The following is a 60,948-nucleotide window of genomic DNA, read 5'->3' on the forward strand; positions in this document are numbered from 1 at the left end:
CAGGGGTAGCGGTATCAGCACGGACAGAGGCAGAGTTGGCTCAAAAAGAAGACTTGGTCGGCCAGAGCCTGGCCGGGTCGTCCACTGGCGGGACCGACGCCGGAATTGAGTTGCCGAGGCCTCGGGCCGGGCTGATGTCTTCGGGGGACAGCTGGCCGAGGCCTCAGGGTGACCGGCCGAGCCGTCTGCTCGAGCCGGGTTCCTGGAGAAGACCCTGGCGGCGATGGCCTGGGCGTGGTGATGATGGTGTCCTTCAGAGTGGAGATCCTCAGACCGCGTCGCCGTCCGAGGCTAGGTCGGACCTCGCCGAAGGCGTAGTTGACGCCGAGGGTGCTGCTGCTCCCTTCGATTGTCAAGATCCGAGCCTGCAGGATCGGATTATCTTGTAGCGTGTGTTTTCTATGGCCGCCGAGGCCCAAACACACCATCGTCGTGTTGTAAAGCTGCGCTTCTTTTCCTCTTGTTTCGAGTATCTGGACTTCTTCGTCGGTAACAGAATTGTCTGTGCGAGCGAGAGTTGCTTTTCACGGAAGGTGATGAGTGAGGTATCCGTATCCCGGAGGCGTAGGAATCCCTCGGCTCGGTCGGCCTTGCCGCTTACGCGCACTCTTGCCCGTCCATAGGGTTCTGTCACCGACGCAGTCGAGAAGGCCCAAAGAATCGCTTCGGCAGAGGAGCTTTCGAGTGTGAAGACTTGTTCGGTCCGCGGAATCACTTATCCGCACGCGAGTTACTTATCGCAGAAGGTGATGAGTGAGGTATCCGTATCCCGGAGGCGTAGGAGTTCCTCGGCTCGGTCAGCCTTGGCTGCTTACGTGTACTCCGTCGTTTTCAGGATCCACTTTCGAAGTAGTCGAAAAGCACGAAAGACATTCTGGCAGAAAGGATCTTTTTTCGAGGAAAATTTCGACGCAGAGGGGGTTCCCCCCTTTTAGCCCCCGAGGGAGGGTCGGGCTTTGCCGAGGCAAGGCTGACCCTTCCTTGATGACTAAACTTTGCGTGGGAATGAGGTATACGAACAACTTGAAAGCATCTTAATGGTAGAAGCGACGTAGCTGTTGGATGTTCCAAGCGTTGTTGTAGACCTCGCCTTGGCTGTTGGCTAGCTTGTACGTTCCGGGATTCAGAACTTTGGCGATGACGAACGGCCCTTCCCAGGGAGGCGTGAGCTTGTGCCGCCCTCGGGCGTCTTGTCGCAGCCGAAGCATCAGGTCGCCCACCTGGAGGTCTCGGGACCGAACCCCTCGGGCGTGGTAGCGTCGCAGGGACTGCTGGTACCGCGCCGAGTGTAGTAGGGCCATGTCCCGAGCCTCTTCCAGCTGGTCCAATGAGTCTTCTCGACTAGCTTGATTGCTTTGGTCGGCGTAGGCCCTCGTCCTCGGGGAACCGTATTCTAAGTCTGTGAGCAAGATGGCCTCGGCCCCATAGACTAGAAAGAACGGCGTGAAGCCCGTGGCTCGGCTCAGCGTTGTCCTCAGACTCCAGACCACCGAGGGGAGTTCCTTCATCCATCGCTTGCCGAACTTGTTGAGGTCGTTGTAGATCCGAGGCTTGAGTCCTTGTAGAATCATGCCGCTGGCGCGCTCTACTTGCCCATTCGTCATGGGGTGAGCCACGGCGGCCCAGTCCACCCGGATGTGGTGATCCTCGCAGAAGTCCAGGAACTTTCTGCTGGTGAACTGGGTGCCGTTATCGGTGATGATGGAGTTTGGGACCCCAAAGCGATGGATGATGTTGGTGAAGAACGCCATCGCCTGTTCGGACCTGATGCTGTTTAGGGGTCGGACCTCGATCCACTTGGAGAATTTGTCGATGGCGACCAACAGGTGCGTGTAGGGTGCCTTCTGCAAGGGGCCGACGAGGTCCAGACCCCACACAGCAAAAGTCCAGGTGATGGGTATCGTCTGCAGGGCCTGAGCGGGCAGGTGGGTCTGCCTTGCGTAGAACTGACACCCTTCGCAGGTGCGGACAATTCTAGTGGCGTCGGCCACCGCCGTCGGCCAGTAGAAACCTTGTCGGAAGGCGTTTTCAACAAGGGCTCGAGGTGCTGCGTTATGGCCGCAAGCCCCCGAGTGTATCTCTTGTAGGAGCTCCTGGCCTTCGGCGATGGAAATGCATCGCTGGAGGATGCCTGAGGGGCTGCGGTGGTAGAGTTCCTTCCCGTCCCCCAGTAAGACAAACGACTTGGCGCGCCGCGCCAACCGCCGAGCTTCAGCTCGGTCGAGGGGTAGCTCTCCTCGGTGGAGATATTGCAGGTACGGGGTCTGCCAGTTTCGATTAGGCGTGACCCCGCTTCGCTCCTCCTCGATGCGTAGCGCCTCACCCTCGGGGGCCGAGGGTACCTCGGGCCGAACCGAGGGTGCCTCGGGCTGGGCCGAGGGTGCCTCGGACCGAGCCGAGGGTGCCTCAGGTTGGGCCGAGGGTGCCTCGGGCCAAGCCAAGGGTACCTCGGACTGAGCCGAGGGTGCCTCAGGCTCGGCCGAGGCCTTCTCGGGCTCGGGCGTGTCGTCGGTCTTGACGGAGGGTTGATGCAAGTCTCGGGAGAAGACGTCCGGGGGAACCGTTGTTCGACCCGAGGCTATTTTAGCCAGCTCGTCCACAGTCTCGTTGTAGCGTCAGGCGATGTGGTTGAGCTCGAGCCCGTAGAACTTGTCTTCCAGGCGCCGAACCTCATCGCAGTAGGCTTCCATCTTCGGGTCGCGGCAGTGGGAGTTCTTCATGACTTGGTCGATGACGAGTTGCGAGTCACCGCGAGCGTCGAGGCGTCGGATCCCTAGCTCGATGGCGATGCGCAACCCGTTGACCAGAGCCTCGTACTCAGCCACATTGTTGGACGCCGGGAAGTGGAGGCGTAGCACGTAGCGTAGGTGCTTCCCGAGGGGCTAGATGAAGAGCAGGCCTGCGCCTGCTCCTGTCTTCATCAGCGACCCGTCGAAGAACATGGTCCAGAGTTCCGGTTGGATCGGAACTGTTGGGAGCTGGGTGTCGAACCATTCAGCCACGAAGTCCGCCAAGACCTGGGACTTGATGGCCTTCCGAGAGGCGAACGAGATCGTTTCGCCCATGATTTCCACCGCCCACTTTGCAATTCTACCCGAGGCCTCTCGGCACTGGATGATCTCTCCCAGGGGGAAGGATGACACCACAGTTACCGGATGAGACTCGAAGTAGTGTCGCAACTTCCGCCGCGTCAGGATCACCGCGTATAGCAGCTTCTGAATTTGTGGGTAGCGGATCTTGGTCTCGTACAGTACCTCGCTGATGAAGTAGACTGGCCTCTGGACGGGCAATGCATGCCCCTCTTCACGTCTCTCAACCACAATCGCGGCGCTAACCACCTGAGTGGTCGCGGCGACGTAGATCAAGAGGGCTTCTCCGGCAGCGGGGGGCACCAAGATGGGCGCGTTCGTGAGGAGCGCCTTCAGGTTCCCGAGGGCTTCCTCGGCCTCAGGGGTCCAAGTGAAGCACTCAACCTTCCTTAAGAGGCGGTACAGAGGCAGGCCTCTTTCGCCGAGGCGCGAGATGGAGCGGCTCAGAGCCGCAAGGCATCCCATGACCCTCTGTACGCCTTTCAAGTCCTTGATGGGCCCCATGCTGGTGATGGCCGCGATCTTCTCTGGGTTGGCTTCGATGCCCCGCTCGGAGATGATGAACCCCAAGAGCATGCCTCGGGGAACCTCGAAGACACACTTTTCGGGATTGAGCTTCACGCCTTTCGCCTTGAGACATCGGAATGTCACTTCAAGGTCGGAAAGGAGGTCGGAGGCTTTCCTCGTCTTGACTACGATGTCATCGACGTAGGCCTCGACCGTCCGGCCAATGTGTTCGCCGAACACATGGTTCATGCACCGTTGGTACGTCGCACCCGCATTCCTCAAGCCGAACGACATGGTGACATAGCAGTACATGCCGAAGGGTGTGATGAAAGAAGTCGCGAGCTGGCCGGACTCTTTCATCCTGATTTGGTGATACCCTGAGTAGGCATCGAGGAAAGACAGGGTTTCGCACCCAGCAGTGGAATACACGATTTGGTCGATGCGAGGCAGAGGGTAGGGAACCTTCGGACATGCTTTGTTTAGACCAGTGTAGTCTACACACATCCGCCATTTCCCTCCTTTCTTTCTCACAAGCACAGGGTTGGCAAGCCATTCGGGATGGAATACTTCTTTGATGAACCCTGCCGCCATTAGCTTGTGGATCTCCTCGCCTATGGCTCTGCGCTTTTCTTCGTCGAATCGGCGCAGAGGCTGCTTCACGAGTCGGGCTCCAGCTCGGATATCCAACGAGTGCTCGGCGACATCCCTCGGTATGCCGGGCATGTCCGAGGGACTCCACGCGAAAACGTCGGCGTTCGCGCGGAGAAAGTCGACGAGCACTGCTTCCTATTTGGGATCAAGCTCAGAGCCGATCCAGATCTGCTTGGAGGCGTCGCCGCTGGGGTCGAGGGGGACGGACTTAACCGTCTCCGCTGGCTCGAAGTTGCCGGCGTGGCGCTTCACGTCTGGCACCTCCTTAGAGAGGCTCTCTAGGTCGGCGATGAGGGCCTCAGATTCGGCGAGGGCCTCGGCGTACTCCACGCACTCCACGTCGCATTCGAACACGTGTCGGTACGTAGGGCCGACGGTGATGACCCCGTTGGGGCCCGGCATCTTGAGCTTGAGGTACGTGTAGTTGGGGACGACCATGAACTTCGCGTAGCATGGCCTCCCCAGTACTGCGTGGTAGGTTCCTTGGAACCCGACCACCTCGAACGTGAGGGTCTCCCTTCGGAAGTTGGAGGGCGTCCCAAAGCAGACGGGAAGATCGAGTTGTCCGAGGGGCTAGACGCGCTTCCCGGGGATGATCCCATGGAAAGGCGCAGCGCCTGCCCGGACCGAGGACAAATCAACACGCAGGAGCCCGAGGGTCTCGGCGTAGATGATGTTGAGGCTGCTGCCTCCGTCCATGAGGACCTTGGTGAGCCTGATGTCGCCGATGACGGGGTCGACAACGAGCGGGTATTTCCTCGGGCTCGGCACGCGGTCGGGGTGGTCGGCTTGGTCGAAGGTGATGGGCTTGTCGGACCAGTCTAGGTAGACTGGCGCCGCCACCTTTACCGAACAGACCTCCCGACGCTCTTGCTTGTGGTGCCGAGCCGAGGCGTTCGCCGCTTGCCCACCATAGATCATGAAGCAGTCGCGGACCTCGGGGAACTCTCCTGTCTGGTGATCTTCCTTCTTATCGTCGTCGCGAGCCCTGCCACCCTCCGCGGGTGGCCCGGCCCTGTGAAAGTGGCGCCGAAGCATAGCGCACTCCTCAAGGGTGTGCTTGACGGGCCCCTGATGATAGGGGCACAGCTCCTTGAGCATCTTGTCGAAGAGGTTGGCACCTCCGGGGGGTTTCCGAGGGTTCTTGTACTCGGCGGCGGTGACAAGGTCCGCGTCGGCGGCGTCGCGTTTCGCTTGCGACTTCTTCTTGCCTTTCTTCTTGGCGCCGCGCTGAGTTGACGCCTCGAGGGCATCTTCTGGTGGGCGGCCCTGGGGCTGCTTGTCCTTCCGGAAGAGGGCCTCAACCGCCTCCTGGCCAGAGGCGAATTTGGTGGCGATGTCCATCAGCTCGCTCGCCCTAGTGGGGGTCTTGCGACCCAGCTTGCTCACCAGGTCGCGGCAGGTGGTGTCGGCGAGGAACGCGCCGATGACATCTGAATCAGTGATGTTGGGCAGCTCGGTGCGCTGCTTCGAGAATCGCCGGATGTAGTCCCGGAGAGACTCTCCCGGCTGCTGTCGGCAGCTTCGGAGGTCCCAGGAGTTTCCACGGCGCACGTACGTGCCCTGGAAATTGCCGGCGAAGGCTTGGACTAGGTCGTCCCAGTTGGAGATCTGCCCCGGAGGCAGGTGCTCCAACCAGGCGCGAGCGGTGTCGGAGAGGAACTGAGGGAGGTTGCGGATGATGAGGTTGTCATCGTCCGTTCCACCCAGTTGGCAGGCCAGCTGGTAGTACGCGAGCCACAATTCCGGTCTCGTCTCCCCCGAGTACTTTGTGATAGTAGTCGGGGTTCGGAACCGGGCCGGGAACGGCGCCCGTCGTATGGTGCGGCTGAAAGCCTGCGGACCGGGTGGTTCGGGCGAGGGACTCCGATCCTCCCCGCTGTCGTAGTGTCCCCCACGCCTGGGGTGGTAGCCTCGGCGCACCCTCTCGTCGAGGTGGGCCCGACGGTTGCGGTGATGGTGCTCGTTGCCGAGGCAACCCGGGGCCGTAGGCGCTGTGTTGCGCGTGCGCCCGGTGTGGACCGAGGCTTCCCGCATGAATCGGGAAGTCGCGGCACGATGTTCCGAGGGGTACCCCTGCCTTCGGGAGGCGGAGCTTTCGGCCCGTCGGACCGCGACGTCCTCCAGGAGATTCTTGAGCTCTCCCTGGATTTGCCGCCCCTCTGTGGTTGATGGCTCCAGCATCACGCGGAGGAGCATTGCCGCTGCAGCCAGGTTCTGGCCGACTCCACTGGAAGTGGGTGGCGGCCTTACCCTGACATCGTCGGCGATGCGGTGCTGGATACCCTGGGGTAGATGACGCACTTCTCCGGCCGGAGGTTGGCCCGCCCATTCCTGCCCGATGTCCCGACGGATCGGCTCAAGTGTTCCTGCTCCCTCGTCGAGCCTGGCCTACACCCCGTGGATTTGCTCGAGCTGTGGGTCATGACCCCCCGCCGGAACGGGGACCACAGCTAGCTCCCGTAGGATGTCAACGCGAGGCACAGGCCTAGGGAGATCACCATTTTCCGGCATACCGAAATGGTTGCCTTCGGAGGGACCCCCTAGATCGACGTGGAAACATTCACGACTTGGGCCGCAGTCCTCGTCGCCGAGGCTGCGGCTATCGTCGGAACAGTCGGAAAGGCAGTAGTCACACGCGGTCATAAAGTCCCGCATGGCACTGGGGTTACCAAGTCCGGAGAAATCCCAACAGAAGTCGGGCTCGTCATCTTCCTCGGACCCCGAGGGCCCGTAGGTCGAGACGTCCGTCAACCGGTCCCAGGGTGACCGCATACGATACCCCATAGGGTTTGGACTCGCCTCTACGAGAGCGTCCACCAAAGCAAAGTCGCTTGGCGGGTCGAGGCTGAATCCAAAAGGCGTGAGATGGGAATCGGTTGGTACCTCTTGGTCGACGGGCGGTGATGAAGTCACGTCAGGGACTGACTGCACCGTCGTCTCAGGTACAAGGGTGACGCCCAGCAAGTCCTTCGCGAGCGTGCTGGCGTCGTCCGTTTGCTTGGGATTGGCGCGTTGCGGGGAGACGGCGCTCGTCTTCGTCTCAGACGCGAGGTCGATGTTCGACGTGCCCCCCATTGGGGCGCCGGCGCCGTCGACTCGCTCGACAGCCGACGAGGTGCCGCCTCTTGCTTGGCCTTGGTTGCCCCGCCTCCTCCTCCGTCGGCGGGGGAGGGGACGGGGTGAGCTTGAATGTTGTTCTTCCACCACGCGGGGAAGACGTCGTCGATTCCACCGCCGGCGGGCAGGCTGTCGGCCGCCATTGTCGCTGTCGCACGGCGGGGGAAGGAGTATCATGTCGTAGCTGCCGTCGAGGGACATGAACTCAAGACTCCCGAAACGGAGCACCGTCCCAGGCTAGAAAGGTTGCTGGAGACTGCCCATCTGGAGCTTGACGGGAAGCTGTTCGTCAACACGCAGCAGGCCCCTACCTGGCGCGCCAACTGTCGGTGTTTCGAGACCGGGGGGTCCCTGGACCGACGAGTGAATTGTCGCCGCGTGCCCCAGCCCAGATGGGTCGGCGCGAGATGGAGCGCGAAGGGGGGAGGCAGCCGGAGGGAGACGGGCGTGAGAGGTGGAAATCCTGCGGCCTTCGTGTTTGTCCCGCGCCCAGGTCGGGTGTGCTTGCAGTAGGGGGTTACAAGCGTCCACGCGGGAGGGAGCGAGCGGCCTCACGCGAGCTCCTGTCCCATCCTTCCCCGCGCGGCCAACCCTCTGTAAGAGGGCCCTGGTCCTTCCTTTTATAGGCGCAAGGAGTGGATCCAGGTGTACAGTGGGGGGTGTAGCAGTGTGCTAATGTGTCTAGCGAAGGAGAGCTAGCGCCCTAAGTACATGCCATCATGGCAGCCGGAGAGGTTTGGGCACCCAGTTCGTGTGGTGTCGTGGCCGCCGGAGGAGCGCTGGAGCCGGGCGGAAGGACAACTGTCGGGGCTGTCGAGTCCTTGCTGACGTCCTCTTGCTTCCGTAAGGGGACTGAGAGCCGCCGTCGTCATAGAGCGTGCGGGGCGCCATCATTACTTGTCTGGCGGAGCGAGCCAGATGGGACGCCGGTCTTGTTCCCCGTAGTCTGAGTCAGCTTGGGGTAGGGTAATGATGGCGCCTCCTGTTGACGTGGTCGGTCCGTGCCCTAGGTTGGGCGATGTGGAGGCTCCTCCGAGGTCGAGGTCAAGTCTGTCTTCCGAGGTCGAGGTCGAGTCCGAGCCCCTGGGTCGGGCGAGGTGGAGACCGTCGGCTAAGGCCAGGGCTGAGTCCGAGCCCTGGGGTCGGGCAGAGTGGAGTTCGTCGTCTTCCGGGGCTGAGCCCGAGTCCGAGCCCTGGGGTCGGGCGGAGCGGAGTTCGTCGTCTTTCGGGGCTGAGCCCGAGTCCGAACCTTGGGGTCGGGCGAAGCGGAGTTCGTCGTCTTCCGGGGCTGAGCCCGAGTCCGAGCCCTGGGTCGGGCGGGGCGGAGTTCGTCGTCTTCCGGGGCTGAGCCCGAGTCCGAGCCCTGGGTCGGGCAGAGCGGAGTTCGTCATCTTCCGGGGCTGAGCCCGAGTCCGAGCCCTGGGGTTGGGCGAAGAGGAGTTTCCTATGGCGCCTGAGGCCGGGCCTGGCTGCTTGTCAGCCTCACTCTGTCGAGCGGCACAGCAGTCGGAGCGGCGCAGGCGGCGCTGTCCTCTTGTCAGACCGATCAGTGGAGCGGCGAAGTGACTACGGTCACTTCGGCTTTGTCGACTGGAGGACGCGCGTCAGGATAAAGGTGTCAGGCCACCTTTGCATTAAATGCCCCTGCGATTTGGTCGGTTGGCGTGACGATTTGGCCAAGGTTGCTTCTTGGTGAAGACTGGGCCTTGGGCGAGCCGAAGGTGTGTCCGCTGCTGGAGGGGGGCCTCGGGCGAGACGTAGATCCTCTGGGGTCGGTTGCCCTTGTCCGAGGCTGGGCTCGGGCGAGGCGTGATCGCGTCCTTCGAATGGACCGATCCTTGACTTAGTTGCACCCATCAGGCCTTTGCAGCTTTGTGCTGATGGGGGTTTCCAGCTGAGATTTAGGAGCCTTGAGGGTACCCCTAATTATGGTCCCCGACAATAATAAATGTGTGTCATTATAAGGGCCGATCAAGTTAAGTAAGTACATGTCAAAATGAAAGTGCGCATGAAATATATGAAATACCTCCTACGGAATTGAGCATCCGTGTACACGGGTTGCGCTCTAAAGTAGTCCGCTCGGATTCTTGCATCGCCGCTCATATGATCACGATGAATCCGAACACACGCCCAGGAATGGAACCACCGTGACGACGCTCGTTGCGTGCACGACGCCTCCTAATATGCATGTACGTGGCCATCTGCAACTCTTCTTCTTCCTCTTCCATCATCCTAACAAGAAAATTCGATTCTAAGTACGGGTTCATTGTTGTGGAGATTTGAAAGCCAAGTGTGAGTGAAGTATGGAAGCATCACTCGCTATTTATAAAATGAGTAGGCTTCGGAGACAAGCATCCTCTTGTCGTGCGGACGAAGCTAGTCGATGGCTTGTTGAAGAAGTGTCGTGGCTTACGGTGGAAGCATGTCAATTTCGAAACATATTTTGATACCGATAAAATACTAAGCGACGTTTTATCGACAACAATTACACACATAATAACATCCAATGTTAAATATTTTTGACAATTCGAAATTATTAATCAAGCATTGTTTTGCAGATTATTAATTTGAAATTTATTAAATACACTATTTTGCGCATCATTTGTATAGCGTGAAATGGGAAGAAAACAAAGAAAACAGAAAAAGAAAAGGAAAAAGGAAATATGTTAACACTGTAGCTTTAGGGGACTGAATTTAGGGGACGGTGCTAGAGACTAAGAAGATATAGAGGACAAAATCTTTTATAGTGTGGTGTAAAGGATAGAGAATATTCTTTTAGGGGATGGAATTTAGAGGACGCTGCTGGAGACAGCGTTATGTTAGAAAAATATGTTAAGAATTGTTATCATTATTTCACTTTTATTTTAGTACCATTCAAGCTATTATATTATCTGTTCATTAACCTATTAAAATAGTTATAAAACCCATAATATATTTTTCTAGGCTAAATTATGTTATTAGCTACTAACCAACAAAATTTGAATTGAAAACTCAATTTGTATATAAAGAAATGAAAAAAGACAAATTATGTTAAGGGGTAAATTAAACCAACTCAAAGTAGTGGAGCGGTAAAATAAACTAAAAATTACTATAGATGGTTATGTGAACATTGTCATTAGGTGAGGAGTGTAATTTAGAATTTTTCTAAAATAAATAACAACCTTCAAATTTGTACTTATCTAAGAGTCTCTTTTAGGGTATGTTTGGTTCAGCTGTAGATTTTTAAAAATCTGATTATAGCTATAAGCTGTGAGAAAGTTGTTGTAAGCTGATAATTGTGAAAAAACTAAAATTTGTTTGGTTGAACCAACTGTTAACTATAGATTCTATAAAAGCATGACAACTTATAACATGGATGATAGAAACCTGAAAAATCTAGGGTTTGTGTTATTCTGAATTGAACTAGATAAATCTATTCTTATTGTTGTGTCTGTTTGGTTGATATTCCAGATTTTTGGCAGTGAATCTGATTCAACAAGCCGAACCAAACACACCCTTAATAACTTTTAAAATATTTTTGCATTGAAATTTTGAACTATTTCTAACTAACCAAACATCTTATAGCATTTTTTGTCTCTTGTTGCTTTCTCATCTGAAATTTGTAACTTTTTTGCTTTACTCGTGTGTTTGATTTAATCTGATCTCTTAAGGTAGTGTTTGGTTCCAGATCTTAGTTGGACGAAGCGGCTCTGTTCTAGAGTCTGAGGATAGAACAACTCCGTTCTATGGTTTGTAGTCAGAATGAAGACACTTTGTTTTTTTGTTCCAAAGTGAAGCAGAACATAACATCTCCATTTCGTGTTTGGTTCTAGAGTGAAGTGGAACAGAAGAGCAGGCTACGAGGAGAGGAGCATTGAACTCGCGAGGGCACATATTCAGTCGTTTTTAGGGAGCTTAGAGATGTAGAATATTGGAGGAATATTCCACTTTTAGAGTGGTTCAGTTCAAATCAAACCAAACATGTTATATACTGGAACGAAGCGGCTCGGTTCTATCTAACTTCGCAACCAAACACTACCTAAGAAAAACACCCCATGAAAAGGGGATAAGAAGTTTATGTTAACAGTTGAAACATCCAAATTGAAAAAGACATTTAGCAATTTTTTATTTTTATTAAGGAGCTTTTTTACCAAACTGTTGAAGGTATTTTTTTCTTTGCACTAAAATACAAAAATAGAGGGTTGTTTCATAGAACTCCTTGAGATGCTTTGATGCACGCATTCAAAACGTAAGAATGAGAAATAGAATAAAGTCATAAGGGCACGCTCAATAGCATGAGCTAGTTACTAGCTCTAAAATAACTTGTTCAATGGTGTTAACTTTTAGCATCTAGTTTATAACATGGATATAAAAAGAAGGAAACACTCGTGGGAGGACCAAAAGAAAAAAAATTGAATCGGTAGGTGGGATGGGTATGTAACTAGTGGTAGGGTGTTTCTTTTCAACTCCACTAAAACTTGAGTTGGTGAAACATCTCTTGAGGAACTCCACCAAAATAGAATTCTAGATCTACTATTTGATGAGTTTAGATTTGACGAATCTAGATCATTTAGCTACTTTTCATAGAGTAAAACTATTTTTGATAGATTTAGAGTTACTCGTGCTATCCCAAACCCATAGTCTGCCTTTAATGCTCCCGAGCCGGTGCAAGGGCGGTTTCACGGCTTCGCCTGCCAAATAGGGTATGGGGCATCCACTCCGGACTCCGCTCTCCTCCGCGAATCGTGCTCTCTAGAGTCGAATGTCAGAAGGGGCCAAAAAATGTGGCTTCATCCTGCTTCTCTATCTGTGTGCATGAGAGAGGCATAGTCATGCGCGAGGATGAGGAAGTCGGTGCGGGGAGACACTGAGGTGCCAAAATAAGGATACTATGGACATTTCACTCTTTTTTGGACTAAGGTTATCTCCAACTGTATTCTCTATATTCCTCTTCTCTATTTGTTCTTTACATATTCATCTAAAAAAAGTCACCTCATCTATATCTGGTTCTCTATATATCAAAGATCCATATTAGGGATGTGTTTTGTTCTAGATATTATATATATGCATATTTATTATAGCCTCAAATATCTTATATATTTTAGTTTTGCTTAATCAGTTGTCTAAATTAAAAAAATGATAGAGCAGGGGATCGATAGTCTCTCTATATATAGACGATAAAAGATCGTCATCTATATTTAGAGATGGCTTTAAAGAACATCATTGGAGAGCATAAAAGATAGAGCATATCGTCTATATTTAGAGTAGAATATAGTCTCTCATTAAAAATAGGCTAACACACCAGACAAAAAACCAAAAAAAATATTCCACCACTAAAGCATGGGCCGCCGGCTGCACACGCAGCGCAGCAACCAACGTGGAGTAATCAACAAACGAAGCAAAAGGCACCAACGAGTAGCCGGCGGGCGTCAGTACTTACGTAAGCAGAAATTAGTATTTTTTTTCTTTTCTGTGCGAACACTTCACCACATGTTGTACTCTGCTTGTCACGTAATACAGTCAAGGATTCATAACGCCGCGATTGTTGTTGGGATACACCATCGGGAAACCAACGATTCGATATCCGTGCATGCAGGCTAAAGAGATATTTTTAGGCAACGTGAGATCTGTGGGTGTAGTTTGGTCTAGTTTTATGCAGTTAACCAAACAAAGACGGTTATTTGGTCAACGCATGCGTTGAGACTAGATAGATGTGCGCAGGATACCAATCAGAAGACATGTGCAGTTACGCAGAGACGACATATATATATATAGTATTTAGAGCCCTGGGCTCTCTCTAACTAATGGAAGCCCCGACCAGAAACCGACCAGGTGCGCTGACCGGCGCGCACGCTTTTTTGGCTGACTGTAATACCTAGTTACGTCAATTATAACTACGCGTTATGCTCAATCTTGTTACGATTTACACTCTTTTGGTGTGCGCACATCTCGCGGCATCCGGGCCCACGAAAAGATCGTGTCCCCGCAATCTGGGCAGCTTACGTCTATCGGGCCCACGAATCAAGGAACCGATCTCTCATTTTTTCAGCTCATCTCTCCCGTAACTCTCGCGGCGGCCGAACCCTAGCCAAATCCGCCCCCGTATGCTGCTTCTCCTCCGCGCCCGTCGAACCCTAGACTAATCGCCGCCGTGAGCTTCTTGTCCACCGCGCCCGCCGTGAGCATTAAGATTCTCCCCCCGTCGTTCCACCGCCGTCGCATTCTCCTTCACCACCGTAGAGACCCGGACTCGCCTTCTCCGCCGCATACACGTCGTGGCCTTGTTCTTCGTCTCCGGGAAGGGACCCGGAATCGCAGAGGCGGTTGTGCCGCCCCTTCGTTCTTCTACTCGGCAGAGACCGAGACCTCGATCTTCTCCACCGCGGCGGCCGAACGCCGAGTCCCCTACGCCGTCGCGAGCTCCGTCCCCAACGTCGAGTCCCCTACGCATTTGACACAGCCGCGCGTCGCCTTGGGTTGTCCCCTGCAGAGGTGTCTCGAATTCAGCCGCCCTCCAGGCCCATCCACACTCCGGTAAGTCATCAACCTTTAACTCTTACAATCTGAATCATAAATAGTTTTCACCTTATTATTTTGCCAATTGCTTGATTTATCAAAAACCAATTCATTATAAATTTATAGTTAAACAAAGACACAAATGTATACTATGCAATCTCTCACACGTTTATGCAGTTTACAATACTCTGTTTATGCTGCTTTGTTGACAGAAGTATGATACATACATCAATATATTATGCCATAAACATCTTGCTGTTCAATTTGGGTCAGCTCACATGAAATAACCAGGTTATACATTAATTGGATGTCTCATATGAGCAGATTTTTTTTGATCCATTTAGTCTCACACGTTTATGCAATTTACAATATTGTGTTATGCTGCTTTGTTGATAGAATTATGCAATTTACAATTTAGTAGTGATGCTGCATGATATGTTGGGATCTAATGGAATGCATGGTCATGAACTGAACTGAATTGACTTGCGCTTATCTTTTTTTTGATCCTTTACGTATTTTATGTATATGTGTTGTTTCATTTGGCAGGAACATCAGACATGAAGAACGTAGACCGACCTCCTTCTAATCCAAAACGGATTATAATCCAGTCTACTCAAGAGTGCTTCAGCGTTGACATACCCCGTGTTCCGGCGGAGACTGTTAGACCCGAAACAAGGCAGGCTGCTGATGAGGATGATGACTTTATGCCATTATCCAAGAAGCGTAACTTGGACGACAGTCCTGGGAAAGTTTTGAAGAAGGTAGTCACAAAGCGGAGGAAAGTAGTGCCCCCCGACAGGTTAGAGATTTATGGTCTATGGCAATATATCATTTTATGCGTGAAATCATGTTGTGTTGATGTTTGAGTTAAACAATGAGTTGCGATTATGCAGATGTAAATGTTTACGATATTCATTGTATACTTTTTTTCAGCAGAGGCTTAACGTCAGATGCAACCCCCAAGATGTATTAGTAAGCATCCAGATATTAAATGACAGACAGCGCCAAGCAATTGCACGGAGGGGATTTTCCAGTATTCTTGATATGAGACTGGACGCACTCGGTAGCAGATCACATTTAGCTTGGCTGATGGAAAAGCTCAACCACAATGACATGATAATTCGAGCCGGCCCAGGGAAGGAGCTGAAAATTACAAAGGTTACGGTGCACCTAATTTTGGGGTTACTGAATGCTGGTGGAGGAACTGCATTGGGCATCGATGAAGCTGTTGCTGCCAACAATTTAAGAGCTGAACTTGGTCTATCGAAAGAAGATTTTGGGGTTACAGCTCTTCAAGATCGTTTGAGGAAAGGGTCTGACGATGATTTAAGCATCAGATGCTTTTTCTTGATATTGTTCAATAGGTTGTTGTTCCCTACTGCCAGCTGGGGAATAACCAACCATGAGGTTCTTTTAACCGAGGAGATGGATCGTTTCCACCAGATGGACTGGTGCCAGCTTATTTTCAATGATTTATGCCAAGCTGCCAAGAAGTGGCATACTAGGAGCGTTACAAACGTTTCTACAACCATCTATGGATGTTCCATCGTTATTCTTGTAAGCATATCCTTTTTTTGTCTGTTATATGTACCCATAATCTTGTATGCAAAATCCATATACACGTAGATTATGCTTTTGTTATGTCTCATAATGACTCATGTTATGATTTTTGCAGCTGTATTATTTGGATCATCTTCATGACTCAGCGGCACCCCAGAACAAACGTGGAACACCACGAATCAAATACTTTGATAGGAATATTATTCAAGCCCTGACAAGAGCTGACAAGGGCAAGATACGCAAAGGAGAAGAAGCATTTGGACATTGTTCGGTATTTTTTTATGTGTCAATCATTTTTTTACATGCATATGATAACGTTCACATGCCTTTATGCCTGTTTGTAAGCATATTTGTGATGCTTTTTTGCATTTTCCATTAAACATATGAATCTCATTTATCAATTTAATATGTTTGTATAAGTTTTACTCCATCTTTCACGCCTTTTTTTTAGTTCCGAAGCTCCACAGAGACCTGCTACACAGCTGTACCACCCGTTGAAGCACAATTCAAGGCATGATTCTATTTATATATTTTTTTGTCATAGAATTTCAACATAATATTCAGTGATATGCTATATATTTACTTAATAATTTTCAATTTACAATAGCATAAGACCAGGACCAACACTTTTGATGTACCTCGTCCTAACCCATCTGGACAGCACTCAATTCACATCGAACTCCCGCTCATCAGGGATTTGATATCAAGCAAGCTGAATCAGCTTCCATCCCGCCACCGCCTGGGTTTCATAGAGAAGCTGTCACATTTTGATACGGAGGTTGGTAAGGCATGTTTAGTTATTAAACAGACTCTTCAGCAGATTGTTGAGAAACAATACAATCTATCTGATGTTTTTGGCGAGTTAATTGATGAGGTCCTCCGTGCTGAGTTAGGGGACAATGAAGATGGTTATGATGTGCAGAAAACAACTTCAAAATCAGATGATATTCTTCCCCAGACAGCTGGTTAGTCAGTTTAATGTCTTTACGTCAATATAAAAAAGTTATGCAATCATTTGTCGATATCGTTTTGATGCCATTATTTTAAACAATGTTTTTTTTGTTTACATGACACGTACAGAAGGATGTACGTGTCCAGCCCCCCAACTGTACCCGATATGTCTACTCCAGTTTCTTAGCAGAATACATAGTTTACAGACACACAGGTACATGAATTACTGTTAAGGCAACAACATATTCGTGTACTATTAGAAAGTTGCCCCGATGAAGCTGATATTGATCCACTGGTTTATACAAATATAACGAAACAGAACAAAACACCTACAACCACAGTGGTAATGTTTTTCTTATTAATTGTATTTTTCATTTTAGGGTTGTATTCATCGTTTTCTTTAAATAGCATATAACCATTACAATTTTTTCAGGGTAAACATGGTGACGGTGGCAAGGACATGCTGACCAATACAAACGTCACTGCTAAAGCAACACCACATATGGATCCTGACGCGCCGATATTTGATGTGACTCCGCAAATCAAGGTATGAATAAACCCCCTCGTGGTTTTTCTATATTATTATTAGCAGTTTACTAAATTTGTAATCCATTTATACCATGATTGTTAGTCTACTGGCGGCGTACAACAAGCGGCAGAAACAGACTTGCCCGACAGTGGTCCATGCTTTGATCAGACTCCATCTGAACATGTCAGCTCAGTAATTTACATTTTCTTTGTAGTTGTCAAAACTGTTCACAGATTTTGTACAGTCATGCTTCACAGTCTAAATAGGTTATGCATCATACAAATTAGTGTTATGCATAGTTGCACATACATGTATGCTAAGTAGATGTGCATTCAGATATTACATAACTGTTAGCTGCCTATGATAAATTACACATACATTTATGCAGTTTGCAAGAATATTTGTGTCTCTTGATTTGTATCAGTAATGTCAGCTCATTAATTTTATGCCAGTTTATGACACTTGATTCCACATACGTTTATTCCACTTTATGTCATCTCAGTAATTTTCATTTTCTTTATAGTTGTCAAAATTGTTCACAGATTTTTATGTATATTTTCATATATATTTTTAGGTTTCTGTTGAAACCGATCCAGATACAAACACTCCATAGGTTGGCCAGGCTTCTCTTGATTCGGAGATGCAAACTGTGTTAGCTCTACGCGAATATTTGTGTGGTCTGCAATCTGACACCGGCAGGTATGAAGTACATACTAAATCAAAATCTGTTTATATGCTGGTAGTTTTACGTGACCTCTCTAATAGATATAAAAAATTCCCCAGGACCATAATAGATTATGGTGAATATTCGGCGACATGTTCTGATATATATGAATCTTTTGCCGATGGGAAGTGTCTCGACAATGTATTCATGCAGTGTTTCATCCAATGTGTTATTGATGATGCAAAAAATCAGCAGACTTCCATGAGTTCGAACAGTTTGATTCTTGATGTTAATGTTGGGGTAAATTATCGTAACTTACATACACCATATTCATATACAAATTAGATGAACCCAAGTACACTCACTCCATTTATATCGTTTATTGTAGTCACTACTCAACTTTGAGGAACAGGAACGACACAGTCGCAACCCTCAACCTTTTGATGAATCTGTACTCCACACACTTCTAGACAATTCATTGCCTGAGACAGATGAATTGGACCAATGCAAAGCGGTAACAATCGTATTTCATAATCCAAACATAATTTCTTTTAAATGGAACATATCACATTGTTATGCTTTTGTAATTTACAGTGTTCATTTTATGCTTTTTTTACACGGTCAGATCATGGTCCCCATGGTAAGCAGGGGGCATTGGACATTGTATGTTGTCAACAAGGTCAAGAAGTGCATTCATATTTTAGATTCCAACCCATATGGGCCAACACTTGGTGGAACTACATGGAAGGACTATCATTTTGCACATTTGGGCTCAGGTGGCAGAAAGTTACCATGGGCTAAGGTTATTATGAGTAGATTAAACAAAGCAATACAACATGTACGGCCTAGGACATGCTTTCCCAAGTTTGGTAACTTCACAATTGACTTGTGCCCAAATTGTCCTAACATGGCAGCAGGATCCAATGACTATGGTTTTTATGTTATGGGTTACATTCTATTTTATCAATGCGACGAAGGATCTTTGCGGTCAGACATAGAAGCAGTACGTACAAATTTACCAGTTAACTCTATAGTTGGCACAAGGCAACATATGGAACAGAGGTATAACTAACTCAATGTTTTTGTATTTCAGGGCAACACTAGTGAGATACGGTCTCTTGCGCTGCATTATATCACATTCCACCCGAAGAACAAAGCATTATCGCTGCTCGAAGACATCCAAAGATTCAAGGTCTAAAGGATGTAGTTTAGTTTGGACATGTAATAAATTTTGTATACAATGGTTCCCTAAACTTCAGATCAGTCATGTGTGTATAATATGGGCAAAGACCGTAGACGTTTCTTAGTTTATGTCAATGACAACTTTGGGGATCAGCTAACCTCTAAACTGGAAATATTGTACCAAATGTGTTTGATAGTAATGTGTGTTTCTTGCATTTGATTCTGCCAGATTCCTGTACAATATTGTTCTGTCAATAACCTCGAAGTATGCCTGTTTTGTCCGAAGTTTACGATATAATTATTGCGGGTCTTATGCATGTTTGCCCATACACTTATGATACAATAGTCATCATTCTATGCCCATACATTATTCTAGTTTTGTCTCAAGTGTATGATACAATTATCAGCGTTATATACTGGAAACAGGCTCATTTTTTGTACAGTCATGGTTCATAGGCTAACCATCTTATGCATTACACAACGCAGTGTTATGCATTTTTTCACATACATTTATGCTAAGTCTATGTACACTCAGTTTGCTGCATACCTGTTAATAGCTTATGACAAATTACACATACGTTTATGCCAGTTTGCAAGTATATTTATGATACTTTCTGGAATTTGTCAAATAAACACAGGAATCACATTTACATAAGGAAATATTTGTATCTTATGGTCTTCTACTCTCTACCAGATGAATCATCATCTCCGACATCCACCGTTCGTTTTTTCGACGTTGATGTCTCATTCCAATGTGGGGCTGCAGCTATGATTTTGTTCCTTGAACCAGGAGGCCGTCCTCGCTTACGTCCAGATAGGTTAGCCAATCGAACCCTATTATCCTCGACAGTTAAACACGTACGGCTGTTGTGACCATCGGCTATGCCACATTTCTGGCATTTCCTGCTCATCTTCTTAGCTCCTTTCGCACCCAATTTTAAAACTTGTTGCTCACTACTTTTGATTGTTCTTCCCTTAGGCTTGGCCTTATCTGGTCTTGCTAAGTTTACACCTTCCATATGAAATTCCAGTTTCTACAAAACAAAGATATTAAGTCAGTTTTTATATTCACGTATGTCATCATATATTGTAGCAATGTTATTACCTTTCTAGCTTCCACATCCGTAGAACTACTATCAACCAGCCGAATGTCAGTGTTATGTTCCAATGTTAATATCGGCATATTACATTGATCATCCTTAGTATTGCATTCATTTGTATTAGACCCCATTAAAATTTCCTGTGAAATAAAGCAAAGTCCAGTGAAGACACAAATGTTATAGAGCAGCATATGTAATACATTATAAAGATTTGTTCCATACCTCGTTCCCATCATCTAATTTGCGTAAGTTGTCTATAGCCATTTCGTCTATTTCATACGCTTCGACCTATATCATCATTACAAACATGGATCATTATCGACAAGTAATTATGCAAAATTCATAACATCACGAGGTGCGTACCTGGATGTCATCGCAAACACTTGTGCCACAACTCTCACCAGTACCTATATCAGGCTCCACAGGCATCAATAACCCTAATAATTCTTCCATCATCTCTAGTGCTTTATCATTCCCAGCTTTAGATAGACTCGCATGGTGTACTACTTTCATTGCTTTTTTAAGCAACATCTTCTGTCTATATGATCTAGTTTCTCCATCTTTTTCTTTCAAATTCCTATCGTCTCTTGAAAAAGCCACATCTTGATGCGCGGAGTATGTGTATCGTTACAAAATATACTCACTCGGGATCCTTTCAATTTGTAGATGCATGAAAGCGCGTTTTGTTTTTAATAGCATAAACATATGTTTATTATTATTTTTCACTTACCATGCATCCTAGTGCCTCTTTGGCCTCTTTCATCTTCCTACTATGCAGGAGCTTCATCATTTGCTTTGCAAATTGATGAAGCGGTGTGTTTGCATCCACGTGGGCACTCTTCACCAACTTGTTCATGCTCTCGCTTCGTTGTGTAGAGACCATAAGACCACAATAGTCTCCTTTGAAAAATGCAGGTACCCAATCTTTGCGTATTTCATATAATCTGGCAAGGGTGTTGTTCTCGTGTAGCTGGAAATCATCTAGCATCATTTGCCAGGCAGCCTTGAACTCCATTTCATTCAATGGATGATGTATTATAGATTGGAACCTTGTTTTGAAATCCATCTCCTCAAATCTTGCATATAATTCATTCAAGTGGGGCATATACCTGTTTTGCACATGCCACAAACACAATCGATGTATTGTGTTTGGGAATACTCTGCCTAGTGCGATTGGCATAGCAGGGTCTTGATCTGAAATAGATAAATTTACATAACGTCATGCAAGCCAATATGATATCATATAGTACGTGCCATAATAATTACGAGCCATTTATTACAACATACCTGTCAACATCACTCGTGGTCCGTCACATCCCATGCATGTTTTGAACGTATTGAAGACCCACTCGAATGTATCAACTGTCTCGTCTCCTAGTAAAGCAAACCCAAATATTGTGCATTGTAGGTGGTGGTTCGAGCCAACAAACATGCCTAATGGCTTATCGTACATATTAGTCTTATGTGTAGTATCAAATGTAACTGCATCACCAAAATCAATGTACTCGGCTTGCTGGCTAGCATGGGACCAAAATATGCTTAAAATTTTCCCTTCTTTGTCAAGTTGAAAGTCTGAAAAAAATGTGGATTATCTTTCTTGCATAATGAAAAAAAGATAACAGCTTTGACACATCATTTGCATTTCTTTCCCTTTGCCATGCTTTTTTCCTGTCAAAAAATGTAATGATTATGCACTATATCTAACTCAACACATTATGATTGTTTCTGTAATATAAAATACAATTATTGTCAATGCATAATACACTTACAGGTTACTCATGTCCTGCACGGTTATTGGAACGTTTTCTGGGCCACCATGCATTTCTGTAACAAAATCCATAATGCAATGTTGTGGAATCCTGCTTTCTTGCATCGCACTAAGGAACTCCATATATTCACGATCATGTGTTTTGTTGCATTGCAATTGCCCTTTTTCTGTATCTTTCTTCAAAAATTCATGATTATGCTCATAGTTTATCAGATCAATCCGAACGGAAATAACATTTTCTTTAGCATCATCGTAGATTTTTTTAAGTTTCATCCCAGCCTTGCACTGTGTTCGTTTCGAACATGTGTTACGTATCCTTGGATTTCCAGCTACCCTTTCAGCATTCTTTCCTTCCATTGAACAGTTCAACCATTTACAATTCTTCCGCTCCCTATATTTCTTCAACGGAAATCCAACCTCGTATGCATATTGACTATAAAAATTATACGCCTCATCCACGTTACTAAATGTCATACCGACTTTAGGTATCAATCTTATATCAATATTGTCCGGCTGCGCATAGAAATTTAACATTTACTATTCAATAGCGTCTAAATTTAACATGGTATATGTACAACATTACAAAGAAGTATGTAAGAGAATAAGAGTATCATATTAGGGAGAACTTACATGGCTTTGAAGAATATGAGGTGTGTCCTATTCATGCGGCCCAATATGTCTCATGGGGATGTGCTTCTCTGCGCCGACCACATCTGTCGTTTTTGTTAGCTCATCGATATGTCGAGGTGCCCTCAATGCTGCCGGGGGAGTAACGGAGACACCCTCTGTGTATGGGGCGATCGCAGACGCTACAGGATTCATGTCCATTGAAACAGACGTACCTGCTGGCGTATTTACAGATGCTACAGGTGGCATGTCATCGCCAGCTCCGGTGCTCGACATTTTCTCGCCGCCGGCCGTACCTCTAACTTCCGCCGCCGCTAAACGCCGCCAATACCTGAGATAAAGACGGTGGACGAGCTAACCTTGTATTTGTTTCCTCCCGTAACTGCGCCCTTTATTTACGCGCACGTCTTTCCTTATCTCAAACCGGTGGGAGATTTTTAAATGTTGCATGGTTTACGCTATCATGTCTCACAGCGTTATGCAATCGTAAACCGGCATGCACATGCAAATATTCGTTCTGTGATTCGTGGCAGAAACTTTTCCATTTATGCATGAGTTATGCACATTTCCACATACCTTTATGCGTGCGTATATCGGTTGCAGCGTCTCAGCCGGGATACGTTTATGCATGGCTGACGCAAGCTGGCGTCCATTGGGCCGAACGCGACCCGATCGACCTCCTGGCTGGGGCTTCGTCCACTAACGGAAGCCCAGGGCTTCCATTACCTCTTCCATATATATATATATATATATATATATATATATATGGTGGGTATATTAGGAGCCCAGGGTTTCCAATAGTTAGAGAAAACCCTAGCCGACCACCCCCGACCGGGCTGTACCGCATCAGCGTGCCCACCCATACGCCACGTTGTCGGGTGCGTCCCCCGCCATGCACCATGTCAAAATTGTCCCCACGTGTAAGTCAAACTCCCGATCCAACGACCAACCTCACGCGTGGGACGCAAGCCATAGATTAGCGCTTCTGTTTTTTTGTAAATAACGTAAATAGTTCACAGAAATAGCGTAAGTAGTTCAGAGAGATAGCATAAAAACTCTGCCCAACCACTGGACCACGTGCACATGCGCAGGCGTATACATGCAAATCCTATTTTTATGGTAGATCCGATAATTATGGTAGATCATGGGAGTTTCTATTGCATGTACACAAATTTTTTTTGGTTTCCATTGCATGCGAGCAAAAATTGGATGGCTCCATAAATATAGGATCGCTATAACAGCCATGCACCTAGGCTCGTTAGAACCTGTTTATGATGTTTGATGATACTAATTATGTAACATGGTGTATGTATTTATGCAATTCGTACACTGAGTAAAAATCTGCTTCCTACTACATGCACATAAATTTAGGATGACAATAATATGAGATGAATAGAAATTGATTGGCATGCATGGAAACAATAAAATTTTATTTTAAATGCTACATTTTCTCCATAAATGTAAGATCGCTCTAACAGCCATGCAGATAGGCTTGTTACAACCAGTTTAAGATATATACTGCGAACACAAGGTTGACTTGTCCCTTGTGGTTCGAGTTAATGACGAGTGATTATCAATGGGTAGCACTCTGCGGTAGTCAGTGGACTGACCAGTGTGAGATTATGCTTGTGCAACTATGTCGGTCGGCTTGTGGTGTGTAGGTGAGGAGCACAAGAATGGTGGTCGACGACTGTGGTGAAGGTTATGCGAGCTCGTGCTGATGGACCGGGAGTGATGAAGGGCGATTGTTGGGTCTTGACTGAAGGACCACAGCGGCTGGGTGTGTGGCTGACACCTGGGACACGTACTCGCGCGAGGCCGTGGTGGAGTGGATCATGTTGTCGGCATGGTCGAGGACTAGGGGGACATGCACCTGGTCGTGGAGGACGTGCACGAGGTGCGGTGCTCATTGGAGGTTTGGTGGTTTGGGCCTCAAAACCACCCAACTACAGATGGCGGGTTTTGCTGTGTTTGGGCTTCAAAACTCGACGGCGGCAGTTCTAGAGGGAACCAGTGGCGGCACATGGGGTGATCGCGGAGGATGTGTCAAGGGAAAGCAACTCTGTGTGAAGGATGTGGTCGTCAGATCGAAAACCTAGGAGTTGGTCCATTTCGCTCACGATGGAGTGGATAGGCTCTATGTAAATAGAGATAGTTTAGAAAGTGAGAATAACCCTCTATAAATAGAGGGGGGCCTGGTTAGTTCAGTATCTCTTGGCTGCCATTTGTTTTGGCTTAGAGTTTTAGTGAACTCATATCCTCATCACTAGACTGCTCTGTTTTAGCCAGGGATCCGCAACGATTTTGTACTTCGATTGTGTTCTTGATCTTCAAGTTTAATTAGAGGAAGGGTCGCCGGTCCAGCCCACATCGTTCTTTGGCTTTAATCTCAGTTTTATATCCTTGCTGAAATCTAAAGTCGTGTGTTCTTGGCTTCTCCCTTTCCCTTCTCTTGTAGTTTTGTGGAGAATCTTCTAGTTCTTTTGATATGGGTTCTGTTTTGGGTTGATTTGTGGAGAAGTAGACTCTTTGGATCACTATGTACGCTCATACAATGCAGTTCTTGGTCGTGATCCGAGTAGATTTCTCTTTTGCGTTTGTTTTGAGAAAACCCCATCCTTCACAGGATTTCTGACCTGCGACTTGATTTCTTGCTTGTTCGGGTTCATACTTCACCAAGAACTTCTTACACCCCGTGCAAACTGTCTACAAAATTTGATGAGATTCTGTGAAGTTTTGACTGCGCGACACCGCCGCTCTCAAGCCGGGCACTGCCGAACTAGGAGTTTTCATCCTTTTCTGCTCGAACTTCACGGTTCACCTTTTCTCCAGCATATCTTGTTGCATGCAAAATTTGAGAGTATCCTGGAAAAAATTTGCAGTCCGGCACTGCCGCTTGTACGTCCGGCACTGCCGCTCGGTGTTTTTCTCGAATTTGACAACATAATTTTTACTGGACATTTGTGGTCTTCTTTGGAGTTTCTTGTGAAATTTTGGGTTCAAGCCAAGTCTTTAGGTCTCGTTGAACTTATTCTCTTCTCTAGAAGTTGGTTTGAGCAGTCAATCGATCAGTGGTTGATCTGTTCTTTTGCAAAGTGTTTTTGTTGTCCCTGTAAGTTGGATTGTGTCAGGGAATCAAATCACAAGTGATGTTCTCCCAAGTTGGCGAATTTTTTAGTGGCTCTCATTCACCCGCCCTCTGGTCGCCTCACCGGTCCAACATATAATGATACTCATTATGCTACACAGTCTTGGTATTTAAGCAATACGGAACGCTGCATAAAAAACTATCACATGGTACACTAGTAGACGCATCTCCAGATTCGAGCGTAAAAACCTTAAGTTTTGAGTGTAAAACCCCTCAGTTATGTGTGTAAATACTGAGCCATGTGAGAAAGGTTGATAAATCTGGTGCGTTGTATTCGCAATCCTATTTTATGCTAGATCCAAAAATTATGGGATTCGAAAGCATGCGGTTTCTATTTTTATGTAGATCCAAAAATTATGGCAGATCGTGGGAGTTTCCATTGCATGCGTGCAAATTTTGGATGGTATTTTCGTTTCCACTGCATGCATGCAAAAAAAAGGATGACATGATTCACGCAGAGCATAAAAATTCTTATACAAAGTCTCATAAATACATACACCGTGTTGCATAATTGAAAAAAAACCTAATATCGGTTCAACTAACAGCCCCCGTGGGAACTAGGGGCAGTTTTATGGCAGACGTAAAAATCGTATTCATCGTCGTAAAAATCATCACTCGAATGCATAAATAGTGTAAATAGAAGGCATAAAACATAATCATCGATGGCATAAACATGGATCGGATACTTCGTCGCTGGAGGACGATCCCGAGGCCGCTAGATCAAAGGACGCCGCCGAAGCCACCGGATCGGATGAGATGGTCATCGAAGGACACCATAGCCACCCATGCCTCGCGTGGCCGCTGTCGTCGGAGACGACCGTGCCTCGCGCGACTGCCGGAGTGACCCGTGTCTCCCATGGCCACCACTGCCGCTGCCGAAGCCTATTGTGCAACCGTCGTCGCCACCGGGCCTGGGTGCGTCGCCGCCGCTCGTCCGCTTTGGGAGCACCGTCGTCGCTTGCTTGCCCGCCTCGGGATCGTCGTCGTCGCTCGATCCTGGGGAGCGCCACCATCGGTCGCTCGCCTCGGGGTGGTACCACCGCTGGCCCCCGGGATCACCGCTGCTCACGCCGGAAGGAACTGCCGTCGTCGCTAAAACCTAATCCCTCACGACTTGGGGTGTTTTTCTAGCCGTCCAAACCTGATGTAGCTGAACCGGATGACACCATTGAATCAGTCTTTCTCTAGTTATTGAAAGCTTAGAACTTATATATATATATATATATATATATATTGTATATTCGGAGCCCTGGGCTTCCAATAACTAGAGGAAGTCCAGGTCAGACGGTGCACACCGGTTGAGCTGGACCAGATCCAGACGTCTATAAAATAGGACCCGGAGTGCTAGGGTTCGGTTTTTTACGCTCCACCCCGATTCATTAGCGACGCCACGTGCGACGACGGCGGTTGCCCCAAAGCGTGTGCGGCGGTGGACCCCCAGCCGGTGGCCGCAGCTCCATAACCTCGATGCGCGGTGGCGGAGGTTCCTCAATCCGGAGTAGTGGCGATGGTTCCCAAGTCGGTGGAGGCGGCTCCCCGATCCAGAGGGCGAGCGACAGCAGGGCCCTTGTGCGGGCAAGCGGTGGCGTCCCCGAGGCCCCGAGAAGGCGGCACTTCCAAGGCCGGCGAGCAAGCGACGCCCGTCGACGTGCGAGTAGCGACGGCGACGCATAAGGCACGAGGTTCGAGCGAGCGGCGTCACGGAAGGCGCGAGATGTGCGCAGCGTTGATCGCGCGTGACATCCTCCGATCCAGCGCAGTTTGGGCGGCCCGAGTGACGACCTACATTTATGCTTTTGTCATCGACGACGTTCTCCAGCCACTACCTCCTTCGATTCGTGTTTTCTTTTCGATTATTGTGTTTTATGCCTACCACATGTATTATTTACGCTAAAAACTGTACGATTTATGCTTGAACACGGAGTTCGTATATCAGTTTACTGCATGCACATTGGAAAGGCAATTTCTTGATTTATGATGTTCGTAATTTGCGCGCATGCAATGGAAACTCCAACGATTCTGCCATAATTTTTGGATCTGTATAAAAATAAAAACCGCATAATTTGCGCGCATGCAATGAAAACTCACACGATTTTGCCATAATTTTTAGATCTGTATAAAAATAGAAACTGCATGCATGCGGCTGCCATGTTTTTCGGATCTGCCATAAAAATAGGATCGTAATAACAACCTACTAGAGCTATCAACCTCTCATATTGGCTCGGCATTTACGCTTATAATTGAGGGATTTTATGCTCAAAACTTAAGGTTTTTACGCTCCACCCGGAGATGCGTCCACCAGTGAACAACATGCCAGATTTTTTACGCAGTGTAACGAATTGCATAAATATCTACACCGTGTAGTATAATTTGTATCAGTATATATCATAAACTAGTTCTAATGTGTTTAGCTGCATGGTTGTTGCAGTGATCCTATATTTATGAAGGAAATAAAACATTAAATACGATTTTTTGTTTTTATGCGTGCAATTCATTTCCTTTCATTGCACATTATTTTCATCATAAATTCGTGCGCATGCAACTGATAACAGATTTTTACGCAGCGAATTGCATAACTATCTACACAGGGTAGCATATTTAGTAGCAGTATATATCATAAAATGGTCCTTACGAGTCTAGCTGCATGGCTGTTGCAGCGATCCTAAATTTATGGAGTAAATAAAGTATTTAAAAATAGAAACTGCCACACATATCTTTCCTAAATTTACGCGCATGTAAGGGAACATGTTTGACTTATGCATGCATTCTTTTTTTGCGCGCACAGACGTGGGGCGGGATGCGCAACCGACAGGCTGGTTTAGTCTGTGTGCTGGATTAAACAAGGTACCAGGGTGATTGGCCTGAGCTTTCTTTAACTATTGGAAGCCCAGAGCTCCTGTTATACCTGCCCTATATATATATATATATATATATATATATATATATATATATATATATATATATATATATATATATATATATATATATATATATATATATATATAGGGAAGAGGTAATGGAAGCCCTGGGCTTCCGTTAGTGGGCGAAGCCCCAGCCAGGGAGACCGATCGGGTCGCGTTCGGCCCACTGGACGTCAGCCTGCACCATTTATGCAAAGGATAACCACGTATCCCGTCTTACACGCGACATGCAATTACGCAACCATAAATATGTGTACAAATGTGCATAACTCATGCATAAATGGAATCTTTGCATGCCAGGAATCGCGCGCACGAATATTTGCATGTGCTAGACGTTTACGACTGCATAACGTTGTGATACATGATAGCGTAAACCATGCAAACATTTAAAATCTCCCACCGGTTTTGAGATAAGGAAAGACGTGCTCTTCGTGCGCGTAAATAAAGGCGCAGTTACGGGAAAAAACAAATACGCACACATAAATATATGTAGTAATGTGCATAAATCATGCATAGAAGGGATATTTTGTACCTTGACTCACGAAATGAATATTACCATGTGCACACCGTTTACGACTGCATAACGATGTGTAACATGATAGCATAAACCATGCATTATATAAATCTTGACCAGTTTGATATAAGGAAAGACGTGCTGCATAATCACGTAAATAAAGGGACAGTTACGGTTCGAGGAGCATTAGTAGAAGGAAATAAATTTTAATTTACATCCGCAGTTCGCGGGTTCTGCTCGGGCGGATTCCAGCGTAAAACGTGAGCTAAAACATCGTAAATGAGTACGAAATTTAGCGTAAATCATATGCCTGTTTCGTATACCAAATTTACGGTGCGAAAATCACGCGCCACCGGTCATGCGCGGGTTCTGGCTCGGACGGATTTAAGCGTAAATCGTGAACCAAAACAACGTAAATGAGTATGAATTTTAGCGTAAATCGTCCATCTGTTTCATAATAACGAATGTAGACCGAATGTATCTCTCAGCGCATGAGGTTGTCATAAAACACATCAAGAAATTTCGTAAATTGGTGTAAGATACAACAAGAAGTGATCTGAGGTAATTGTAGCGTAAAATGCAAGCTAACCATCTACATGAGAACTGTTTCAGTAACGAAAGCCAATTTCACGTATGGACAGCAACGCAAGAGACTGGAAACGTTCATTCATTTATACTTCTCTCTACACCCGACGCTAAGATCGCTACCTATTATTTACAGGCTCAGAAACTTTGTTTCCGAGAAAGAATGTAAATACAATACAACTGAGCGATTGTACACGTACAACTTATCAAAGCATGCTTATCTACAAAAACAAAACGATTATCAGGCCACCTAATCTTTGTACGACGCAGCTGCTACAACCAATTCTTGCTGTGCGCAATAACAAAAAATGAATCATTCCTGTGATGTTGCTGAATACTCGAAGAGAAGCCTATTGGATGGAGTAGACTGGAAGAGAACACGGAGCCTACTGGTTAGCTGATATATCAGCGTCCACTGCATCGCCATTTCTGAATCTTTCATTTGCCTGACGACAGAGGCCTTGCACATTGACGACAGCAATTTAGGTCAGTTTCTATCCAGTACAACACATGGCACCTTATCAGGCTAAAAGGTTCGACTTGTTTCCTTAAAAAGGTGTGTATACCTGAAGGCGTTTTCCGAGCTGCACTTCGACCTCCGTGGCAAAAGAGATATTGTTTGCCAGAGATTTTAGCGGATCAACTGTTGGATCCACAGAGAGTAAACTTGGGATCTGCGGAGCATAAACCAGTCGCCACCGTGCCTGTCCAAACTCACCCTTGCCTTCAATCCTTGGCATCAAAGTTTCCAGCGTTGCAGTTGCAAGCTTCTTGAACGCAAGCTGTCCGTCACCTTCTAATAATGATTCCGCAAGCTGCGATTCAAAAACCTTTGCAGCCTAAAAGACAGGAAAGTAGGTCTAAGAACTACATATTAAAATATGATAGGAAAAGAATGCAGCAAACAAATTCTTTAATGATTTCAAAACTTCACGCGCTGTTCAAAATAATCAGATCACGCTATGAATGTCTCGTGGTAACTCACCGTGGCCAACATGGATACCGAGCGAGTGCAGGATGTGGGACGCATGCGAACCGCAGCAAAGCGCGACGATCGTCCACGCGACTCGGCCCCGGCTCCGCAGCAGGAGTTCCTCCTTCCTGGCCGCCATCTCCCTCCACTTGCGCGCGCTCTCCCCAACCCCCGCGACCGCTCCCCCTCGGCGCGCCGTGGCGGGGAACCCGCACTCCGTGAGCCTGGCCGCAAGCTCCTCCCCCGCGCTCGGCGGCGCCGGCGCCCTCAAGCGCACCGCGGCAGACTCAGCGAGGAGGTTGACCGCCGCCATCTCCACCCGCGGGAACAACAGCCGTGCAGTCGCGCTGGAGAGTGGGTCCGCACGGAGCAGGGACAGTCTGGAGATGTAGCACCGGCGCTGCGAGGAAGATGAAGATGGGGGAAGAAGAAACTGGCGGCGGCTACGTGCCTTCGGGAGATAAAGATGGGAGCAGTTAGGGTAAATAAATGCGTGGGTAAAATGGGCCATCAAATAAAAGTTCTCGTGGGCCCAGAAAGTTAAATCGTGCACAAACTATATTTGCATAAATGGCAACACACATCATCGTAACTCATATGTTAATTTGGCGTAAGCAGTCGGGGACAGTAAACCAAAAATGGTCTGGTGCGGTCTGCACACCTGGTTGGTCGGCCCAGTCGGTAGGTGGCCGGGGCTCCCTGCAGTAATGGAAGCCCAGGGCTCCTAATACTATATCTATATATATATATGTATATATATATATAGTTTATCTATTAAGAGCCCTGGGCTCTATATAACTGTAGAGAGCCCCAGCCCACGTCCGATCACTTTTTACGCAAGCGAACAGATTTATTGTAAACGGAAACCCATTTTAGCGTAAACAGAGTAACAACCGCGAGCCCTACATGTTTACGCTATTCCATTCTTCCGTTTATACATAATAGTGATTTAGCATAACTACTCCAGCCGACCCACGTTCCAGAAATAAAGGAATGAGCCCACTACCCCACTTCCCACGCGGTCAAACACTTCTATACCCTAACCCCCGCGCGGTCAACCATCCTGGCCGACTCGCCGCGTTTCTTCAGCGGTCGCCTGGGCGATTCTTGTTCATCCGCCGCCGCCAGCCCGTTTCGCCGTCCTCCACCGCCGCACGCCCTCAACATTAATCGCCGCCGCCGTTGACAGCATCGTCGAGCCGCTGCCGTTGTCAATCTTGCGCGCCCCGCGTCACATTGGCTCACGTCCGCGGTCGCTATGTCGTCCGGATTCCAAGGTGCTCGAGTTGATTTTTTAATTTTATGCTTTACAATGCAACTTCCTAATCTCCTTCCCCACTCCGGCAGTGTGAATCGCCTTCATTTGTCTCCGCGCGAACTCAACCCTAATCGGCGCCGCCGTTGACAGTGTCGTCGAGCCGGCCGCTGCTGTCAATCCTCCGCCACCGCGTCCTATAGGTATTTCACATGCCCACCAACGGTCTTCATTGATCTTACTGTTCTTGTGCGATTATGGTTCAGTTATTTATCATAGAGCCTTTAGGTTTGATAAAGGTTCACGGACCTGTTCTTTTGGACTCATTGTATGCTCAAATTGTGTGGGTGAAGATATATGCAATGATGTGAATTATACATACCTTTATGAAGTAGGGGTTGATATTTTGATGTGGAAACAAGTGTGGTGGGGAGGTTGAATTATGTACCGTGATAGACCGGACATGCCCTTGGGCTTCCTTGTATGGGTAACTTTCTGCATTGATAATTCCACCATTTCTCATAATGTAGGCTTTGTTTGGCACAACTTATTTTCAGCTTATTCACAAATTTAAGCAGAAGTTCTGCCAAACAGCTAGATTCTGCAGCAGCTTATCAGTTCAGCTGCTTCTCAGAATACACAAAAAGCAGCTAAGAAGCAGAAGCTGCTTTTCACCAGCTTATCAGATAAGCTGCTTTTTCAACAAACAGCAGCTGTGCCAAACAGGGCCGTAGTCTAGGGCCTCGGAGCATGATCCATGTTTGCATCCAAAGTTCCTGAGGTTGTTTCCATCTATCAGGTGTTGCTCAGAAAGTTTTATTAACTCCTTGTTTCGTATGAAGTGAGCTGCCTCTATGAGACCGGTGACACCAAATGCCCAGCACGAACCTAAAGAACAAATTACAAGCTCAGGTCTAATAGTGTGCGCTCAGCAACTATGCATATAAGTTACAGTAGCGAATTGCTAATAGGTAGTGACATTGCATGCTTACCACAGTATCCCTGATCTTGTATTGGTGTCACAGCTCCATAGGTACTCCAATTGACAAATGCCAGGAGCATGTCAGGACCTGGTGGTCCAAATGGGACATCTGTACCAAAAGGAGCACCGCCGCCACGAAAAGGGGCGCTAGGTCCTATAAGATGATAACATAGATATCTTTAGAATAAAGTAACAAAAGTATGGACAAATTGAGTCCTAGCCTCAGAATGAAGCAGTGACAAACCTAGCCTAGACTTATAATGGGGAGGACACCGATAAGACGATTAGTTGCAATTAGTAGTTTATAACCGATCGGCACCAAGGAAGCAATAAGCTTGACTAACAGATGACTAGATAACATTGCCCAGGCAGATTCCATTTCCTTTTGTTTTTTCCTTTTTGAAGGCTATAGTCCTACAGAAATGGACAAGTTGTGAGGTAAGGGTTTCTAGTGGCTCACACAGCTGTGCAACCCAGTACCACGCTGCCAACAACAAAACAAAAGTTGGACCAACAGGATTTCCTCCCCTAAATCGACCATAAACCACAGAGAAAGAGAGAAACCTGCCATCTATCCACAGAGAAAGAAAAGGCAGGGATGAGAATGGCGTGTTTGCCCTCTTTAGTGGCTCTGAACAACAAGATACAATTCCTTTTTTATCCTCTGTTCTGCATTTTTTTCAACATAGAGGCAGTTCTAGCAAACCAAACTAATCACTCAACAATCATAAACCGATCTTAGCACATAGCTAACAGCCACAAATCAAACCAATCCAAACTAGCTGAAAGCAAATGATTAGCTCGGGGTGACTTGGCCATATGTGCTTACGGCGCTGCGAATTTTTGCTAACACCTGTTTTTTGCTCACATAGGTCTTGCTGACAGAATCATTTACAAAAAATACCGAGTTTTTTTCTATTATAACACTTGTTTTAACAGGTTTCTCCCTTATAGTATTTTTAATGTGACCTTCTCTATAGTAGTATTTACAAGTGCTATTACTCTTTAAAATAGTATTCTCACCTCTTTTTATTATTTCATTTTCCTTTATTTTTCCCTTCTCCTAAACTTACTGTACTGCCCCCAATCCCCGTCACATATGTTCGTTCGTTTCTTGATAGCATTCGGCGCCGCCAAATTTTCTAATGTCTCTACCGTAATAGTGTGTAGCTTAATTGTCAATTCCCATCTGTACGTTCGTTTCTTCACTTCACCGTGTGGATAGTATATGCCAGCATCAAGAGCAGATCCCTCCAATACATTGAATTCACAATAGTTAGTCACGTTTTAATTTCAATATTTCACCTCCATAAACTGATATATTTTCAGTATTGAGAATTAGAAACAAATATACTACTTGATGGATCAATCCAACAACTGCAACATTCTTTTATGCACAAATGTACTACATGGTTTAAAAACTATCACAGATTTACACTTTTCAGGAATGCAAAAACTATTTTATTTCCTGTCAAGAAACGAACGAACAGATGTGATGGGGACCAAGGGCAATACACTCAGTTTAGAAGAAGGGGAAAAATAAAGGAAAAAAGAAATAATATTTGAACATTTGTTTGCATGTTTATTCAGTCATATATACATATTTATGTTGATGCTTATTAACTACTAATATTGCATAAATATACATTTTCTTGAGTAAATATTGTTTCTATTATCAGTCTCTTGGTTTGCATATATGTAAATGGCAATTTTTATAAGGCAATGATATAATTTTTTTGATGTTTGACTGTGTTGACATTTATTTCGTTAGGGTCATAAAACACAATTAATGACATTTTTTCAATTAGTTCGTATAATCATTGGTGTATATGTTGTTCTAACTCAATGAAGCGCATATGTTTTACATTGTTCTTTTGCAGGTTGCTGTTTCAACAATGTGGAAGGTTGATCAACCCCCAACCAATCCGAAGCGTTTAATCATTGAGTCAAGTCAAGAATGTTTCAGTGTTGACATTCCACGCTCGACTGACATGGCAGACCCTACAAATACGCCGTCTGATGGTGATCCTCCGCAGCATAGAAAGACGGGCGTTGCAGCTGCTGCTAAAAACATTGTTATGCCTAATGTGGATGATGATGATGACTTTGAGCCACCCAAAAAGAAGTGCAATATCTCAATGGATGCCCCAAATAAGACGCAGGTGAGTTTACAACATTGCAGAAATTAATCGTTTCCAATATTTTAATCATGCATCTAATCTCAATACATATCTTATGTGCTGAAATTTATACCTTTCTACATTACCTTAGCTCATTAATACAAAACAGTCATAGTACAAGTAACTTTGTATAAATAAGAAAGCATAAATTGTGATATTTAAGTATTCACATATTTATCCATCTATCTACCTTTTCATTTCAGAAGCTCAACATCAGATGCAACCCAGGAGATGTTCTTGCGTCCATTCAGATATTGAATGAAAGGCAACGTCAAGCTATAGTCAGAAAAGGATTTTCTAGTATTCTTGACATGACAATTGATGCAATTGGATGTCGAACACTTCTCTGTTGGCTCATGCAGAAGCTAGACCCCAGGGACATGACTCTTCATATTGGTCCAGACAAAGAACTCAAAATCACCAAGCAGACTGTCCATCAGATATTGGGTCTTCCAAATTTGGGTGGTGGAAAGCCCCTTAATATTAATGAAGCGAACGCTGCGGCAACACTTCGGGCCTCATTGAATATTAGCAAGGATGAGTTTGTTATTTCAAAGCTCCAAGACAGATTGAGGCTAGGCCAGGATGATGATCTTTCTATCAGATGTTTTTTCTCATTCTCTTCAACCGGCTGCTATTCCCAACAGCTAGCTGGTCTATTTCTTTCAATGAGGTTGTACTTACAGAAGAAATGGAGCGATTCCCTCAAATTGATTGGTGCCATCTAATTTTTAGTGACTTATGTGAGGCTGCCCAGAGATGGCACAACAGGAGCATTAACAATGTGTCGGCGACGATATATGGTTGTTCCATCATTGTTCTTGTAAGTTTCAAAATTAAGTTGTCAAATCTTTTATTAGATTATTCATTTGCAATTTGAAAATACATAGACATATTATGTGTTTACGTTCATTTGTATATGACTCTCATGAAATATTTATATTATGTAGCTGTATTATTTGGATCATTTGCATCATGCTGCTGCTCCAAACAACAAAAATGGCACTCCACGCATAAAGTATTTTAATAAGAATATTATAAGGGCGTTGTCAATGGCCGATAAGCGGAAGCCTCGCCAGGGTGGTGAACCATTTGGTGTTTGCCCTGTGAGTCTTCATTTCTTCTATCATATTTATCCTGTTCTTTATAACAATGTTATTTACAACTAGTTACATAATTATTAATTTTGATTCTGTTTCATCAGTTTCGTAGCCTATTAGTTAGCTTGTACCTTTGAACCCAAAATGTGCATTATGTCTTTACACTCAAACCTGACATAGTACAAGTTATAAAACATTAAGTAGCCCTTTCTTAAAAAAAACTCTATGGTTGGGTTACCAAGTTGATCCAAAGTAATAATTTTTGGGAGCACCATTTATGATTAACTTTGTCTTAGATATTATATAATTACCCTCTAGTAGACTAGTACTACTGCATGGATTTGCTTGACTCATCTTACTGGCTGTTATTGCGCATTCTTGCATTTTCTTTGTAAAGTAAATATTCTGATCAAACTCGAGCCGTGAACAGTACTGCAAATGGGTGTGGTGAGGGACTATTTGTCTGTTTGATTGGGATCTGCCAGGCATTGATCATGACCCCAGGCAGATGAAATTGTGCGCCTGGGAGCACCGCCTGTGCCTGGCAGGTTTCCTAGGGATCCCAAGCAAACAGCCACTGAAAGTATATATTCATGTCGAAATGTTTTCTTGCGTTCACTATAATATGCCTGGCAGGTTTCCTAGGGATCCCAAGCAAACAGCCACTGAAAGTATATATTCATGTAGAAATGTTTGCTTGCGTTTACTATAATATGGCTCCCTATCAAATCTATATTACATTTAGAATGTCCTGATAAATAAGAGGTGTCAGGATTGCTATCCTTGTATATGGAAGCTGAAACTTGCAGTATGCATGGCTGGATGGTTTAAATATAGTTTGTGGTCTTCTTTTCTTTCTTAGTTGGAATACACATCTTGATTTTAGTAGTCATATAACGATATCAATTCATGCCATGCGTCAATCCATATACATAATTATTAATTTTGATCCTGTTTCATCAGTTTCGTAGCAGCAGTGAGACATGTTACGTCTCAAAATCGCCAACTACTTGCCAGATTGAGGTTAGGTCATATACCCACTATGATCTTTGTTTGTCTGTTGCTTTACCATACTTATCATATCATTATTATCTTTTTTTACTTCAGTTTCCTATGACGCCAGAAACTTTTGATGAAGACCCAAATCAACATGATCGACTTCCCCATATAATCATCCAACTCCCTCTTATGCAAGACTTGATGGCAGATTCAGATGCTTCCTGTACATCAACGCCAGAAGTTCCAAGCTACGTTGATTGATTATGACTTAGAGGTTGGCAAAATATTTGCCTCTATCAAGCAATGTTTGAATACTATTGGTACAAAGCAGTCCAATCTAGCTGCTACATTTGGAGAATTGATTGATGAGGTTCTTCGGGCCGATGAATCTGTTACACCAAATACTGTTAGTATTTAAGCTTTACTTATATATCTTTTCTGTCTTGATATCTTGCATTTCATGTTTACATATTCTTATTAACGTATACTTCATATTTTTTGTGCAGCAAGGTCAGACAGTGGTAGGTGGCACAGTTGAAAATGATTCTGGACCAGTATTTGACAAGACTCCTATTGGGAGTGTTTCTGCACCAGGTCTCTTCTTATCTGAATTAGAATGTGCTCGCGCTCTTCGAGCATACTTGTGTTCTAGGTTCATTGAATTGGACAGGTACATAATTTTCAATTTCTTTGACTTGGCATATTTTTTAATTCTTTTTAATTCTGATTGAACAACATCGTGGCAATGGTATTGATACTATTAAGTTTTATTCAATCTTTGCACCCAAATATTTAGCATTGAATAGAAGCGAAAGCAAAATAGCTATACACATGACTGAACTTTGAGTTGTAGCTTCTATAGAACATTGCCTTGAGCATCCACTTTCCTTCTGTCAGCTCCAACAGCAGGCTGTGCCAGACATTCCAAAGTCAAAAACAGCAAGTTTACATAAAAGAGAAAAACAGAAAATTGAAATACTAGAATTCCCATTATTATGGCTGAGAGAGGGTGGTCAAGTTGCATATTATGTAATTTTGTATCTCATTATTCCCATATAGTACCTTCAATTCAATGGTCAAGTTTCATATATATTATGTAATTTTATATCTCATTTATACAAATAACATTTGTTTCTATTTGTTGTATGCTCAATCTTTTCTTATGTAGAAATATAATTGACTTTGGTGAACATCGCGCCAATTGTTGTGACATACAACAATCTTTTGCTGATGGCGCATGTCTCGACAACGTGTTTATGCAATGTTTCATTGAGTGTGTCCGCGATGACTGGTCTAAACATATTCCTCCACTCAATGCTCACCAGCTCATTCTAGATGTTAATGTTGGGGTATGACTTCTACATTTATACCTCTTTTTTAAATGCATATCTTTAATGGAAATTACATAATACTTCTCTATCCTATTAGGCTATATTGAACTTTGAGGAGCAGGAGCAACATAGTAAGTCTCCTCGTCCATTTGACCCTTCAGTTTTGGAGAGTTACCTATTGAAGACACTGCCTTCTTTCAAGCAGCTGGATGACTACAAATCAGTTAATTTCTGTTCCTTCACCCTCCACACTCTCACCTCATTTTGCTGCATTTAAATTTTAATCCAATCATCCATATCAACCTTAGTGTATTAAACATTTGTTATTTCCTTTTTGTGTGCATGTAGATAATGGTACCCATGCTACGATCTGGACATTGGACATTGTATGTTGTTAATCTTCAGATTGGACGCATACATGTGTTAGATTCCAACCCTTATGGACCAGAGATGGGTGGGACTATCTGGAAAAATTACCATTGTATACCTATGGATTTGGGTGATAGGAAGGTTTCATGGGCCAGGTTAATGATGAGTATGCTCAATCTAGCTATTCAAAATGCTCGACCAAGATCAGCTCTCCCTGCTTTTTTGAAGTACCCTATTGAACTCATGAATAACTGCCCAACAATGAAATTGGGGTCTAATGATTGTGGATTCTTTGTCATGAGATATATGCAGAACTACGACTACATGGTTGGAGCTATGAATGCAGTCATTGATCCGGTACATAATACATAGATAGTTTTTTTGTTGTTATGACATAATGTATGTACAGTTATGTCTAACTCACCTTTCCTTATATTTGTTTGCAGGATTATTCAGAGGACATTCGCTCTCTTGTACTGCATTACCTAATATTCCATCGACTAAATAGAAACAGCTTCGTGGTCTCCCACCTGGACAGATTCAAGTTCTCTCAGTAGTAGCCTAGTATAGTTTACTATCTTAATATTAGTATGAACATCATGGTCTGATGGCTTTTGGTGGCTTCAAGTTATCTCAGTTCTAGCTTAGTTTAGGGTAGTGTCACTGAATGGTGTTCATGTAAATATTGGTCTGTTGGCTTATGTTAGGATTCAGATAATACTTATGTCCATATGCAGCTCTTAGCAAACTCTTATATATATCGTACCAGATATGTTTTAGATGGTTATATTTATATATGATAGTTCTGCACTTTATCATTTGTCTTATGGTTTTTATATCTTATTCAGTGATGTTCTTCATTTATATGCTTTCTTTCTAAGTTCATTTATTCAGTCTTTTCAGTTATTCTCTGGATTGATTATGCAAAAACCTGATACTGTTTATGCATATTACTGAATATGTTTATGTTTTTTGTATACTTATTTACTTTATGCGCCTGTTTATCCAGCTTCATTGTGCTGCTTATCTTTGATCAGTTCTGTTCAATATTTTCAATAATTCCTTGTATTGACTATGCAAAAAATCCGATAATGTTTACGTATATAAATGAACAGGTTTACCTTGTTTTATGTACTTATTTACTGAATGCGCCTATTTTTGTTTTTCCAGTGTTAATGTGCTGCCTATATTTGTTCAGTTATGCATAAATCTGATGTTGTTTATGCATATAACTGAACATGTTTACGATTATTCATTTAGTATTTTTGTTTGGCGCCAGCCCCTACATATTGACTCCATTTCGCCGGATATTTGATTCTTTCAACATAATTACTGTATGAGATGCAGTGAATATATGATTATATAGCCAAACAAACCCATCAGTAGCATAGCTCATAACAAATAATTACGTCGCATTAATAGATATAATCCATACAATGAGCTTTTAACGTAAATATTCATAATCATCAAATAGTATCATGATCATAACATTTCAATATCATCCATTATTTATGTATAAATGTTTTACAATTCTGCCAAATTATCGTCATCCGAACCATGTTCTTCAGAATCAGTATGTTTATGTTTTTTTGATGTGGATGTCTCATTCCACTGTGGGGCCATTGTTGAATTTTTGTTTCTAGACCCAGGCGGTCGTCCTCTTTTTCTATCGGCAAGGCTAGCCAATTTAACCCTATTTTCCTCTACAGACAAGCAGGTTCGACTGTTGTGTCCATCAGCAATGCCACATTTTTGGCACTTTCGAGTCTTCTTCTTTTCTCCTTTCGCACCCAGTTTTAGAACTCTTTGTTCACTAGTTTTTATTGTCCTTCCCTTTGGCCTTGCATTAATTGGACGCAATAAGCTTATGCCATCTACATCATATTCCAGTCTCTACATGCCATACAAAGAAATATTTATAGGTACATATGTTATGATGCCAAATTATAAATAGTTACTACCATTAAATATACATAATATCTGCAATTTAATAAATTTAGATTTCATACCTTTCTAACATCCCCATATTGTGTTCCTTCACAATCATCATTTCCAACAAGCGTCATTTGCAGTTCAGATTGATGATGTGCATCAATATTTAAGCCTCCATCCTACTCATTAGTGCATTATAGTCAATATTACAAATAATGTATAAATCATCCCATTTGTTTGCACTATACATAAATTACATTGTTTTTTTGCCATAATATTACCTGTTGTCATGAATGTACTGCCACATGCTCCTCGTTATCACATTGCGATACATGTTCATCTCCAGCGTTTCCAACATCATCCTCTTCGCCCTGCAACGTTTAATTTTTACAATTAGCAATAATTAAGTTTTGAATAAAATTTTCAACAATTTTATATAAGGAACAATTGGATCTATACCATTAAAAGATCCAAACTTTAGATATATACCATGGACCCCACATGTCATTGACTCATGTGGACCCACATGTAAGTGAGATAGTAATGGTATGGATCCAAAGTGGTGATCTTTTAATGGTACGAATCCAAATTTCCCTTTATATAAAAGAACACCCACATGGTTGCCCTCTCCAGTAGTTGCACCACCAGCATTTTCACATCCTATATCTGGCTCTAAACGCCCAAGCATCTCCAACAGTTCATCCATTGTGTCCAAAGCCTTATCACTCCCTGCCTTTGACATACTAGCTGGGTTTACTACCTTCATTGCCTTTTTAAGCAACATTTTTTGCCTATATGATTTTGTTTCTCCATCTTTTCCACTCATTTTCCTGTCATCTCTTGAAAATTCCACATCTTGCTTAGCTGAGTATGTGTAACGCTTTAGAATGTATTCCTTAGGTATCCTCTCTAGTTGAATGTGCATGAATGTTCGGATTAGATGCACACAAAATAGTCCTACATTTAAACAAGGGTGCAACATTTCACATTCAGCTTTAATTATTATCGTATAAATAATATGACGTTATTTCTTAACTCTTGCTTACCTGTGTGTTCCCACTGTTTGCATTCACATTTAAACTTTCCTGCCTCTACATCTGCATTCACTTTGAATTGGTGTTGCCCCCACACGATTCTTTTCGATCTTGATGTATGCTGCACCAACCAATCATTTGCGCCTCCATCTGGATCAAGTGTTATCCTATATGCAGTAGCGTATTTTATTGACTCCTCGAACCTATTCATCACAGCCCTGGTGTATGCCCTTGCAACCCTAATTTCGAACATATATAGAGTTGTGGTTTCTTTTTGACCCTGCATATAAAATAATTAGTTACGTCGTGCGAGCCTACTAAATAGTATAATGCATAAATAATATTACATACCATACATCCTAGTGTTTCCTTTCCTTCTTGCATCTTCCTGCTATGCAGTAGTTTCAACATTTGCTTAGCAAACTCATGAAGTGGGGTGTTTGAATCTACATGAGCGCTCTTCACGAGTTTGTTCATGCTCTCGCTACGTTGCGTAGACACCATAAGCCCACAATAGTCATGTTTGAAAAAAACAGGTATCCACTCCTTACGCATTGCATATAATTTTCTAAGTGTTCCATCTTCATGCAGGTTGAATTCATCAATCAACAATTTCCATGCAGCCTCAAACTCTATTTCAGTCAATGGATGATGTACTATAGACTGGAATTTTGTCTTAAAATCCGCTTCAGCATATCGTGCATACAACTCATTTAGAAATGACATGTACCTATTTTGCACATGCCATAGACACAACCTGTGGACTGTGTTTGGGAAGACCCGACGTAATGCCACTGGCATTGCAGGATCTTGATCTGTAAATATTCATTGTCTGACATTATTATATGCATATTTTTATGCAAACATTGTATGTTACATAACAAAACAAGACTCACATGCATTGTAAATACGCACAAGATATTGAATTTATATTGCATGTACTTCGAGTTTATAGTCATTATATCTACATAAATCATACCTGTCAACATGACTCTTGGTCCTTCAGTCCCCATGCATGTCTTGAATGCATTAAATACCCACTCGAATGTTTCAACAGTTTCATCTCCCAATAATGAGAACCCAAACACTGTGCATTGTAGGTGTTGGTTTGCACCAACAAACATTCCTAGGGTTTTTCCATACAAATTAGTCTTATGAGTTGTATCAAAGGTAACCGCATCCCCAAAATCAACATACTCTCCTTGCTGAATAGCATGAGACCAAAAAATACTCAATATTTTTCCTTCGCTGTCTAACTGGAAATCAGAGAAAAATTGTGGATTATCCCTTTTGCATAATGAAAAAAAAGCCAAAAGCTTAGACACATCATTGGCATTCTTTTCTCGTTGCTTTGCCTGTTTCCTGTATATTTCAACAAAAATTTATAATTATTACTCATTAACTTGAAATGGATTTTAAAATTTATATAATAGATACATAAAGAAAATGATTCTTACAAATTAGCAATGTCCTTTGCTGTAATTGGTACGTTTTCTGGACCACCATGCATCTCAGACACGAAGTCCATGATACAGTGTTGCGGGATTCTGCTTTGCTGCATTGAACTGAGAAACTCCATGTACTCAGGATCATGAGTCTTGTTGCATTGTAGGTGTTTCTTTACAGTATCCTTCTTAATGAATTCATGATTATGTGTCTAAGTGCACCGGATCGATTCTTACGGCTACAATATTTTCTTTTGAGTCATCATAGATTTTTTTAGTTTCAAACCAGCCTTGCATTGTGTTCTCCTCGATGATGTATTACGGATTCTAGGATTACTAGCTAACCTTTCTGTATTTCTACCCTCCATTGAACAATTTAACCACTTACAGTTCTTTCTCTCCCTATACTTTTTAAGTGGAAAACCAACCTCATATGCGTAACGACTGTAAAAATTGTATGCCTCATCGACATTTCCAAATGTCATACCGATCCTAGGCACCATTGTTGGATCAATACTTTCAGGCTGTGAATTAACATAATCATAAATACAATTAATTTTATATTAGTTATAGTCTTAATGTTATTTAAATTGTATAATTGACATAACCAAAGATAAATAACTTACATGACTTCGGAGGATATTAGGTGTATCTTGTTCATGATCACTAATGGTCCTCATAGGCACCATTTGATTTGCTGCTACCATTGTTTCAATTACTGTTGTATTGCCATCATTGACCCCTGGCGCTCGTAATTCTGCAGGTGGTGTTACTATATTTATCCGTGGACTCGCACCACAGTTTGGAGATATAATTCTTGATGTGGGCGCTGCTGGTAGACCACTCCATGTGTCTGCAAGCCGGCCATCATATTTGTCTAATTATTTTATGAACTGAAGTAATAATTCAATTGCAAATGTACCTGGTGCAGCTTTGTGCAATGACGCAGAATTATCATCGACTGCTTCTTCTTCTCTGTCGTCATCCATTGTAAACAATGCAATACAATCAGCCACCACGTTCCTTTTTATATGCCCTGAGCTAACCAATCCCGTGTACACTGTTTACGCTATTTAGTTCGGTCAATTACGTACTATAAAGTTTGTTCCTGCATGCCAGGAGATATTGTCGGACTGGTGATAACAACTCGAGAGAATTTATCGCGGTTTGTTGAAACAGATTTATATTTACTGAAGTATATGCAACCAGTTACACAATTGTATGTACATATTTATGCCTCGCGTTTCTGCTTACGTGCATGCTGGGCGATATTTTCGGGAGGCTTCGGTTATCGTTCGCGATTTTATCGCGTATATCATTTTACGCTAAAATACACAAGGGTTTACGATCTCTTGTCTTATGATTTACGCTATGGTTCGACCAGACCATAAACCGCCGAACAAACCTGCGCTCTGACCGATTCCGTCTAATTGTATATATATTATTCGATCCAGGTGAGGCGATAACGATACTAGTCAGCAAGTGACGGTGACAGTCTTGACCCCGCTGACAAATTAACGCGTTTATTATCACCGGAATGTATATACTAATCATATCAGCATATATATAGTACATACATAACTCCAAATTCGGATGAGATCTTATACCATGGAATCTTCGGTACGATGAGATTCCATCAGCTCGTTAGCCATCGTGGATATGCAGGCCACAAGTACTTCAAATCAAATCAAACAAAAACCAATCAATCAACTCCGGCCGTACGATATATATAATGGATTATAATAATACTAGTATAATAAAGAATGGGTACGCGTCATGATCCGTTGTCTGAACAAGGCGGTCCATACCTTTTTGGATTGACGCACGCACATGAGGAGTCTGGTTCGCCGGCGACGCGAGGTTGTTCGCTCGCTCCCATAGGCAGTTTCTTCACGCCTTCTTCTATTCTAGTACGACATCTATTTTAAATGATAGGTATTTAAATTTAGTTTTTTTACTGCATATGATGGCATATACCTAGGCTATACGCAGTGTATTCCTTTCTTTCTTTTTTTGTTGAAATAAAGGTACAATGTACTCTTCCATATTTTGTTTGTTCTAAGTTAATATATCTCATATTTAACTAAAACTATATAAAAATATATTAACTGCTACCATACATCTTTAATTCTAAATTGTAAGCCGGTATATTACATTCGCTCTTCTAGTCATGAGAGCTTCACACTTGATTTATGTGGTGCTCTGCACATCATGTGCACCAAGTGCCATGATACTATGTAGGGATTATAATAGGGAATCTCTCATCGGCTTTTAGCTCCCCATCCTTGACCCCGCGATGATTTTTTTCCCGCGAGGATCCCCACGAACGCTTACAGGAGATATTTCTTTCCTATCATTCTCCGTAGGGATAAATCTCTATTGAGGATCCTCGTACCCGTTTAAATTATAATTAGAATGTATTTTATATATTATTAATGCAAAACATTGTCACTTATACACATTGTCAGATGTAAGAAATCATTATATGTACATCAAAATAAATGCATTTGTTCAATGAGTGATCTCTTGACAAACTAATTATTTATTTTCATCATTAACTATTATATGAAAATATCGTCACATATAAGTTTAACGGGTCCCCCCTTACTCATCAAGGAAGAATTTTCCCCCGTTTACATCCCCGTGGGGAAGAAACTTCCACATCTCTATCCCCTAATAGAGAAATTCATTATGGGGAATTAGGGATCGGATCTCCATTGCCATCTCTAATACTATGTATGGCACCCTTATTTGTTGTTGTACTTACAAGGTCAACATGGGATGGGGACCATACCAATTATTCAAACCAAAATTAAAGACAAATTTTTGTCTCCCATTCTCCCTCCATAAAAATCATTCTATTCATGTTGTTGCCATTAATTAATTTTCTATTCTCAAAAAAAAAAATTGAAGATATATCAAAAGGTCAGCCTCAAAAATCAGAAAGCGCAGACGTTCGACTCCCTAATGCGGACAGTCTGAGACACTAATAATCAAACTCAGACATGAATTGTGTCAAATTTGGAAAATGAATTACAGATCGTTAGAAGATGAATTAAGTATCGTTCGGCACCATTCGCGCATTCAAAGACTAATGAACCCGAAGGTGCCAAGTTCGGGAAAATGAAGTTTAGTGCCAAGCGTGGACCGTCTGGGACCAGAGGCGGATTGTCCGCGATACACTTTATCTGACATCCGATGACACATTTAATGATCTTATAGTCATTCATACAGTTGTTGTAATTAACTGTTGCGATCTAGTCGTTGATCTTGTAGGGGGCGGACCGTCCGGGCAGGACTCGTGGACCATCCGCGAGTGCGCAGACAACAATAACAGCTATGTGGGCAATTGAGAGCTATAAATACACCCCATCCACTCCATTCAATGACACTCAAGCATTCCAAGCACTTCATCCATTCACATTCATTACAAGAGCAAGAGCATTCACTCCAAGTTACACTCAAAGCATTTAATAGCCTCCAAGTGCCAAATTTGCAAAGTGATCAACTAGCGATTAGTGCCTTGAGAGAGACATTGAGGAAGAGTGTGTCTTGAATTTCTTGTGCTCTTTCTTGCTTAGAGTTTTTTATTTGTGTTTCCTTTCTCATTCCTAATCCCACTCTCATTCTTGTAAAGGCTAGCAGGAGACTCTATGTTTGTGGAGATCAACATGGAGACTTAGTGTCTCTTGATTTGAGAAGAAACACTCAAATGGTCTAAGTGACCGATTGAGAGAGGGAAAAGGTTGAAAGAGACCCGTCCTAAGTGGACACCTCAATGAATAGGTAGGTTTCTTTATGAAACCAAACTCCACTAAATAAATCGCATGTGTCTCTTGTCATGATTTGTTTGCAATTCTCAAGTTCCCTTGCTTGTGTTTGATTCCAAATCAATATTATTTCTCCCTAAAGTAATTCCACAATCATTTGAGCAATACATGCAAGAAGAACTACTCTCCCTCACTTCGATTAATTTATTTCTCGTTCTAACGCCAAACTGGAGTTTGAGTTTGTGTTTAAAGTGGTAAATTTCAGGTTTCACCTATTCACCCTCCATCTAGGCGACTTTTAGGGAGTGAATAGGCTACCTGTAAAATCCACTATTAGAAACCAATGTGGCACTTTGCCTCACCGCACAGCACTGCCACTCCCCAGCACTACCGCAGGTTGGGCCGTGCCAGACTTGGGCCATGCTAGAAATTGTGTGCTTTGAGTCGACCTATTGGGCACTGCACAAATGTACACCTATACCCGCACCCAACTCGACACTGTTGCTCGATGTAGAATCCTCAACAACAGCTACGTCTGCAAGCAATACATGGATGTAGACTTGGTGATGTACAATGGCAAGTTTACTAAATACCAACACTCATAAACATATGCATCCATGTAGATCGAGTGGAAAGAGAGTAAAGCACTCCAAAATATAAGCGACAAGATACACAATTTATCCCTACTTCAACTCACAAGCCTGCCTACGTCTACGTTGTTGAGGAAGCTAAAACACCTTTGGAGTCTCTTTCAACTCACTCCTCCTTTCTAACTCACCACCAATGTGATAAGTTGAGATTTCCACAAAGAGATTAGGTAATCACAAACTTTCCCATGGCTCATCATAAGCACGGGAGCTCATCGGGCGACGCCTAACCATCTAGGAGGCTTCCCTTCCAAAGTAATGAATGCACAACAAATGTTGATGAAGCCCGACAAGTACTCAAGGTTGGCTTGCTCTTAATCTTCTCTCTAGCTCTTAATCAAACACTAATCACACACTCGTCCGGGGGAAGGTTCCTCTAGGGTAGTCGTTACCTATCTCCTCCAGCTGACCAGCGGGCCCCAGTTACTATAGGCCTTTCCCAAATGCACTCGTTGACCGATGGGGCCCAGGGGCTAGGGATCTTATCCCTGACACATACATTTCATTAGCATAGCAATCACATCTGGATGTATTACCACTTCATCCTGAGTTGCTTGGATGAGTAGAGTATTAGGGCCAACTACATCAACACTTCTCGTAGGAAGAGAATGACAAATAAGTCACTTCTCATCAACACTAGCTCATTGATTTTCTCACCAAGTCATTAAAATTAGGATGGTTCAAATTACTTGTAAGACGCCACACAGGACTTAGACTGTCTTCAATAGAGTGTGGAAAATACGGGACGTGGGACAGTAGATGACAATGTTTGAGAGAGAAATTTGAAATAGGGGATGAAATAGGGAATCTGCTAGTGATAGCTTTAGGAAGAGAATGATAAAATAAGCCTGGTAACTATCTTAGATTTCAATTTATAGTCAAAATTAATTGATGCATATGTCACATCATCTATCTTATCTTAATTAGCATCTACTTTTATAGCTAGAATATGTTATAGCTTCTTTAGTTCTACTACGTACCCCAGTCCTGTTATGATTTATGTGGTTTAATGAAATAGAAAAAACTGTCATAAAAATCTTTGGCTTATCTCTAAACGGTGGCCATACTATAGTTTAGTTGTGACGTTTGGTGCACATGGTTTGCCGGCAATGTTGGAACTTGTAACATATAACTTTTATTTTTTGTGTTGAAATTGAACATAGGACGATTGCTTATAGTTGGCCACAACTAATATAAACATAGCAGAGTGGATGAGTATATAGAGAAAAAAAGAAAGAGGTTCAGAATGAAAGTTCTGAAACTCCAACAATACCATTGTCTAAGAAATACCATCTTTTAGAAATTACAAAAGCTTAATTAATGTTTTCAAAGCCCCTATGGATTCTCAAACCACTTTTTTCACAACCTGTAAGCAAGAAAATGTACTATATCCAACAAACTTTGACCAATGGCGTGTGCTTCTGTATACTAGCACACAATGCCTAGGTAGCATCTCCAAGTAAACATCATTTTAAATATAAATTTAAGGAGTTTAGAAGAAAAACACTTCTCCAGCAGTTATGTAAAGTAGGTCCCTAATTCACAAACCCCCTACAAATCCAATTTTGTCCCTACATGTATCAATCTTGTTGGAACTCCCTAAATCAGAGTTGGTGCTAAGTCCATCGCGAAAAACATACTCTAGCCACTGTTTAATACCGTCTCACCACCCTATTGAGCATAAATCCATCTCCACCTTCTAGACGCCTTACGTCGCCACCGCCAAACAACCTTAGAGAATGTAATTTCACGCCGCCACAGCTTCGACCTCCCAAAAAGTTAGAGAAGATTGTTGATACCGATTTCTACTGACAGCTCAATTAAAATAAATGTCACACCCATTTTTTTTGTTGACATAGACAACTTTAAAATTAGGAACCAACAAATACAGAACTATTAGAGTATAAATATTTTTTACTCCTTAAAGTGTTAGTGTTTTAGCAACTTACTAAATCTATAATTTAGGGTGCTAGATTTACATAACTAATGGATTACATCGATAAGATCTGCCTCGTTTAGCAGAAAACTCACCCATATTGCAGCAGCGCCCACCCTCATAGATTACTGTACTTTTGTTGTACAATCAACAGGTGCTGCAGTAAAATAGTGCCTTGTGATGGAGCCAGGAGATAGACGACGATTGATGAACAAGTGCTAAAGATGGACAAGATATATGTATCTTCACGGATGAGCACACATGCGTGCACTGTGATGTGACGATATGAAGCTTCCTACGAGCGTGTACACACATGGAGGAGTCATATACGACATCATCGTCGCCACTAAAAATAACATTTGACACTACATAGGGGAGTCATGCACTGTTACATGGAGGAGTAACATACGATATGAATTCTTAATGTTCCTTATCCATATCATTTGGCAGAACATGAGTTCTGTCGCATTCATTTTTTCAGCGAAACCATGATCAATAACATTTGACACTACATGTTCGCTCTGATGAAGAGGTTGTTGTGTCTCATGTACGAACTGAAATCCGTTGTCGATATACGGAGGGTTTCTAGTTGTATAAGACGAAGAGTTACCATCTCCGTGCTTTGTCCAAATCATGTAATCCTTCATAAATACTCGAGAGACCAGATGAGAAATGATTTGTTCTGTGTCATCAAACGACAATATTTTTGCAGTCAATGCATGGACAATATATATATGTGATTTGTCTTTGTTCTCCAAGCTTGGTTCATAGCGACATCAATAAAGTTATGGACCTCAAATATATATGATGGATCTAATCTTGATAATTTACGTATTCAGAATGACTTCTCTATCATTACATTAAAAAGCATCATTATTTAAACAACTAAACATATCTTGGATAAACTAATTTGAGAACTAAACATGAAGAGAGAGAGAGAGATGAGAGACAACATCTAACCATCTTAAGCAACCTTATTTGAGGAAACCGAGACAATAATCTAGTTACTCTTCTCTCTAACACATGGTGAAACTCTAGATCTAAAATGTGGCAAAATTGAGGTAGAATGAATAAAAATTGGCAAGAGAAACATAAACCAATCTTCTTTCAAAAATTAAAGATCAAAACCTCTACCCATGTTTTTTTGTGAAATCTAGACCTTCAAAATCGCTTTCAATGAAAGGTGGCTACGAGAAACAGTACTGATCGGGGAGGAAGGAGTTTTTATACTAAAAACCATCATAGACGGTTGGAGTAAGGAACCGTCAGTGGAAATGGGCGATTTGCACCGGCGATTAAGTTAAGAGAAAGGCTTACTGCATATGTGTTGCCACTGGCGGTTCTTGAATCGGGCTCACCCGTTTTTTTACTGGCGCACGATAACTGAAACCGCCATTGAAAAATTATAGGCACACATGCATAGAGCCATTTTGTACCGGTGATCAGCACTAAAAATCCGTTCCTTTGAGACTTGCACCCACCCAAAGTGATAAGGGTAGTCACACAATGTGCTACTAAGCAGCAGTCCATAAGGCCAACCGCATAAGATATACTCGGTCCGTCCGAAATTAAAATTCGTTTTAGTTAATCAATGGATTCATACAATATTTAATTAATGTATGTATTATATATATATATGTCTCGGTTTATCTTCATATATTTGAGTATAGACATAAAAAATAAGAGCCGAATGTCCGGATTGAGTAATACATAGAGAACATTGAACGACTTATAAATTCTTTATTAGTTGTGAACTCAATTGTGGTTTTTGTTAAACCATTTAGAATGTTAGAACAACGAATATATATATATAGGGACGAGGTAATGGAAGCCCTGGGCTTCCATTAGTACCAGGAAGCCCCAGCCAGGTATAGCCACGTTCCGTACCAACGTGCGTCCCATCGGGCACGGGTTCTGACTCGGACAAATTTTAGCGTAAAACGTGAACAAAAACAGCGTAAATGATTACAAATTTAGCGTAAATCGTAGATCTGTTTTGAAACGGCGAATGCGGCCCAAAAATTACGGCATAAAAATCTCGCGCGTCCCATCGTGATCGGGTTCTGACTCGGACAGATTTTAGCGTAAAACATGAACCAAAATAGCGTAAATGAGTACGAAATTTAGCGTAAATCGTATATCTGTTTCGTAACCGTAAATGGGTCCCGAAATTACGGCGTAATAATCGCGTGCGTCCGATCGTGCGCGGGTTTTGGCTCAAATAGATTTTAGCGTAAAACATGAGCTAAAACAGCGTAAATGAGTACATAATTTAGCGTAAATCGTATACCTGTTTCGTAACAGCAAATGAGGCCTGAATTACGGCGTGAAAATCGCGTGCGGCCGATTGAACGCGGGTTCTGGCTCGAATGGATTTCAGCGTAAATCGTGAACCAAAACAACGTAAATGAGTATGAATTTTAGCGTAAATCGTCCATCTGTTTCATAATAACGAATGTAGACCGAATGTATCTCTCAGCGCATGAGGTTGTCATAAAACGCATCAAGAAATTTCGTAAATTGGTGTAAGATACAACAAGTGATCTGAGGTAATTGTAGCGTAAAATGCAAGCTAACCATCTACAGGAGAACTGTTTCAGATTTTGCAATAAGATATAAGAGATAATTATTCCTGTACTCAACTATGATAATGTCGTGTTTACATTTTAGCTGTTGGTACATACACACAAAACTCTGTTTCACCATAACACCACTATTAGCAAAAAAAACTAAGTTCAAAAGGCTTTTCCAGCTTTCCTAATGTGGAGAAAACCACCGAGGTCCATATCTGCAAACGTAACATGAACTGTTAATATGATCTTTCCTTGTTAATATGTCTTTTCAAGTTTGTTATTACTAACATAACCTAAAGTCTAAACTGAATGCAAACTTGAGTTAGAAGATCATATTACCTATAGCACAGATGTCATGTGATTCTGACTATTTTAGGACCAACAAACCATTTGGAAGCCAAACAAATCCCTGTTCAATTTGCCTCAAAGCAACATATAAGAAATTACATAATCAGCTTCTGAATATGTGCACTGCTCTTGGAATACATTCTAAGAGTTTTGAAAAGCCTTTTCTTGAGTGCATTTCTGAATTTGATGGTACAGAAGGTGTTAAATATATACAACAATATGATATTCTAGACTACCTAAAGCATGTAGAATCAAGGTTGCAATACACTCTTGTTACTTATTTATGGCATATTCATGGTGTGGTTTACCATGGTATATATAAGACAAATGAACCTAAAGGCTTAAGGAAAGTGAAAGTTGATGTGAGGACAGACGATTGGGCTACCTCAAATGGAGCAGGATGGGAAAATAAACTTGATTCATTCTGGCAAGGCAGAACTCAAGGTGAAGATGCTTGCACATCAGCATCACCTCTAAAAAGCAATAGTGGGGAAAAACAAGTGTCACTAACCGCTGACTAATCATAGCAGCAATTCTTGAGATAGAAATAAGTGCATAGTGAAGTACACTAGAAGACATAAAAAGACTTCCAGGTCCCATATAAATAGTTGCTTAAAATTCATTCTACCTGCCTGAGCCAAGATAAGCAGGAAGCTAGATCTGTCGCTCCTCTAGAACTTCAGACTGAGAGTGCCAAGTAGCAGAGTGGCTAGCCCTGGTGTAATGCCCAAGACAAGACTTATGGTGCTTCTGGAGAAGATGTATCCTAGAAGCCCCATAGAGAATAAAAGACCACCTGCAATACCAAATGAAGTACCATTATTTCACTTATCTGAATGTGGATACATGCACGACAAACAATTTTTAGCAAAAATTAGGAAGTGCCCTGCCACTCAATATAGACTTGAAATGATAATGCATATATCTATTGAGCGAGATCTTGGCATCCTAGCCGGTACTTCCACCTGAGTAGAAGTCTGCACGCCAGCTGCTTCTCCCCTCCCTTCTCTTCGGTCCAACAAGAGGAGGCAACACAGCAGCAGCCATCGCTAAAGCTTGATCTTCTTGTAACTCTGGACGTGGGGGTCTGTCTCCAGAATATACCAAGACAGAGACATGGGTCAATGAATTAACGAAGTAGAAACAATGAGAATAAAATATGAGGTGTTGGCGTGCTGCTGCTATTCAGCAAATTCTTTATGCATATTTAGTTAGAATTGTATGTGTTGCAGCATAGGCACACATATAAATCAGTGTAAAAACCCATTTTTGACATACAAACTGAAGAGCGTAAAATACATGGTGATTGATCATAAATACACCTAAAAGTAGCATTAAGGCCGTGCATTAAAAAATTAACATAGATGCTAGTATGAATCAACATAAGAAACCATAAATGTTTACAGGTGCGAAAGCCATAAATGGTAACTAGACTTGAGACATACAGGGAAAGCAAAGCCAAAAATCAGATGCAAAGAGCAATCTGAAAAGGCAGCCACAATTTTACAGGTGAGTGGGCGAGTGGGTGTTGGGGATAGGTGGGGTATGGATTTATCTGTTACAAGCTATCTATAGACATTTTTAAATTAAAATAAAGAAAGATCCACCTTTTCTTTTCTGATGAGCTTGCACCCTTCTACTGGACCAATGCTTTGGAAGACTTCCTGCAGTATTGCGTCCGTCACTTGAAGATGGATATTGCCAACATACCTATTGAGAATGTGATCGATGAGCACAAAAAGGATAAATGTAGATTAAGAAGCTAGAAGAACATACAGACATTGTGAAGCAATAGAACATGAACGCCTTACCCATCAATAAAATCAAATGATGGCAAGAAACTGTCAAGGTAGATTAAGAAGATCGAAGTCTGCTCTGGCAAATCTACCTTGATAGGCAATATTATGTATGCAGAAAGCAACCTACACGATCACAGTTCAGTTGCCGGGACGCGGGGTCAGTAAGGCGTCCAGGCCGCAGACGACGGTCGCGTGGCCTCCGTCGGAGCCGCGGCGAATGGGCATGAAGGTGGGATTTTTGTTGCCGTCGGGGGTCGAAGAAGAAGTCGAGGAGAGGCGGGTGCAGCGCAGGAAGAGCGGACGGCGGCCAGGAAGGCGCGACAGCTGAGGTAGGCGCAGCTCTAGATCTTGGCATCCCTGGCGCAGCCCTGGATCTGGGCGTCACTAGCGCAGCCTCGCCACATGCCCCTCGACGACAGGACTGGGCCACTGGGGACTGGGGAGAAGATCGAGATGGACTGGGAAGGAAACGTACCTGCAGGCTGGCGCCGCCGCGTCGGGGATGGAGGAGGAGTCGAGGGGGAGTGGAGGAGGAGCCGCCGCGTCCGAGAGCTCCAAGGCTGGCGACGGCTAGGGTTTGGAATGAGGGCGGTTGGCATTTTGGTGTGACCTGAGGATGAATTGGGCTAGCACTCGGGCTCACCCAGCTGGGCCTCCAGAGGTTCGGACCTCCGCCACGCACAGGTGAGTCAGACCGAATGGTATGACCAGGGCTCTCTCTAGTTATAAGAAGCTCAGGGCTCCTAATACTAACTATATATATATATATATATATATATATATATATATATATATATATATATATATATATATATATATATATATATATATTCGGCTCGTTTAATACGAAAAGGTTGTACATATGGCTGCCATTTGACGCGGCGCCCGCCACACATCCGCCCGGTCGATGGTCAACGTGACGGCTATGATGTACAATGGCACGCACAGTAGTACGTGACGGTGGAACGCATGTGCCTTTTGTGAGACCAAGTTCGTTTTGTTCCGTCGCAGCAGCTTCGACCGGCGCCGTGGTGCATTGCACCTGCACCTGCTGCACATGCACATGCACGCAGCAGGGCCGAAACGAAACGAAAGGAACGTGCTGGGTCGTCTCCTTCTCCATTTGCCTCTTGGCTTCCTTGGGCAGCCCCCCTGTCCCTGCCCACCCCACGACAGCCCAAAGCCCCAAACCCAACCCCGGCACACAGACTGCAGCCCGCTACATACAAAACGAGCTGGTGGCTTGGCCTCTCCTCCACCAGTGGCAGTGGCAGTGGCTGGCCACCCAATCGTCTCGTTCGTCATCTACCTCTCCCTCCTCCAACCCAAGCTAAGCTAAACAGCTTACACAGCTTGCTCCGCCATCACCGTATCGAGAGAGACAGAGACAGGCTAGCGAGGGAATGGAGAGGATGCTGGCCAGGCTGATGCGGCGGCGGAGCTCCGTCCCCCTGTCCGGCCTCCTCCACCACGGAGGAGCGCCCGCCCCGCTGCAGGCCGCCGGCGCCACTGGGGCCTCCCCGCTGATCTTGTCGCACCAGCAGCAGCAGCAGCACACGGCCGCCTCCGCCGTCCTGCCGGGGCTCAAGATCAGGGACTCCGCGTCCCAGGTGCGTACGTCTTCACAGCACCAGTAACTTATCCCTGACAGATTCATTGGTGTCGCTCGCCTGACTAATTTATCTTCAGCTGATCGGGAGGACCCCGATGGTGTACCTGAACAAGGTGACCGAGGGGTGCGGCGCCCGGGTGGCTGCCAAGCTCGAGTTCCTGCAGCCGTCCTTCAGCGTCAAAGACAGACCGGCGATCTCGATGCTGGAAGACGCTGAAAAGAGGGGGCTCATCACTCCAGGAAAGGTCCGTCAGAGGAAACACCAAACACCACCAGCTTGGAATCGATCGAGAACAAGCTGAAACAATGGCATCTATCTATCTATCTATATATCTAAACGACACACATGCATCGAGCCCACGTCGATATTTTTTTCCCTGAGCATGCAGACCACGTTGATCGAGCCCACGTCGGGGAACATGGGCATCGGGCTGGCGTTCATGGCGGCGCTCAAGGGGTACGAGCTCGTGCTCACCATGCCGTCCTACACCAGCCTGGAGAGGAGGGTGACGATGCGGGCGTTCGGCGCCAACCTGGTGCTGACCGACCCGGCCAAAGGGATGGGCGGGACGGTGAGGAAGGCGACGGAGCTGTACGAGAGACATCCCAGCGCGCACATGCTCCAGCAGTTCCAGAACCCTGCCAACGTCAAGGTGCACTACGACACGACGGGACCGGAGATCTGGGAGGACACGCTTGGCCAGGTCGATATCTTCGTCATGGGGATCGGGAGCGGCGGCACCGTCACGGGAGTCGGCAAGTACCTCAAGGAGAAAAACCCTAACGCAAAGGTAACCCATCCATCCATGGCTAGATGCTCATGAGCTCCTCTGTGTTCGGTTATATATATATGCTGCGAATCTCACAGCCTGCCTGCGTGTACATGGGATGGGAGCTTGCAGATCTATGGAGTTGAACCTGCCGAGGCAAATGTTCTGAATGGTGGAAAGCCAGGTATACAAGAACTAGCCCCCTATCTTTCCAAACCGTGGATGGTTTACATACTATCTGTTAATTACTTGCAGGACCTCACCTCATCACTGGAAACGGAGTAGGGTTCAAGCCAGATATTCTGGACATGGACGTGATGGAAAAGGTGCTCGAGGTGAAAGGTGAGGACGCCGTCAAGATGGCTCGAGAGCTGGCAGTCAAGGAGGGTCTTTTGGTGAGTGAGAGACAAACAACAAGCAACGCTTTTTAAAACAAAAAAAAAACACTCTACCACTCGCTCGCTGAACGGGTGGACCATTTGCAGGTCGGGATATCATCGGGAGCCAACACCGTTGCTGCTCTCGAGCTAGCCAAGAGGCCGGAGAACAAGGGGAAGCTCATCGTGGTACGTGTGTGTACGTTGCTTTTTTTTTAGTACAGCGTTGGGAGTTTCAGAGTGCTGACCGGTGGTGTGGTGATCATCCATTAATTGGCGCGCAGACCGTTCTTCCGAGCCTTGGCGAGCGGTACCTGTCGTCCGCGCTGTTCGATGAGCTGAGGAAGGAGGCACAAGCCATGGAACCGGTCGCGGTGGATTGATCTCGCCGGTCAAGCTAGCTAGCCTGCCGGGCACGCTGGAGATCTGGTTCCTATCGTCACAGCTGCCAGCCAAGCCAATTGTACTTCCATTCCCCCCTCATCCAGTTTTTTATTTTATTTTACCGTCAGTGTGTCACCTCATCTATGAACCTTGCGAAAAGGAAAAAAAAAGTGCATGAATAATGATGGGAAAATGTTGAAAGAGAGATAAGGTTAGTCTCTAGCCATTTGAGATGGCCATTATTTCTTGCCTCCTGCGTCATTACAACAAAGGCTCTTAGTCCGAAGCAGCGTAGGCGCGTAGCATCTGTTTATGCGAGTAACTAACAACTCTTAAGGATGGAGGCCTTAAAGTAACTAACAACTCTTAAGGTGAGGCTGTTAGCGTCAGTAATGGGAAGCTTCTTAGAAGAGAGCAGAAAGGAGTGAGAATTGAGGAAGAAGACTTGGAAACGGGAAGCAGGGAGGAAGACAAGGCTGAGAACTAGCATTTTTGTTCTGTTCATTAATTCTTCGATGACGATACAGAGTTCTGATTGTTACTTAAGTACTATAGACGACCGGTCAGCGCCCGCACAACACGTCTTTCTCAACGCACAGCCCACTCGTGGTTACCCAGCCCATTGTGGCCCGCTGTACTTGACATTTAGATGTCGTTCTCGCGTTCGAGTTGTCTTCCCATCAAGTTCTTCCAATTGTTGACGCCTTCCACGCGGTCGATTGAGACCCTATTGTTGCTTCCTCCTTGGAGTTGCTGACATTCCCCCAACCTTGAAAGTCGGCTTGTCCCAAGCTGGTGCGCCTCGGAATTTAACGGGAAGGGCTTCAACATCTTCCCAAGTAGCGAGTTCTTCATCCATGTCTGACCACAAGACCTTCACTTGGGTGATGAACTTGCCTCCTCATGTGACCATACGATGTTGCATAAGCTTGAGAGGCACTGAATCTCCAACAACAAAGTAGTGTTCTGCACATCGCTTGTTAGCGTGCCGCTTCATTTTGTCTTGAGCTCTTGTCACACGCAGTTTGATCACCTTTGTCATCAACTGACGCTTATGCAACCAAGCAGCTAAGTCGGGAACAGGGAAAACATCATTAGTAGTGATGCCAAAGTGTGTTGGATCATACCCGTAGAGCACTACAAAAGGAGTGTGGCCCACAGCTGACTTGTACGAAGAAGACATGTGAGGTTGGAGCCAATCCCTGCCAACCACCAAGTCAAATGACGGTATAAGCAGGAACTTGCGGGCTGCTGAAAAATAACAGCCTGACATCATCCATTCATTTGAAGGTAGATGATGGCAGCAGGTAATCACTTGATCACTAGCCATTTGAATGGTGAGTGGGGTTACCAGCGGTTGCACAACAGATAACTCTGATCGCAATCTGTCGCTGAGAAAAATGTGAGAGGATCCGGATTCAATGAGCACTAGACTATCTTGATGCTGAATATGACCTTGTAACTGCAATGTGGTAGTTTTCTTAGTGCTAGACCCTGCTGAAGATGACAACACCATCAGGAGCTGATCATTGGTTTCAGAAAGGACATCCACTTCTTCTGTCAGGGTTAACAAGTCTCAGACCTCTTCGATAGCATGGAGTTGGAGAGCTGATGGTAACTGCAAAAATTTTAGGTATGCTAAATCAATCTGACATCACCCAAGTTGTCGACGATATGTACTCATCACCGGATCGAAGCTGCTCGTTAGCCATTTTCACAGTGATCGCTTGTTGCATTTGTTGAACTCCCGACAACTTGTGTAAGAAACAATTAGAACCACCCTCATGCCTGGCATCAACAACAGCTTCTATGTGCTTAACTGATGCCTCCCTTGATACAGCCTTCCTTCCTTGTATTTGTTCACATACCCTTGGTGAGCCCCAATCTTCAAGAATAATTCCTGTTTCAGCAAAACCAGCATTACTAAATCCTTTCACTGTCCTCTTAACATTCATACAATTTCTGGAACCATTATCCGCATCAGTGACCTCAAGCATTGAAACTGCAGTCGAAAAACAACCATCGGTGGCGCTGTCTGGACTGCTATGAACAACACTGTGAAGTCGAAGTGCAGACCAGGTGAAAACACAATCAACTTCCCAGGCCAAGTTGATCCTCCTCAACTCATTTAGGTGTGTAGTTGAAAACCAGCGCCAAGTTGATATATACTGAAATAATACCGGCAGCCAAATAGTGTGATACACCACTCCACTCATATAACATTGGCTCCGAATATTCCCAGCTACACTTTTACTCCTATTGCAGCTGCCAACAACTTTAAACAAGTTTCCTAGATCAACTACCCACCAAGGAGGCTTTGGCAGGATGGAGCCGGCCACAACCAAAGATTTACTTCTCAACACCAAAGTTGTATAAGAGTAAAAAGATGGCCACGGTAGAGGTCTGACTTGAACGCCATTAGTAAATATGGTCAAACCAATACCCATATCCCGAATGGAGAGCATCTGCTTCTTGTTGTCCAACTTAATATGAATCTCAAGTTTCTCAGTGTCCTCTTCACCTAGAACTTCCTTATCAGCAAGGGAAAGGAACCTAATCTTGCCCAACGCATTAGAAGCATTAGCTATGAGCTCCCTCACGTAGATATCCTTGTTGCTGTAGAGTGAGTTGATAATGATGTCCATGGGCTTGGAGACCTCAGCTTGGAACTCCAAGGGCATGAGCACGCGACAGCGATAGTCGAAGATGTTCTCAAGCATCTCCTCCTCGTCGGAGGTCTTTGGGTTCCTGGATTTGTACACATCAACCACCCGAGGTAGGGCGTCACCGGAGTCGTAGTCACTGGACTTCGATAGCTATGACGTGCAGTCGATTGGGGGCAGCGCAGTCACTAGCACCATCTCCCCGCCCAAGCTCGTCGGCTGCTCTATGGTGGTGGTGATTGAAAGCATCTAGGCCCCTGGTTGGTTTTAGTGATTAATGACAACGTAATATTATATGTGACTAACGTGTGTTTTGCAGAGACAAATGGTAAGTTAGGTCGCATGATAGGTAGAAGTAATACAACGGTGAAAACAATCCCGGAAATAAGAACTCGAAGCGACGGCTACAACGACGGAACAAAAGGTGAAGGTCTACGGAGTCCGAGTGTCAAGGAGATGTGGACACTCGCGATTTAGTTAGGTCTTTTATTCTCTTTTAGCCGTACTATAAAGAGGGGTTGTCGATGAGTAGTTTGACCAAGAGAGTTCTAGTGTAGTGTTGGTGCACAATCACACTCATATACAGTGCTAGGTGTCACTCTAGAACTCACACACAAGTTAGAACGAAAACCGATTTGAAAATCAGCTGAATATCAAGACTTAGTGTTTCTGGCTTTGGGGCACCGGACTGTCCGGTGTGCACCGGACTGTCCGGTGCACCCTCTGCCAGGTGGGGCCAGGCTGGTCCACGACAGAGTTTTCCCCGTTGCAGAAACCCGAGAGCGCAGCCTTCGGAGATGAATTTTAGTGGCACACCGGACACCGCACCGGACTGTCCGGTGTGCACCGGACAGTGGACTGTTCACTGTCCGGTGCGCCATGAGTCCAACGGCTCTCTGTCAGAACTAGCCGTTGGATGTGACCGTTGGCGCACCGGTGGCGCACCGTTGGCGCACCGGTGGCGCACCGTTGGCGCACCGGTGGCGCACCGGACTGTCCGGTGTGCCATCGCGCGGTAAATGCCTGTAACGGCTAGTTGGTGGGTGAGGGCTATTTAT

At 44.5% G+C, this 60,948-nt stretch overlaps 3 protein-coding genes and 1 long non-coding RNA gene across 8 annotated transcripts; 2 read left to right on the forward strand and 2 right to left on the reverse strand.

Annotated features, from left to right (window-relative positions):
* Positions 1-29,708: 29,708 nt before the first annotated feature.
* Positions 29,709-30,697, reverse strand: LOC103648841 (protein SUBSTANDARD STARCH GRAIN 4, chloroplastic). The gene is made up of 3 exons (XM_008673238.2): positions 30,371-30,697; positions 29,978-30,250; positions 29,709-29,871 (listed from the first exon to the last, which is right to left on the reverse strand). Exons 1-3 carry the CDS (start codon positions 30,695-30,697, stop codon positions 29,725-29,727), a joined length of 747 nt encoding a protein of 248 aa, XP_008671460.2. The 3' UTR covers positions 29,709-29,724.
* Positions 30,698-33,251: 2,554 nt separating this feature from the next.
* LOC103654406 (uncharacterized) lies at positions 33,252-39,418 on the forward strand. Of its 4 annotated transcripts, none has more exons than XM_035965325.1 (10): positions 33,252-34,783; positions 35,005-35,624; positions 35,752-35,907; positions 36,865-36,924; positions 37,009-37,306; positions 37,407-37,570; positions 38,069-38,249; positions 38,329-38,454; positions 38,580-38,957; positions 39,047-39,418. In XM_035965325.1, exons 5-10 carry the CDS (start codon positions 37,115-37,117, stop codon positions 39,155-39,157), a joined length of 1,152 nt encoding a protein of 383 aa, XP_035821218.1. In that variant the 5' UTR covers positions 33,252-34,783; positions 35,005-35,624; positions 35,752-35,907; positions 36,865-36,924; positions 37,009-37,114; the 3' UTR covers positions 39,158-39,418. The 4 variants fall into 4 exon arrangements, with proteins under 4 accessions (XP_035821218.1, XP_020403970.1, XP_035821219.1 ...); XM_035965326.1 differs by having other exon boundaries at positions 34,699-34,783; positions 35,537-35,624; XM_020548381.3 differs by lacking the exon at positions 35,005-35,624 and having other exon boundaries at positions 34,693-34,783.
* A 12,555-nt stretch (positions 39,419-51,973) lies between these two features.
* Positions 51,974-54,672, reverse strand: LOC103646827 (uncharacterized). Of its 2 annotated transcripts, none has more exons than XR_562465.4 (6): positions 54,560-54,672; positions 53,893-53,995; positions 53,251-53,372; positions 52,914-53,081; positions 52,277-52,758; positions 51,974-52,152 (listed from the first exon to the last, which is right to left on the reverse strand). It is a non-coding gene; the product is annotated as an uncharacterized lncRNA (long non-coding RNA). The 2 variants fall into 2 exon arrangements; XR_002749955.2 differs by lacking the exon at positions 54,560-54,672 and adding an exon at positions 54,212-54,226.
* A 681-nt stretch (positions 54,673-55,353) lies between these two features.
* Positions 55,354-57,432, forward strand: LOC100216722 (beta-cyanoalanine synthase). Its single transcript, NM_001366967.1, has 7 exons — positions 55,354-55,694; positions 55,774-55,941; positions 56,086-56,487; positions 56,599-56,650; positions 56,722-56,861; positions 56,952-57,032; positions 57,128-57,432. The coding sequence occupies exons 1-7, from the start codon at positions 55,488-55,490 to the stop codon at positions 57,224-57,226; spliced, it is 1,149 nt and encodes a 382-aa protein (NP_001353896.1). The 5' UTR covers positions 55,354-55,487; the 3' UTR covers positions 57,227-57,432.
* The last annotated feature ends 3,516 nt before the right edge of the window (positions 57,433-60,948 follow it).

The sequence above is a fragment of the Zea mays genome, chromosome 2 (genome assembly GCF_902167145.1).
Source record: "Zea mays cultivar B73 chromosome 2, Zm-B73-REFERENCE-NAM-5.0, whole genome shotgun sequence".
NCBI lineage: Eukaryota > Viridiplantae > Streptophyta > Magnoliopsida > Poales > Poaceae > Zea > Zea mays.

Coding starts and splice junctions, on each gene's coding strand:
- LOC103654406 (XM_035965325.1), top strand. CDS start 37,115: ATGCTTCCTGTACATCAACGCCAGAAGTTCCAAGCTACGTTGATTGAT. Junction 38,250..38,328: donor TTCTAGATGTTAATGTTGGG/GTATGACTTCTA, acceptor CTATCCTATTAG/GCTATATTGAACTTTGAGGA. Junction 38,958..39,046: donor TGAATGCAGTCATTGATCCG/GTACATAATACA, acceptor ATTTGTTTGCAG/GATTATTCAGAGGACATTCG.
- LOC100216722 (NM_001366967.1), top strand. CDS start 55,488: ATGGAGAGGATGCTGGCCAGGCTGATGCGGCGGCGGAGCTCCGTCCCC. Junction 56,862..56,951: donor CAGTCAAGGAGGGTCTTTTG/GTGAGTGAGAGA, acceptor GACCATTTGCAG/GTCGGGATATCATCGGGAGC. Junction 57,033..57,127: donor ACAAGGGGAAGCTCATCGTG/GTACGTGTGTGT, acceptor ATTGGCGCGCAG/ACCGTTCTTCCGAGCCTTGG.
- LOC103648841 (XM_008673238.2), bottom strand. CDS start 30,697: ATGGCGGCGGTCAACCTCCTCGCTGAGTCTGCCGCGGTGCGCTTGAGG. Junction 30,251..30,370: donor TACCACGAGACATTCATAGC/GTGATCTGATTA, acceptor CCTGTCTTTTAG/GCTGCAAAGGTTTTTGAATC. Junction 29,872..29,977: donor AGCTCGGAAAACGCCTTCAG/GTATACACACCT, acceptor TCAATGTGCAAG/GCCTCTGTCGTCAGGCAAAT.